Genomic DNA, 72,089 nt, shown 5'->3' with positions numbered 1-72,089 from the left:
CTTCTTCTGCCCCTGCTTTGGCACTGAGGAAGCTATTACTTTCTCTCTTTACCTCAATCACAAAGTCCTTACTGTATTTAAGAGCCCTGCTCTGCTTACATTATTTTTTTTAAATGGTTTTTAAAAACAAAAATGTTAAAAAATATATACAAGACTTCAAACTTTACTATAAGGCCACAGTAATCAAAACAGCCTGGTATTGGTACAAGAACAGGCATATAGACCGATGGAACAGGATAGAGATTCCAGAAGCAAAACCTCAATTCCTCAACCAACTCATCTTTGACAAAGCCTCCAACAACAACCAATGGGGAGAGGAGAACCCATTCAGTAATAAATGGTGCTGGAAAAACTGGCTGACCATGTGCAGAAGATTGAAACAGGACCCCTACCTATCACCATACACAAAAATTAACTCTAAATGGATCAAAGTCCTAAATGTAAAACCTCAAACTATAAGAATCTTAGAAAGCGCGGGAGACACCCTTATGAAAACTGGAACTGGGAAGCAATTCCTATTCAGAACCTCTAAAGGCCAATATCTCAAGAAATAAAATAGACAAGTGGGACCTCATCAAATTAACGAGCTTCTGCAAAGCAAAAGAAACCATCAAGAGAGCAGGGAGACAGCCCACAGAATGGCAAAATATATTTGCCAACTGCTTATCTGACAAAACCCTAACATCTAGAATCTACAAGGAACTCAAATGCGCCGAAAGGAAAAAAACAAGCAACCTCTTTATTAAGTGGGCAAAATACATGAATAGACACATATCAAATATCAAAAGAAGATATACGGACAGCCAACAGACACATGAAAAAGTGCTCAACCTCACTCATCAGAGAAATGCAAATCAAAACCACACTGAGATACCACCTAACCCCTGTAAGAAAGGCCATCATTAATAAAACAAACAACAACAGATGCTGGCAAGGATGTGGAGAAAAAGGAACGCCTCTACACTGCTGGTGGGAATGCAGGCTAGTACAACCTCTTTGGAAGACAGTGTGGCGATGTCTGAAAGAACTAGAAATTGACCTTCCATATGACCCAGTAATTCCACTATTGGGGATATACCCAGAGGAACTCAAATATTTCTATAAAAAAAGATTCCTGCACACGAATGTTTGTTTCAGCTTTATTTACAATAGCAAAAACATGTAACCAACCCTGTTGCCCAATGAAACTGAACTGGATTAAAAAATGTGGTACATATATACAATGGAATATTATGCAGCCATAAGAAGGACAAATATATGGACTTTGCAGCAACTTCGATGAATTTGGAGTCGATTATACTCAGTGATTTATCACAGAAACAAAGAACTGAGTTCCATATGTTCTCACTCATAAGGTGACCTTGAACAATTATAATGCTATAAGAAAGTGATTGGCAGTAGTGGGAAACTGTCGGGGGTGGGCTGGGATTGGCAGTTGAAGGAAACTGCTAGGGAAGGGGGGCATACCTCATCAACAAGGGTACCCGCATGATCGGTGTTTATATACCTAGCCCTTAATTGTACCCCACATCTTTATAATAAATAGATAAATTTTAAAAAAACAAAGACATTTGAAAGAATATAAAAAAATGTTAAAAAATATACAAGTGCTTTAGTCCCAGGTGTGCCACTAAACATGGAATAGGGCCATGGTGATTTAGAGCAGAAAGAAACCTAGGTATCATCTGGTCATCAAACCTTTGTTTTATAGATGAAGAAATTGAGATTCAAGAGAGAAATGACAGGAATATGTTTACATGTTCCAGTTATCATTGCTGAATAACAAATGACCCTAAAACATAGTGACTTAAAACAACAATTTTATTATACCTAAAACATTTGTGGGTTAGTAATCAGGACAGAGATCAATAAGCTGGGTGATTCTTTCCATGTGGTGTTAGTTGAGGCTATTTGGTGGTATTGAGCAAGCAGACGCCTGTCTGGAGGGTTCAAGATCAGTTCACTCACATCTCACACCTTAGTGTGGAGGACTGAGCTCAGCTGAGACTCAGTCAGAGCACCTACATATGACTTCTGCCTCATGATGGACTCAGGATAGCTCGACTTCTTACCTGATAATTCAGGATTCCCGGAGAGCTGCCAGTGACTTAAGTTCTTGGTTCTGATAAGATCAATCAGCAAGAGTGGGACAAGGGTAAACAATGAGAAATCGTCAGCAAAAGTTAGACCGAAACAAAGAGAAGTTTTTAGTACTGATTTTAATGAAACTCTGATTTTTTCATTAATTAGAGTCAAAGTCCAAGTCATACTGAAACCCTGAAGGAAAGGGATTGGAAATTACTCTGAATGCTACCATTATTGTTATTTGCATGACCTTCTCCGTTACTTTTTTTTTTCTTTTAAGAGACTGGTATCACTGTATTGCCCAGATTAGAGTTTGGTGGCTATTCACAACCACGATCATAGTGCACTGCAGTCTCAAACTCCTGGGCTCAAGCAGTCCTCCTGCCTAAGGCTTCCAAGTAGCTGGGATTACAGGTACATGCCACTGTGCCCAACTCCTTCTCTGTTAGTTTTGTTGGCTTCTATTTTTCTTTCTCCTGCTTTTTACCTGTGGGCCGTCTTAAGATTTAGTCCATCACTTGCTGTACTCCAGGGACTTTGTTTCATGAAAAGTTCTTCCAATCTCACAATTTTAAAACATTTATGTTCACGATTTCAAACATACTTCTTTATTCTCTCACCTACACTCCAAGCACTTACTTCCAGTTCCATTTGGAATAGTTCTAATTGGATGTCTCACTGCATCTCAGATTTCAGATATCAAAACAAAGTCATCATCTTCTGAAAACTAACTTCTCCAAGCTCCCTGTTCTTCTCTACATCATCATTCTTTTTATTATCATCATCATCATCATTATTATAATGATGTGAGGTACAATTCAGGGTTAGGTATACAAATATTGCTTACGCAGGTACCCTTGTTGATGAGGTAAGCCCCTTCCTCCCCTAGCAGTTTCCCTCAACGGCCAATCCCAACCTCCCTCCCCTGACAGTTTCCCACTACTGCCAATCCCTTTCTTATAGTGTTATAATTGTTCAAGGTCCGCTTAAGAGTGAAAACATATGGCATTCTATTCTTTGTTTCTGTGATAGATTACTGAGTATGATCGACGCTAAATCCATCCAAGTTACTGTGAAGTTCATGTTTGTCCTTCTTTGCGGCTGCATAATATTCTATTGTGTATATGTACCACATTTTTTTTGTTTTAAATTGTTGCTTTTTTGTATTTATTTTTTCAGTTGGAGCCTCACTCTGTCGCCCAGACTAGAGTGCAGTGGCACGCTCCTGGCCACCGCAACCTCAACCTGCTGGGCTCCGGCGATCCTTCCGCCTCAGCCTTTCAAGTAGCTGAAACTACAGGTGTGTGCTAGCATGCCTGGCTAATTTTTGAATTATTGTAGAGACGAGGTCTCACCAAGTTGCCTAGGTGGTTCTCGAACCCGTGGGCTCAGGCAATCCACTCACCTTGGTTTCCCAAAGTGCTGGGATTACAGGCTGAGCCACCGAGTCTGGTCAACTTTTAAACTTTTTATTTTAAAATTGTGGAGTACAATTCAGGGTTAGGTATACAAATATTCATTATGCAGGTACCCGTGTTGATGAGGTGTGCTTCCCCCTTCCCCAGGCAGATTCGCACTACTGCCAATCCCACCTCCCCCACATTTTTTTATACAGTCCTACTTCAATGGGCAACATGGTTGTTCCAAGTTTTTGCTATTGTGAATAGAGCTGCAACAAACATACTTGTGCAGGTATCTTTTTTGTAGAATGATTTGAGTTCCTCTGTCTATATTCACAATAGGGGAATGGCTGGGTCATATGGAAGGTTAATTTCTAGTTCTTTCAGAAATTGCCACACTGTCTTCCAAAGAGGTTGCATCATTCTTAATATTCAAGGCTTAGAACTTTGGTGTCATTCTGTCTCTTTCATTATAAATCATGTTTATTGATCAATTTCTGTTATAGTTTCTCTCTTTCAAAATGTCTGTGAGGTCCATATACCTATTTTCATTCACATTATCACAAGCATTACCTGAACCCTCATTACCTTATACGGTGGTAACATTCCCATTTGTCTTTGTGGCTCATTCTTCCTCCCTTCAGTCCAACTTGCATATTGTTCTCAGACTAATTTTCAAATAATGATTGTATTATGACCTCTTCTAAAGTTCATTGTTATTTTTGTTCCATTACAATGCTTCCAACAGGGGCTTATGGTTCTCTGTCACTAATGTTCACCCTCCATGCCCACCCCAATCTAGTCCTATCTACTAATATGACCTTATTTCCCAATGTTACTCAAGGAAAACCTCCTCTATAGCATCCATTTTCCTGTTTGTCTAATGTTTTCCCCTCAGTTAGATGGACAAGCATATAACTTACTAGTTAATAACTCTGGATCTGGGCTGGGCATGGTGGTTCAGTCTGTAATCCCAGAACTTTGGGAGGCTAGGCGAGGGGATTGCCTGAGCCCGCAGGTTCAAGACCAGCCCAGGCAACTTGGTGAGCTCTTGTCTCTACAATAAACCAAGAAAAAATTAGCTAGGCGTGGTAGTGCGCACCTGTAGCTTCGACTACTTGGAAGGCTGAGGTGGAAGGATTGCTGGAGCCTAGAAAGTGGATGCGGGGGTGGCTGTGAGTGTGCCACTGCACTCCAGCCTGGATGACAGAGTGAGATGCCAACTCAAAAAATAAAATAAAATAACTCTGGATCTGGAGTTAGACAGACTTGGGTTTGAATCCTGACTCACCACCATAATGACCTTGGTCAAATTAACTTCTGATCCTCAGTTGCTTATTTGAAAAATAGGAATAATAATAATAGGGTTGTCATGCATATGAAAAAGGTAAGAGATGCAAAGCATTTTAACACAGTAAGAACTCGATGATGTTGACTCTTACTATTTCAGTCTCCTTTGGTTCCTTCTACCTCACTGTCTTTCAAGCTTGTACCTTTTTTTGCTCGTGTAGCTCCTTGTGCTTACCAACAATATATTATTTGCCATACTATCTTGTAGTTTTCTTCCTACCTCCTCGAAAGTAGGGACAGGATCTTATTCATAGTGCTATTCCCAGTGCCTGGCATGTAGAAAATGTTGGTCACAAAACACAATTTCAACAAATTGAGTTTCAGACATCTGAGTTTTTATTTGTTATTCATGAATTGGGCAGTATGTAATCTACAAAACAGAAAAGATCTCTAAACAGAGTGGGTGAGTTTCATAGATGGAAAAAAAAGCAGAGGTAAGCAGGAACAAGGAGTAAACAGCAGATTGGTCATTTCAAGGTTAGTTTCCTTATTGGGATGTAAGTGAAATCTTGTTGGCCTAATAGGATGTGGCGGTTATCTCTCTCCGGATTTCTTGGACAGTCATGTATAAAAAGTAAACAACTCAGGTTTTGGTTTGGTGATGTGATTCCATTTTGGGTCTGCTGTCATTTCTTTAACATGCTCAATAAATGGGTGTTAAGGGAATGAAGACTTTCCTGGCTATTCCAGCCCTACCACTATTCTGTCTTTTGAATGCATATAATAAGTATAATATTCACCACACAATCTAGCATTTAATTATTTAATACCTATTATTGTTTTATACCTTTTATTTCCTCAAATAGGCTAGGTATTCCTTGAGGGTACACAGTAATAAAATAACACCTGTTAAATGATAGAAAAATGCATGATTGGCACTTAACAAAGTATTGTTAAATGAATGAGTAAAGCACTTCATCTTTTTGCTTTCCATTCCTGACTTGTCCATGAGGCATTTCTAGGATTTTTGTTGTTGGAGGGAAAATAGCGGGAAAGAGTTGGCTTTTGTCCCAGTGGATGGTGGTATGTAAATACACGCTGTCACAAATTCATCTGTTAGGGTGATCTGTAATCGGTGGTCTTTGTTGTTTCTATTGTAATTGTTTTAGGGTGCCACTAACTGAGCCCATATAAGATGGAGAACTTAATCGATAAATGTTCTGTGTGTTCTGACTGCTCCACCAATTAGGCATCTCCCTCTCCTCAGGCCTCCCTATTCCCTGAGGCACAACAGTATTGAAATTATGCCAATTAATAACCCTGCAGTGGCCTCTAAGTGTTCAAGTGAAAGGAAGAGTCCCACATCTCTCACTTTAAAACAAAAGGTGGAAATGGTGAAGCTTAGTGAGGGAGGCATGTCAAAAACTAAGACAGATCAAACAAGTAGCCAGTTGTGAATGCAAAGGAAAGTTCTTAAAGGAAATTGAAAGTGCAACTCCAGTGAACACACATATATCTGGCTAAGATAATTGCTGAAGGTAGCTACACTAAATGACAGATTTTTCAATGGAGATGAAACAGCCTTTCATTAGATACCATCTAGGACTTTCATACCTAGAGAGGAGAAGTCAACACTTTGCTTTAAAATATTATATAAACAAATGATAAAGTAGCAGCAGGGGTGGAGAGCAGACACTCTAATTTTGAAAGAAGCTGTATTGTGGGCAAAATGCTATCCAACAGCATCACATGCTGCAGAAAAGCCTTTTGTGAAAGGAAGAGTCAGTTGATTTGGAAAACTTCATTGTATTAATTTAAGAAACCACCACAGCCACCCCAGCCTTCAGCAACCACCAACCCCATCCAACAGCAACCATCAGCATGGAGGCAGGATCCTTCACCAGCAAAAAGATGACAATCTGCTAAAAAGTGTTAGATTATTGTTAACACTTTTTAGCAATAAATATTTTTAAACAAAGGTATATTCTATTTTTTAGACATAATGTTGTTGAACACTTAATCGACTATAGTATAGTGTAAACATAACTTTCATGTGCACAGGGAAACCAAAAAATTCAAATGACTTTTGGCCTTCTGCGGTGGTCTAGTACAGAACCTGCAGGTTAATATAGGTATGCCTGCATTAAAATCTCTAGATTGTATAAGTTAGAGTAGACCAAAACATGCTGGGTGGTAAACAACTCCAAACTGCAGTGGCTTAACATAACAAAAGTTTATATCTTCATTTGAATATTTACATGCAAAAAAGATTTATATACATCTATATCTCACACTGTATGCAAAGTTAAAATGGCTGGGCAAGTTGGCTCAAGCCTGTAGTCCCAGCACTTTGAGAGGTGGAGGCGAGAGGTTTGCCCAAGTCCAGGGGTTCGAGACTGGCCTGGGCAACTTGGTGAGACCTTGTCTCTATAATAAATAGCCAGTAAAATAACTAGAAATTGGCTGGGCATGGTGGTTCAAGCCTGTAATCCCAGCACTTTGGGAGGCCGAGGTAAGAGGATTGCCTGAGTCCACGGGTTTGAGACTAGCCTGGGCAACATGGTGAGACCTCATCTCTACAATAAATCGAAAAATTAGCCAGGCATGGTAGTGCATGCCTGTAGTTCTGGCTACTTGGAAGACTGAGGCAGAAGGATCACCAGAGCCCAGCAGGTCGACGCTGGGGTGGCTGTGAGCATGCCACTGCACTCCAGCCTGGGCGATGGAGTGAGACTTCAACTCAAAAAAAGAAAAGAAAAAAAGAACTAGAAATTGACCTTCCATATGACCCAGCAATATCCCTACTGGGAATATATCTGGAGGAGTTCAAATCATCTATGAAAAAGATAACTGCACACGCATGTTTACTATAGCACTATTCGCAATAGCAAAAACATGGAACCAATTGTACTCCCCATCAAAACTGAACTGGATAAAAAAATGTAGTACACAATTGAACATTATGCAGCCATAAAGAATGGACAAACATACGGACTTTGCAGCAACTTGCATGGATTTACAGTCTATAATACTCAGTGATCTATCACAGAAACAAATAATTGAGTACCACATGTTCTCACTCATAAGTGGACCGTGAACATTTACCATAACACTATAAGAAAGGGATTGGCAGTAGTGGGATACTGCCAGGGAAGGAGGGGGCACATAACATCAATAAGGTATCTGATCTCAAATTAGGCAAAGTGGGGAGCAGACAGAGGCCCAAACTTTAACTGTACAATAACCACATGTATACCTAATCCTGAATTGTACCCTACCTCTTTAAAATTAAAATAAATAAGAGTATTTAAAAAAAATAGCTGGGCATAGTGGTGGGCCTGTAGTTCCAGCTACTTGGAAGGCTGAGGTGGAAGGATCGCCTGAGCCCAGCACACTGAGGCTGCAGTACCTATGATCATGTCACTGCACTTCAGCCTGGGTTACAGAGTGAGACTCTGACTAAAAAAAAAAAACTTAACTCAAAACGGATCATAGACTGAAATGTAAGTGTTAAACCTATGAAACTTCTAGAAGATAACTTAACAGAAAATAGACTCTGTGTTAGGCAAAGAGTTCTAAGGTACAATACTAAAAACATATGGCATTAAAAAAAAAGAGAGAGAAATTGTACTTCATTGAAATTTTAAAACTGTTGCACTGCAAAAGACACTGACACCATTAAGCTAGGTATGGTGGTGCACACCTTGTAGTTCCAGCTACTTGGAAGGCTGCAATGAGAGAATTACTTGAGTCCAAGAGTTCAAGACTGCAATAAGTCATGATAGTGCTACTGCACTCCAGCCTGGGTTACAGAGTGAGACCTTGTCTCTTAAATACATACACACACACACACACACACACACACACACACACACACACACACACCCCATTAGGAAAATGAAATGACAAGTCATAGACTGGGAGAATATATTTGTAAATCAAGCATTGGATAAAGGACTTGAATCCAGGCTACATAAAGAACTCTCACAACTTGATATAAGAAAACAAACAGCCCAGTTAAAATAAAATATGAGTAAAAGATTTGAGTAGACACTTTGCCAGAGAAGATGCAAGAATGGCTAATAAGCCCATGAAAAGATGCTCAACCTCATAACCATTAGGGAAAAGATGTTCAACCTCATATCCATCAGGGAAATGCAAGTTAAAACCACAATGAGAAACCACTTCAACTCCAGTGTAATGAGTAAAATTATCTATCCTAAAGATAGATAACAACAAGTATTGAAAAGGATGTGGTGAATTTAGGATGCTCATACATTGCTCACACTTTGGAAAACAGTTTGGCAGTATCCTAAAAAGTTAAACATAAACCTCACATACAATTCAGCAATTCCACTTCTAGGGATCTACTCAAGAAAAATAAAAACAAATGTTCACACAGATTTGAACACAAACGTTCATAGCAGCCTTATTCATAATAGCCCGAAATTGAAAACAAACCAAATGTCCTTCAACTGGCGAGTGAATAAACAAAATGTGGTACGCTCATTCAATGGAGTTCTATTCAGCAATAGAACAAACAACTTACTGACTTGTACAATGTAGATGAACCTTAAAAACATCATCCTCACTTTGGGAGGCTGAGGCGAGAGTACTGCCTGTGACCAGGGGTTCAAAACCAACCTGGGCAACTTAGCGAGACCGTTTACAATAAATGAATAAATAAATAAATGAATCCATTTACAATAAATGAATAAATAAATAGATAGATAGATAGATAAATAAAATTAGGTGGGTGTGGTGGCATGTGCCTGTGGGTTCCAGCTACTTGAAAGGCTGAAGCAGAAGGATTGCCTGAGCCCAGCAGGTTGAGGCTGCAGTGGCTGTGAGAGTGCCACTGCACTCCAGCCTGGGCCAAAGGGTGAGACTCCAACCAAAAGAACAAAAACAAACATCACCCTGAGTGAAAGGAGCCAGATGCAAAAGACAACATACGATATGAGTCCATTTATATGAAATTGTCAGAAAAGGCTAACCTATAGAGATAGGTACCAGATTGCCTAGGGATGAGGGTGGGAAAGAGGATTGACTGCAAATGTGCATAGTAAATTTTGGGGGATGATGGAAATGTTTTTTGTGTTTTTTTGAGTTGGAGCCTCACTCTGTAACTGGGTAGTGGTGATGACTGCACAATCCTAGTCACTGCTTATTGTAGACAGAGACTGAAGGTGACGGACGTCCTATGTCAACCCCAGCATCCATGCAGTGGAGAGGAAGATGCGTCTTTGCCTCTTAAAGATTCCTCTAGGAAGTGATGCACATCATTTCCCTTCCATTTTATTGGTCAAAGTAACTAACTTCCGAAGTGCAAGAGAGTGCACTTTTACTCTGTGTCTAAAATAGAGGAGAACTAGAATATTTGTAAACAACCCTCATGACAATCACAGAAATAAATAATAACAATAAAGGGTATGGTTTACTGCAACTGAAGTTACTCTGCTTCATACTTCTGAGGGACGTGATGGCAAATATTTCTTCTTAAGGTCCTAATCCATTGCACTTTATTTAGTTAATAGAAACTTCTAAGACTTACAGGTATTCTTTATATTCTTCTGTGACCCATTGAGGTCTTTGAATCTCTGAGGCTTGTTTTTTGTTTGTATTGCCAGAATCTTATTCTGTTGCACAGGCTGGAGTGCAGTGGCACAATCACGGCTCAAAACAGCCTCAACCTCCTGGGCTCAGGCAATCTTTCCGCTTCAACTGCCTGACTAGCTGGGACTACAGGTGTGTGCCACCATGCCTGGCTAATTTTTTGTAGAGACGAGGTCTTGCTATGTTGCCCAGGCTGGTCTCAAACTCCTGGACTCAAGCAATCTTCTTACACTGGCCTCCCAGAGTGCTGGGATTATGGGCATGAGCCGCCACGCTGGAGCAGAGGTTTTTGAATCTCTAAGCACCTGATTTCCTTAAATTAAAAGTTTGCTTACACTTTTGCCATCATACGTTTGTATAGAAAAATATCAAACTTTTTAAAAAACAGAGGCATCATTGACTTCGCCAATGTTTAAGAGTTAGAAAACTTTTGTGTGGTTAAAGAGCCCAAAAGTTACACCAGTAAGTGGCAATTACAGGAAGGTAGATTGTACATTTATACAAGGAAAAATTTTTCTAATTATTAGTTTCTGGCCAGGCGTGGTGGCTCACGCCTGTAATCTCAGCACTTTGGGAGGCTCAGGTGGAAGGATGAGGCCAGGAGTTTGAGAACAGCCTTGGTGACAAGACCCCATCTCCACAAAAAATGAAAAAATTAACTGGGTGTTGGTGGCACAGCTGTAGTTCCAGCTATTCAGGAGGCTGAAGTGGGAGGATCCCCTGAGTCCAGGAATTTGAGGTTGTGGTGCTGTGATTGGGCCACTGCACTCCAGCCTGGGCGACAGAATGAGGCACTGTCTCTCAAAACAAACAAAAAGCAGTTACTGAGGTAGAAATAACTGCCTCTGAAGTACTGGATCACTGAAGGTGTTGAAATTGAGACTTGATGACCTCGGTACAGAAATGTTGAGGAGAACTTAGGCCAAATGTTCTCCAAGTTGATTTCCTATAATTAGGCTTAGCTGCACAGCAAATACACCTGTTTGTGTAATGTCCTTATCAGTTTTTGGACTGAATCTACTTTTTGTTTAGTCAACATTTTTCTTGGCCGGGCAAAGTGCAGTGGCTAAGGCCTGTAATCTCAGCATTTTGGGAGGTCGAGGTGGGAAGATTGCTTGAGCTCAGCAGTTTGAGATCAGCCTGGACAACTTGCCGAGATGTCATCGCCACACAAAATTTTAAAATTAGCCTGGTGTGGTGGTACGTGCCTGTAGTGCCAGCTATTCAGGAGGCTGAGGCAGAAGGATTATCTGAGCCCAGGAGGTGGAGGCTGTGGTGAGCCATGACTGTGTTGCTGCCTTCCAGGCTGGGTGACAGAGTAAGACCCCAACTCAAAAATAAATACACAAAAAACAAACAAATAAATAGAACGTTTTGTCAGCCAATGTATGCAGGTCATTTGGATGAATTTATGATAAACTATATTATGACATAACTCAAAAGTGAAATCTGATATGTAGTAGACACAGTGAGGGTGTAATAAGACGACAGACTTACAAGACTAAGAGAAGCAGGGGAATGGAAAGGTATGGCCAAAATATTTAAAATATTGAATGGTACTGGATAAAATATTGAATGGTGTTAGACAAAATACATAGGCTTATTTGCCAGATTCTGAGCTCCACATGAGCAAAGTGAGCTTAGACCACAAGAGGTCCTTTTCCAGAGAGAAAAAACATGTATTCATCATCCCTGTGACATAATATGGAGCAAAAACATACACTGACTTAAAAACTATTTTGACAAAGTTTAAATAAAGGTGCCACACATGCTTACTACGAGGAGCTGGGCTGTGTAGTTAGCCGCGAGTCAGAGACAAGAGTACACTCTCACAGTTTGTCATTTGGGACCCCGTGGGCGACAGTCTTGGGCAAGTTAAGGGTCTGCCCTAATAAAAAAGAGTTCGGTATTCTTAAAACCACTTCGCACGGGATTATTCTCAGATTTCATGACAACTAGGAAGCAGGTACATAGAAAACAGTCTTTCATCTTCAGGGGGGAAAAGTCTTACAATCTTTCATATAAGCAGCTCCTGATAAGGACTTTGGGACTGGACTGGGAATCGCCGAACAAAATTCAATTTTGACATTCTGGGTCTCCTCCCCCGGAAGCAAATTCTAACAGCTGGCCTCGGGGTGAAGGCAGAAGAGATGCGCTTTAGCTAAGGTTTTCCCCTCCTGAAGCGCGATCAGCAGAACACCGCTCCATTTCCCAGGGCTCCTGCACACGGCCGGTCGGACACGACTCCCCACCTCCCGGAGACCCAGCGCACCGCCGACAGCCGCAGCGCCGCACTCGCCATTGTGTTAGCGCCGGCAGCGGAAGGAGCCGGTCTCACCGCAACGTCGAAGAGTCCCTCTTTGTTCAGCCCCAGCCGCGGACGCAGGGCGCGGTGTTCTTCCGCGCTCGCCGCGCAGGCCCCGCCCCCTCACGGCTCTGGAGAGCTGCCATTCGGCACCGGAGTCGCTCCGCGCTCCCAGAATGCACCGGCAGTCCGCGGGAAACCAAAATGGCGAAGGGCTGTAGCGAAGGGAGTTGTGTGTGAGACCGGTGTGAGAACGCTCGCTCTGCCCCCAGCCCTCGTCCCCAAGGACTTCGGTCTGTGCGTGCTTATGTGCGGGGTGCCCGGCGGGGCGGGTGCCCAGTAAGTGCTCGGACTCGCAGGGGAAGCGCCCACGGGGACCTGATTGGTTGTTTTTTCCTGTATGAAGCGGTTGGCACCACTGAAGTGACCGAATGAGGTGAGAGACCTTGGCCTGGGAACCGACTCTTCCGGAGGAGGTGGGGGTGGGGGAAGGAGGAAGAAAGGAAGCAAGTAGAAAAGGGAAAGATGGAGGACCGTGGTGGGGGTGGGGGCCCCTGGACGTGGGTGTCCCGGCGTTGGTGTGTGTCGAGAAGAATGGATGGGAAGGAGTCCCCAGTTGAGTGTTGGAGGAAACAGGGACTCGAGCGGGCAGGTCGTGGAGGCCGTTGGAGGAACCAGATAAGACGTTGAGACGGGGAAGCTGTGTTGGGAGGGCAGGAAGGAACCTGGGGGCGGGAGACGGTTGGAGGGGCAGGATGAACCTGGCGATGGGGGGCGGGGAGGCGGCGAAGGAGCTGCTGGAAAATGGGGGCTGCCTGGACCTCGGGGCGCAAAGCGAAGTAGCAGTTGGAGCCAGAGGGTGGTGGATCGTGTGGGATTGGAGTCAGGGTCGAGTGTGAGCGCTGGGTGGCATACGGAGATGAGGGGAGCGCCGCCGTGGGGCCGGGACTCAGACCCCGAAAGCTTCTAGGGAAGAGGTGGGAGGGAAAGAGATGGGGAGAGGCACCCCACATCGGAGACGTCTCTTCTGTTTAGTGAACTCAAACTCATATCCTTCCTCGAGTGTAGATTGGCGTTGTATTCATTTTTACCATTGAGGTAATTATGGTTTAAAGAATCTTACTGATTTGCCAGGGTTTGTTAACATATTACGGTAGTGCTAGAGCTCTGACTCTGACTGTTTTGCAATCTGGTGTCCTTGGTTGCTAGAATTTTTCTTTGGAAGCAGTTAAAGGGAACAGATGGATTTATCGGGGTGATTTGACGAACAGCAAGGGTTCTTGAACAATGAAAAAAGGGTTGTGGAATGTTACATTCTTTAAAACATTTAACTTTGGTTAAAGATGTACACCATTAACACTAACTCAAATGTGAAGACCTAGGTGGGCCTGTGTGTAGCATATAGGAAAGCACCATGTGAGGTCAGTACAGAGCTAGAAATATGTAAATAGTGCTTGATTTAATTTGACTCCAGATGCTCTGGTGGTAGTAGTAGTAACTTTCTCCTTCAGATCGATTCCATGTGACCCTACTGTATACCTAGCCTACCGGCTGGTTTCAATTTCCATGTTTTCATTCTCTCTTGGGAATCCTTTTTTTCGGTAGTAAATTCCAAAGACAGTTGGTAAAAGTATTTAATGTGGATAAAATAAAATGTACTTAAATTCGTAAGTGACCTTTTCAAATGTTTGAAAATACTTTCAAAGGAGCCGTTTTGACTAATGGCATCTGGTGCCTGGTAGTTTAGGCAAGGAAAGAATTGATTTAAAATTTCTTAACATAAAGTATTATATTTTCTATTTGTCTATGTTATTTACACTGCACATACTTGCAGTGATAACTTGAGGGAATACAAGGTGATGTTTTTTGTTTCCGGTTCCTAAGTATAAACATGAATTTGAATTCACATTTAAAATTTTTTTCACCTTCAAATTTTTTCTTAAGTGCTAAAAATGTTCTAAATATTTGAATTAAGAACACACCTGTTTCTTGATACTGCATATTTATTATGTTAATGAGCATTAACAGAAGTCTATCTGAACTATCTGAAATGGACAATTTTAAACTAGATGTATAGAAATCATCTGGGTTAAACCTTTTTTTCTAGATGACACAAATGTATTTAATTTTTAAAATTATTCCTGTTGTACCAAAGCTGTTAGGAAATAATTTTTATTCTGTGTATTTTGCTGTGAATCATAAACTCTTTGATAATCATGGATTATAAATATACCTTTTATTAGACCTTTGGCTGAAATAATAATTTGCTTCAGTCATATTTCAGCATAATCTTTACGCCTCACTTGAGGAAATTGGCAGTATAATGATAATCTATTTTGATAGATGAGAAAATTTGCTTCAGAGGAGTTCCCTGAACAACATCTATAACTTGATGATTCTAAAAGTAAAAGTTAGCTACTGTTTTAGTCTGAACTTCATGAACAGTATTCTTGGTTGATATTTTTATACTTTGTTTCCCTTGTTTTCAGGAGAATTTGTTTATTGCCGTGAAACCCAGTATAAGAACCCTTAATTGGAATGTTGGAGGTTCTCTGTGGATGTTTCTTCTGTGTTAGCATAGTGCTGTCCAATAGAACTTTCTCTAGTGATGGCAGTATTCTATATTTACTGTATCCAGTATGTGGTAGCCTCTAGCCACATATAGATATTGAACACTAGAAGTGTCACTAGTGAGAGTGAGACTGAATTTATAATTTAATTCATTAGAACTAAAATTTAAGCGACCATATGTAACATTGGCTACTGTATTGGACAGTACAGTATTAGGAATTGTCACATTCATTAACAAGGGAAACCACAGGAGCCCAAGCATAAGAAGGAACTGCCTTAGAACTGAGGAAGTTCAAATTCTCCTTGTACATTAAAAAAAATATTTAAAGATGGATTCTTATTATTTTCCCAGGCTGGTTTTGAACACCTGACCTAAAGTGATTCTTCTGCCTCAGTTTCCCAAAGTCCTGGGACTACAGGTGTGTGTCACCACACCCAGAGAATTTTTTATTTTTTGTAGAGATGAAGTCTTTCTATGTTGTCCAGGCTGATCTCGAACTCATGAGCTCAAGCAAATCTTACCTTGGCCTCCTAAAGTGCTGGGATTACAGGCATGAGCCACTGCACCCGCCTTGTTTGTTATTTTTAAAAATGCACTTTGTTGTTTTTATAATTCCATTAAAAGTACTTTATTAGGGATAATATCAAACATATTCCATCGTGTTTATGTACCACATTTTCTTACTCAGCCATAAAGAAGGACAAAATCGTGGACTTCTCAGCAAATCATATGGAATTGGAGACAATCATTCTTAGTGATCTACCACAGAAACAACCGAATGCTACATGTTCTCACTCATAAGTGGGCCCTGAACATTAATCAAAATAACAGAGGGAAGGGATTGGCAATCTCAGGACACTGCCAGGGGAGGGAGGAAAGTGAGGGGGGCCGTAACAATACAAAGGATATTTAGTCCTAAACCAGGGAAAAGTGAGGACCAGCTGGAGGCCCAAACTTCACCTGCAGGTATATTACTTTTGCACCTAATCCTGACTTGTACTCCACATCTTTATAATATAGTTTAAAAGTTTTTTTAGATTAAAGCTACATATATTGAAATGCATAAACTTTAACTATACAGCTTTTAAATAAGAGTTTTATTGTGATATAATTCACTACCAAATTTATATGTACATAGTTCACAGGTACCTTAAAAGGCACAGGTGTACAATTCACTAGTTTTTAGTATAGTCACAGAGTTATGAAACTATCACCTTATTTAATTTCAGATAATTTTCATCACTCCCATCAAAGAAATAAAAAAATCTGTATTTCACTTTCTTGATGATGTCCTTTGAAGCATAAAAACTTTTAATTTTGATGAAGTCTAATTTATTCTTTTTTGGATTTCTGCTTGTGCTTTTGATGTCCTAAGAATTTGTTGCCTATCAAGTCACAAAGATTTACACCTATGCTTTCTTCTAAGAGCTTTAGTTTTAGCGCTTGCATTTAGCTCTGTGATCCATTTTGAGTTAATTTTTTTTTTTTGAGTTGGGGTCTCTGTCACCCAGTCTGGAGTGCAGTGTCATGATCACAACAATTACAGCTTATGGCAGCCATGACCTCCTGGGCTCAGGTGATCCTTTCACTGCAGCATCCCGAGTAGTTGGGACAACAGGCACATGCCATCACGACCAGCTAATTTTCTGATTATTTGTAGAGACTAGTTTTGCTATGATGCCCAGACTGCTCTTGAACTCCTGGGCTCAAGCAGTTTATAGCCTTGGCCTCCCAAAGTGCTGGGGTTACAGACGTGAGCCACCGCGCCTAGACTTGAGTTAATTTTTATATATGATGTGAGGTGTAGAGGTCCACCTTCAGTCTTCTGCATGTGGATATCAGTTTCCCTGTACCATTTGTTTAAAAAGGCTGTTCTTATTGAATTGTTTTGACAGTTTGGTAAAAAATCTGGTGACCATACATATAAGTATTTGTTTCTTGAGTCTCAGTTTTATTCCATTGTTTTATGTTTCTGTACTTTACCATAACACCTTAATTACTGTTGTTTCTTAGTAAGTTTTGAAGTCGGGAAGTGTGAATCTTCAAGTTTTGTTTTTCTTTTTCAAAATTGCTTAACTATTTGTGGGTTGTTTTCCATATGAATTTTAGTATTAATCTGTCAGTCTATGAAAAAAATGACAGCTTGGACTTGGTTAGTTATTGTGATTGAATCTGTAGATTGATTTGGGGAGAATTGCCATTTTAATATAGTTAACATCTATGAACATGGGATACCTTTCCATTTATGTAGGTCTTATTTAATTTCTTTCAGTACTGTTAGGTAGTTTCCATTATAAGCTTTGCATTTCTTCTGAGCTAGGGTTAGTGGTTTGCACCTATAATCCCAGTTACTTGGGGCCCTGAGGTGGGAGAATTGCTTGAGGTCAGGAATTTGAGACCAGCTTGGGCAACATAGCAAGATCTTGTCTGTAAAAAAAAAAGAATCAACTGGGCATGGTGGTCTGTGCCTGTAATCCCAGGTACTCAGGAGACTGAGGCAGGAGGATTTCTTGAACCCAGGAATTTGAGGCTGTAGTGAACTGTGAGAGCAGTGATTGCACCACTGCATTCTAACCTGGGTGACCAAGTGAGATCCCATCTCTAAAAATAAAAATATAAATATATACCCAAGTATTTTGTTCTTTTTTTGTAAATAGAATTTTTTCTTAATTTATTTTCAGATTGCCGATTGCTAGTGTATAGAAATATGTTTGACTTTTATATATAAATCTTGTATTCTGCAACCTTGCTGAATTCTTTTATCCTAATAGTTTTCTTGGGGGTGAAGGTTCTGAATCACTTTTTGAGTTTTATAGCAGAATTTTTCCTTGCAGTGTCAATTTTTGTATCATCATATGTGTTAGTGGCACAGTATTCTTAAAGACAACCTATATAATAATCAAAATAATTATATAAAAGTTGGTGCTGGGCTCTAGTGTGGGTTTATAGTTAGAGCAAGTCTTTTCTTGATTCCCACTTTGGAAAATGAGCATGTTTGGTTTACTGTGTATCTCCACCTTCTCATTCAACCATTTAGTGTGTGTGGAATAAAAGATGCATGCATTGGTGTTTTCTCTTATATTTTCTCCCTGGTGGCTGCTGGCACTTTTGAATGTATGCATTTACCTTGGCAATGAGGAGTACTTTGCTACTGCCAGTTGACCAATTAGTGATTATAAGATACCATCAGTTGTAAGACAGATCTACATTTCATAGACTTACAGTATGAAGATTATGTGTCCTTTAGTGAGTGACTTTTCTAGACATTAGGATTCATTTAAAATCTTTTAGACACAGGAATGAGTGGTTTCTCCTTACTGCAGATTGAAAGTGCATTAAATAAGCCATAAGGCTGCTGACAGGAACATCAATTGGGAGTCAATGGTAATAGTGCAGGTGAGAGCTGATAATGACAAGGCAATGGTTGTAACAGATAGCTAGGAGGTAGTCTTCGAGGAAGAATCAGCAGGATTTGGTGAATTTGAAGTTTTAGGGAAAGGGGAGGAATCAAGGATAAGACATTCTAGTTTGAGAGATGGTCAGATAGTAATGACATTAACTGAGAGAGGGAATGCTGGAGTAAGGAAAGGAGTTTGAAGAAGATAAGAACATCGTTTCAGTTTTGTTAAATTAAAACGTGCTGCGGCCAGGTGTGTGGCTCAAGCCTGTAATTGCAGCACTTGGGGAAGTCGAGGCAAGAGGATTGCCTGAGCCCAGGGATTCGAGACCAGTCTGGGCAACTTGGTGAGACCTTGTCTCTACAATTAATAAAAAAATTAGCTGGGCATGGTATCATGCACCTATATTTCTGGCTACTTGAAAGGCTGAGGCAAAAGGATTGCCTGAGCCCAGTGGGTCAACACTGGGGTGGCCGTGATGGTGCCACTGCACTCCAGCCTGGGCGACAGTGAGACTCTGACTCAAAAAAAAAAAAAAGTGCTGTAAGAATCCAGGCAGTAAGAGCCTGAAGCTTTTGATGTGAAATAGCAGAAAATAAGATTTGGAAATTGTCTAACAGATAAAATTTAGGTGAAACATTAGGAAGAACATGGCTAATCAGGACAAGCAAAACATGTAGAACACAAGAGAAGGGAACCCTAGACAGCTCCGGCATTTAAAGGGTTGTCAGAGGAGGAAAAATCCGTACAGGAAACTGGAATGGTTAGAGAAGTGGGCGAAGAATCATGCACTGTGGGTGGCAGCATCTCAGAAACCAAAAGAAGAAAATGTTGAGAAATAGGTCATGATCATCAATTATTATACAAAGCTTGGGTACAACGAGAACTGAAATTACAGCATTGTCTGTTATTTGGTGGTCTTTTTTTTCTTTTGAGACAGGGTTTCATTCTGTCACCCAAACTGGAGTACAGTGGCATGATCACAGCTCACTTCTGCCTTGACCTCTCCTGGGCTCAGGCTATCCTTTGCCTCACACCACCATGCTGGGCTACTTTTCTTTTGATATTTTTTGTAGAGGCAAGGTCTTGCTATGTTGCCTAGGCTGGTCTTGAACCCCTGAGTTCAATCAGTCCTCTTGCCTTGGCCTTCCAAGTGCTGGCATTACAGGTGTGAGCAACCATGCCCAATCTTGGAGTTCTTTAATGCAGTTATTAATAGTAACCAGGACAGAGGATTAAGTGGGATTAAGTGGGAAGCGCTTTTTCTTAGTTTATTGGAGAGAAAAATGAAAGAAATGGATAAGTAATTTATAAGTATTTTCTTAGTTTATTGGAGAGAAAAATGAAAGAAATGGATAAGTAATTTATAAGTATTTGTATTGTTTTTGATTATGGCAGGTTTGCACCAAGGAGACTTGGAGGGGATTTAAAATAGAGGAAAGGAGATTATTGATGTAGTGAGATTCTTGAGGGTATGAGATCTCTCTACTACTGGAGAGGAGGCATGTTCTTAGAGAATTGGATTAGGTAAGGTTTTTGTGAATAGGATTAGGGGAAAGGGTGGAGAGAAAGTTGAGGAATTTGATACTTTGTAACTTCTGTTTTTCAGGATGAGTGTTCAACAGATCTTTCACTAGGTTCTTCTTCCTAAGGTCTGTACATAGTAGAAATGATAAGATTTTAGAAAAGTTCTTCTCTTTGTACATTACTTACCTTGAATAAATGTCTAGTTACAGCACCTAAACTTTTTTTTTTTTTTGAGTTGGAGTCTCACTTTTGTTGCCCAGACTGGAGTGCAGTGGCACACTCACGGCCACCCCAGCGTCGATTTGCTGGGCTCTGGTGATCCTTCCGCCTCAGCCTTCCAAGTAGCCAGAACTACAGGCGCATGCTACCACACCTGGCTAATTTTTGATTTATTGTAGAGATGAGGTCTCGCCAAGTTGCCTGGACTGGTCTTGAAACCGCAGGCTCAGGCAATCCTCTTGCCTCGGCCTCCCAAAGTGCCAGGATTACAGACTGAGCCACCAAACCCAAACTTTTTGAAAAATATATAATTATTGATTTTCTCCTGATCTCTCTGAGGTGAGGAAAGTAGGTCTTAATCATCTTGAACTTTCAGCTCATTGAGGAATATCTGGCACATGTACCACTTTCCTCTTCCTGGAGGGCTTTTTTTTTTTTTTTTTTTTTAAGAATTACAGTTTTATAATAATAAGTAGCTTTAAACGTAGAGTAACAGTCTAAACCAATTTTCCTTGAGAAGAGGCGCATCACTTCCTTTGTCCTCACATTAGTTTAAGGTTCTTATGGTTACTTGAACTCCTACTAACTCTCAATGTGAGAATTTTTTGATAGTTCATCAATTAATTCTCCCTCAATAGAAGAGTAGTTTGTGCAGCCCTGGTTAAAAGCACTTACCTAGAACTAAAAATATTTTTATAGTTTCAAAATATTCTCATCATAATATAGTGTTGGATCCTAACAACATTACTTCTTTTTTTTTTTTTTTTTGAGTTGGACTCTTACTCCGTCGCCTAGACTGAAGTACAGTGGCTGCTCCCAGCCACCACAGCCTTGACCTGGTGGGCTCCGGCGATTTTTCCGCCTCAGCCTTCCAAGTAGCTGGAACTACAGGTGCGCGCTACCACACCGGCTAATTTTTGACTTATTGTAGAGATGAGGTCTTGCCAAGTTGCCCAGGCGGGTCTCGAACCCACGGGCTCAGGCATTCACCGCAGCCTCCCAAGGCGCGGGATTACAGGCTGAGCCACTGAGCCTGGCTAACATCACTTCTTTTTTTTTGAGTCGGAGTCTCACTCTGTTGCCCAGACTGGAGTGCAGTGGCTGCTCCCAGCCACCGCAGCCTAGACCTGCTGGGCTCCGGCGATCCTTCCGCCTCAGCCTTCTGAGTAGCCGGAATTACAGGCGTGCGCTACCACGCCCGGCTGATTTATTTTTTTGACTTATTGTAGAGATGAGGTCTCGCTGCCCAGGCGGGTCTCGAACCCGTGGGCTCAGGCAATCCAATCTCCTCAGCCTCCCAAAGGCGCGGGATTACAGGCTGAGCCACCAAGCCCGGTTAACATTACTTCTTAATCATTAATTAGCATCAACAAATAACTATTTGGTACATGTGCACTTTGAAAGTATTTTACTTTGATACTGTATGCTATGGAAAAATATTATTTATTCAACAAATATATATTGAGGACTTTGTATGTAGGATATAGTCTTAAGTGCTAGACATAATGTTGAACATTGATATTTTCACTGCACTTATGGTGTATACAGTATAGGTTGGAGGTAGTGGGGAAGCAGGGGGTACATAAACTTACACACGTGCGCGCGCGCGCACACGAAACAAGTAAACACAGCATCACCAGAGTTGTATTTTTGCTAAAATTGTTTGTCCTTGACTTTAGTCATGAGGAAATGATAAGAAGATCCAGAATATGGAGCAGGCAAACAATAAAAATACCAAATGTTAGAAAAAACAAAAACAAAAAAAATCAAGGGTACAACTGAGAATAAAGAAGATAAAAGTCATGTGACAACCAAATGCAATGTGTGAACTCTATTTGAAGTCTAGATTTTGAAAAACACTCTTAAGGGCATTTTTGTGTCAAATTGGAGAATTTGAATGTAGACTGTACATTAGGCAATAATACTGAATCAGTGAAGCTGGGCTTGGTGGCACATACCTGTAAATGCCATCTTCTTGGGAGGCTAAAGGGGGAGGATCACTTGGCCCAGGAGTTCAAGTTCAGCCTAGGCAACATGGCAAGACTCCATCTCTTTAAAAACAAAAACAAAACTAATGATAAATTTGCTGGGTATGATAATGGTCATGAGACTATGTAGGAGAGTCTTCATTGCTTTAAGTGGACACACCTTAAATATCAGCATGTGTCCAATTAAAAAAATGAATTGGAAATTTTTAATAGAGGACAGAGCTAGTGACTTGTAACAAGGACACCTCAGTTCCATTCTTTCTTCCTTCTTGGTCTTAGGTTTACAGTGAAAATCCTGAGCTTTCCTTTTAGTTCATCCTTGCCAGAATTGTTAGTGGAGGCTCATTACATAATATAATCAATTTTACCAATTCTGGGCTTTGAACATGTATGTATGTATCTATCTAGTTGTACTTCATTCACAGCTATGTATTTTTTTTGTGTGTATATTATTTGCTTTGTTGGTTTTGGTGTTTGAAGTCTGTAGTTGGCCTTTCTCTGCTATTGTATGTGTGAGATAAGTAATCATATCACAACTAATATATCACTGAGGATCTACAAATTAATATAATTTTTATCCAGTATTAGAATATCATTGTGGAGACATTTATTTTGTTTTCCATTTGCACAGTTTAGATGCCTGTGGATACTGTGATGAAAATATTTAACTAGTTGTTATTTTTAAAAATCAGATACACTTTTGAAATCTTATACTGCCTCTAAATGTTGGTATTTCTGCCATTCTGAAAACACTTGCTATATTATATTCAGCAGTGTCAATTACAGTTTTTTTAAAAGTTAAGATCTATATTTTTATAGTTTATGGAAATCTTTATGTGATCACAAAAATATATGGAAACATTCAAGGATGTTTTATGAAGCTAATATTGTAACCTACATTTTTTTTCATTATTTTAGAGATAGGGTCTTGCTCTGTTGCCCAGGTTAGAGTACAGTGGCATGATCACTGCAGCCTTGCATTTTTGGATTCAAACAATCCTCTTGCCTCAGCCTCCTGAGTAGCTGGGACTACAAGCATGCACCACCATGCCTGGCTAATTTTTTATTTTTTGTAAAGACAGGGTTTTGCTATATTGTCCAGGTTGGTTTCAAACTCTTGGCCTCAAGTGATCCTCCCACCTCTGTCTTCCAAAGTGCTGGTATTGCAGGTGTGAGCCACTGCACCTGGTCTCTTATCCTACATGCTAAGATATTTAAAAATGTTTTCTGTAATTTCCTTTCTTTTTTTTTTGAATCGGAGTCTCTGTCACCCAGGCTAGAATGCAGTGGCATGCTCATGGCAACCATAGTGTTGACCTGCTGGGCTCAGGCGATCCTTCTGTCTCGGCCTTCCAAGTAGGTGGAACTATAGATGCACGCCACCATGTCCAGCTAATTTTTTTATTTATTATAGAGACGAGGTCTCGTCAAGTTACCCAGACTGGCCTCGAACCTGTGGGCTCATGCAGTCCTCTCGTCTTTGCCTCCCAAAGTGCAGGGGTTACAGATTTGGGCCACTGCGCCTGGCCTTGTAATTTTATAGAGTACTAAAGCCACACTCACTGAAACTGTAAACACCTCTGTCATTGCCTGACCTGTTAGATAGCCAAGCTATTTTTAGTTCTAGGTGGCTCAGGCTGGACCTGAGGTTGGAGAGGAGAATTTATCTTTGTTTTTAGTTTTAACTTTCAAGTGAGGTGAAATTAAGTACAATTTTAGAAGAGTTTTTGGCTTTTAATTTGGAATAAATACATGAATAAACTTGGAGCTTGTGTAGTAGAATATGTGCTTTCAGAGGACTGTGATATTTGCTTGATAAATGGAGAATTTATTTGCTAATCTGTATATTGACAAATATTGATTTAGTTTATTCAAGAGATATTTTTAAGTACCTACTTTATGCTATAAACTATGAAAAGTTTTAGAGATCCAGTGATAAGCAAAATGGTTACTCTCCATTGTTATTTTAAATGCAAATTCCATTGGTTTACATGGAGTTATTAGGTTTACCTAAATTTCTAGAAAATTGTTTGATTATGCCCCCCTTTTAGAAAATAGAGTCTTGCTTTGTCATCCAGGCTGGAGTACAGTGATGCGATCATAGCTCTCATAACTCACTGCAGCCTCAAATTCTTGGGCCCAAGTAATCCTCTTGCCTCAGCTCCCCATGTAGCTTGGACTATAGGTGTGTGCCTAATTTTTTTTTTAAGAGATGGAATCTTGCTCTATTGCCCATGCTGGTCTTGAACTTCTGGACTCAAGCTATCCTCCTACCTTAGACTTCCAAGTACCTTGATTCTGCTTTTATAATTTAATTACACTGTAGTGGTGAGTGTTGTTATGTATATTTTTACACAGATTTAGTCTTAGTCATCAGTGTAAAGTAGGAGAGTAAGGAATGTTAGAACATGAATATTTTTGGTTAGGTTATTTTTCCTCTAGTTTTAACAACTTCATTTTTTAACCAATAGCTCATATTAATGCTCAAAATGTTTTCACCCCAAAACTTTCTTTAACCTTTTTGAGTAGCTAAACCATAAGAAAGAATAAGTTAAACTCAGCCCTTTAGTCCTTACTTTTAAACCTCATGTAGTCTGGCATTTGAACTCAGTGCTTACATGTGACTTTCAAATTGTTAAGTTCAACAAACAGTTTTTATTACTTATTTTACCGAACCTATTAGGTACATCTGATATTGCTATTTCTGTTTTAGTTTTTTCCTATTTTTTTTAATGACATTTTACTCTCTGGTGTATCTTTTTGTTTTTTGGATGATTTATTTCCCTTGGAGGATTTTTTTTTAATTCGTTTATTTTTTATTTTTATTTATTTTTTTTAGAGACAGGTCTCTCTGTGTTGCTCAGGCTTGTCTTGAACTCCTGGCCTCAAGAAATCCTCCCTCCTCTGCCTCTCTAATAACTGAAATTATAGGCATGAGCCATGGTGCTCAGCCCCTCAGAGGGTTGTTTTGTTCATTATTCAAATAAGCGTTTTCCAAAGATTCTCATACTTGACTTTCATGAACCATTAACTCTTTGGCAGGGTAAGAATAGTATACTGACATAGGGTTGCCACCTTTTATTTTGGAAAGAAGAATATCTTTAAAAACTGCCACTTACCACCATCATTTCATATATGATACTTGATCTTACATATAGGAATGTAAAAAGGATGTACCCTCAAAATACAGAATGGTATTTTAAGTAAGTTGAACTTAATTAAATACTAAATATGTTGTTCTTCCTTCTTTTGCTGTAGATAAATACTGTTTTATGGACTTGAGTTGAGAACTACTGCTTTAAAACAGTTGTTTCCTGAACTGTTTCAAGGCAAGAGAGTGGAGAATTCCTGTGGTCTAATATTAGGGAAAATTATAAAGTATGTGTTAACATATTAAAGGCTTCTAGGAAGTTCTTTGAAAAAGTTCCATAGTTTACTTGGTTATTGGAACTGTTTTTTCACTTGCCAACTGTTAACAGTCTTCAGAACTGGGATTCCAGAGAACATGGCCATGTATGTTGATTTTACCAAGGTTTGTCCTCACTACCTTTATCATTTTAAAAATCTTTTAAAAAGTTAATTTGTAATATTTATTGAAGTATTACTTGCTAAGAGTTTAAAACATCACGCAGTTGTACAACTAAAAGATTTTTAGCCAAAAAGATGCAGTTTCTTATCAGATTTCCCCACCCCTTCCAGTCTGTAGAGGTAGTTCTTTTAACCTGGAACTATTTCTTTACATTTCTAAATAAAATAATTACTGCATCTTGATTCACCCATTTTAGACGTTTTATTTCTATAATGTTACATGAGAAATTTCCTTCATAGCCCCTCTCCCCATTCTTTCAGTATGGTTATATGACAAATTTCAAATCCTGTTTTTATTTGTGATTATATATAAATTGTTTACATTTGAGCCACATAGAATACGATGCCTTACAGTAGTGGTTAGTGCTGATTAATATATGTAAAGACTTTTAGATAGTGTCAGACAGTTGTTAGCTGTTTTTAGCTGTTATTTCTAGAGTACATTTCTTACACAAATAGGTTTAAAAATTGCCTCATTAAAAACAAAATTTGCTTAGTTTTCTTTGAACATTAAAATCTTGACACATCTTCAACTGGTTTGTAAAGTGTCTCACAGAATATTTTTCTATAATGTCAGTCTATCATATATTTATGAGTTTCATTTATTTTTCTTAGAGATACCCTCCTGGAGTTCTCCTGGAGTTTTGCTCTACACCTGCACAGAAGTTGTCTTGGGTGTTGCCTTCACCATCATCTTGGGAATTCCTTTTGCCTTTCTGCTGTGTTGGATCCCATGTCTGCCCTTTATTTGGTTTACTTTCTTTGGTATCTTCTGTTAAGCTCAAAGAAAGAAAGTGTGTTTGGGTGATAAATCTTTACAGACTTGATATGGCTGAAAATGTTCTAATTTTACCCTTACCCTTTTTTGTTTTTTTAAGGGATTGGGTCTTGCTGTGTTGCCCAGGCGGTATTACAGTGGCTATTCCCAGGTGTGATCATAGCATACTACAACCCTGAACTCCTGGGCTCAGCCTCTTGAGTAGTTAGTAGCTGGGACTATAGACATGTACCACTATGTGTGGCTTTACCCTAACTCTTTATTTTTTGCAGATATGGAATCTCTTTCATTTGTCTGATCAGGCTGATCTCAAACTCAAGTGATCTCCCACCTCAGCCTTCCAGTGTGCTGGGATCACAGGCATGAGCCACCAAACCTGGCCACCCTCACTCTTAGTTGATCATATGACTGGTTATAAGGTTGATTTCGATTTTCACTCAGAATTTAGTTTTTACTCAGATTTTTAAATGAATAGTTCACTGTTTTCTAGGTTCTAATGTTGCTATAGTGATGGTGTCATTATTCTCAGTCCTTTGTTGCTTTTTTCTCTCTTTCTAAGCACAGTATATTATCTTTATCCTTGATTTTCTTAGCACAGGTCTTTTTTTAAAGTTTGTTGGACACTTGATGCCCTTTTAAATCTGCTGCCTTGCTGGGTGTGGTGGCTCAATCTGTAATCCCAGCATTTTGGGAGGCCGAGGAGAGAGGCTTGCCTGAGTGTGGGGGTTTGAGACCAGCCTGGGCGGGCACCTTGGTGAAACCTTGTCTTAACATTAAATCACAAAAACTAACTGGGTGTGGTGGCACATGCCTGTAGTTCCAGTTACTTGGAAGGCTGAGACATAAGGACCGCCTGAGCCCAGCAGGTTGAGGCTACGGTTGCTGTGAGCGTGCCACTGCACTTTAGCCTAGATGACAAGAGTGAGACTCCAACTTAAAAATAAATAGATAAATAAATCTGCTGCCTTCAGTTCTGGAATTTTTTTTTCTGCTTTTATTTTGATAACTTTTTTCCCCACCTTCTGGATTCATGTTGAATTTCTTAAGACTGATCCTCTGATTTTTTTAATCTATTTTCTCTTATTATCTATCTTTGATTTTTGTTCTATTGACATTTTAATTTTGGCTGTAATTTTATTTCTTGGAGTTTCTTATTCCCTTTTTCTTAATTCATAGATACAGTATTTATAGCTTGGTTTAATTTTTAATTTTTTTAAAAAATAGAGTCAAGGTCTTGCTGTGTTGTCGAGACTGGTCTTGAATTCCTCATCTCAAACTGTCCTCTTGCCTTGGCTTCCCAAAGTCCTGGGATTATAGGCATGAGCCACCATACCTGGCCCAATTATAGCTTATTTTAACAAAATCCTTGTAAATGTAAGCACAAGTAGACTGCGTTAAAAAAATTATGTTAATAAATTATTATAAGGTGAAAACTTTAGTAACCACCCCAGAGTCAAGAAATGGAACAATGCCAGCCAACTCTGCAGCCCAGATTTCAACTCTTCCATTCCCTCAAAGATAATTGCCATCCTGACTTTTATGTTTTTTCTTTATGGTCTTACTATGCAGGTGTGCATCTTAAAGATTATGGTTTAATTTGTCAGTTTAAAAATACATTTTTTGAGATTTTTTTTTTCAGTTACAGGTTTCACCCTACAACTTCCTTTATTTTTCTGTGCAGTGGGAGAAACCAGGTCAATATGACATGTAGATTTCCCAACCTGGATTTTGCTGATTGCATCCCCATTGTGTAGTTGAGCATATTTATCTGCATTTCATGTAAATTGATGTCTAGATTTAGAGGCTTATCAGATGCAAACTTGTTTTTTGGGGAAGAGGGGCAAAGTAAGACTGTTTTACACATGTAGTTTATTTTCCCATCAAGAAGCATGTTGTTTCTCTTGCTGTGCTGTTAGCAGCCCCTGATGCACAATGCATAGATCTGTTTATTAGGTGTTGCAAAATGGTGATTTAAAAAATTTTCTTCTTTTTCACTTATTGACTTGGAATATATTTATAGAAGAAAACTTAACTCCTATTTTCAGATGGCACCTTACCTGATCCCTTCTCCGTGCCTTGTGTTTCCCTTGATTCAGTTCCTTGAAAGAATATGGGAAACACAAGGCATGGAGAGGGGATCAGGTAAGGTGCCATCTGAAAATAGGAGTTAAGTTTCTATGAATAGGACATATGACTTGGGTATTCCAAGGGTCCTTTTATGCAGACTTTTACATATTCCCCACCTGACCTTTTGAGTCTGGTGCCACCAATTCTTTAGTCTTTTGGGGTTTGCAGACAAATGGGTTTGCTTATTTCTCATTGTTCTTTCTGTTGCCATTTGAGTTTTATTTTCCTTGTTTTACAAGTGTTTATTCTTTAAACTACATTCCATTTTTATATATTGTGATTTGAGGTTTCACATGTATTCTAGAATAATTTAAGATGGGATGGTTTTAATTTTTTCTTTTCCCTTGTTTTGGGTGAGAAGTAACAAATGTTTACCCAGCTGTTTTACTATAGTGAAGTCCTCCTCATCCCATTTTTCTTCTCCTTGTACACAGGGCTCCAAATATCAAAAAAAAAATTTTAGATTGGGAAATATAGTTTATTTAGAAAATGCATTAGAGAAAAGAAGAGGAGATTCACCTCCCCAAGGTAGGGGAGGGGGCCAAAGCTTAGGAAAACATGGCCTGACCATAGCTCAGTGAACACATGAGCACATGAAACACATGACCTGGCTAGTGCTTAACAAAACAAGGACCAAAATATCAATATTTTATGATTTATAGATATTCACTTTCAAATCTGAGTTTCTTTCTGAGCTGGGAATCTTGATAACTAACTGCTTCCTAGACTTCCTGAATACTCTTTCCCAAATGTTTGCCAGTTTTATTGGTCTTATCAGAGGACCAGCTTTTGGAGCCATTGGTTAGTTAGAACTGTTGCATTTTTTTCTTTCATTAATTTCTGTTCTTTTATTTTTCTTCTGTTTTGGAGGGGCTTATTTTCCTTCCCTCCCCCCCTTCAACATGAGATAGATGCTTAATTCATTATCATTCAGATTTTTTTATTTTCTAATATATATATTTTGAGATTTATGTCTCTAAATACTGCTTTAGCTGCATCTCACAAGTTTTAATTTTTTAAAAATTATTAGTTGGTTTAGAATACTTAGTAATTTCCATTATGATTTCTTCTTTGGCTCATGGATTATTTAAAAGTGTGTATCTTCATTTTCAAACTTTTAAATTATCTTTATTGATTTTTGAGTCTTACTGCCTTGTAGTCATAGAACATATAGTTCTAAAAAATATAAATATTTTGTCTAGCAGACATCTTTTCTTGGATGAAGCATAGATAATATAATCTTGTTACTGCTTTCCTCCTAATTTCCCCCATATCATCCTCCCAATTTTCCAAGTTAAAAACCTGGGTGTTATTCTGAATTTGCTTTGTTCTCAATACCACTAAAGTTATTTCTTTTTTTTTTTTGAGTTGGAGTCTCACTCTGTCACCCAGACTGGAGTACAGTGGCACGCTCCTGGCCACCGCAGCCTCGACCTGCTGGTGTCCGGCAATCCTTCCGCCTCAGCCTTCCAAGTAGCTGGACTACAAGCGCGTGCTACCACGCCTGGCCAGTTTTTTGATTTATTGTAGAGATGAGGTCTCGCCAAGTTACCTGGGCAGGTCTCAAACCCACGGGCTCAGGCAATCCACTTACCTCTAAAGTTATTTCTTAATACTTGTCCATTCCACTTCAGAATTATTTCTTGTTATAAGAGTAATATCATGATTATTTCTAAAAACTTGGAAAATTCAAAGCATATAAAATATGTTACTTAAAGCTCTACTCTTCAGGAATTTTTTTTTTCCATTCTACCTTCTTCATGACCCTAGTTCAAGTTTTTATTTTATTAATTTATTAGGGTTCTCATCTTTTTTCTCCTTATGTGCTAGCTGCAGGGGATACATAATAGTAAATGAAACAGAGGCAATGTCTGGAGCTTTTATAGCTTGAGTTTTTTTTTTTTTTTTTTTGCTGGTGTTATCTTTGCCATTTTCTCTCTGTTATAGTTTGAGCTGTAGTATACTGAAGTTTTGTTCTTAGAAAAGTGTGTTATCTCATTAGTTTGTGCCTTTGCATACATTCCCTAGTCTTATGAAGTCCTCTCTAAGGTTCATCTCTGAAACTTAACCTTTACATTTCAAGTTAAAAGCTGAGTCTTGCTCCTAGGTAGGTTAGCTATTATTCTTCTTGTATCTGTTTATTATAGGAATTATATTACTTACAGTTTTTTGGTGTGTGCGTGTGTTTCTCTACTTAGGCTGAAGTTCCTCAGTGATATGTAGTTTATCTTTGCACACTTGTTTCTCCTAACACCCAGCATAGTACCTTGTATGTGGCAGACATTCTATAAATATTTGTTGAATGACCACAACCAAAGAGTTTAAATAAGATAATCATATTTTCCTTAACTTCCATTGGACTCTTGTTATAAAATGGTTTGGAGAATGTGTTGTTTTGATTGGTTAAAATGTTTTGGTTAATTAAAGTATATTCTGAGATACCAGTTTTCAGATATCAGCTGTCAGGAGTTTGAGAGACAAAAATATGTTCATTGGTTGTTTATAATAAGGCTGCATTTTACATAAGCAACTGTAAGTGGGAATTGAGATTCTAAGTCAGTTGTTCTGTAGTTTGTAATATAATTTATTTGCAGTGCTTCTGATACTTAACTACCCAATATACTGGTTTCAAAATTTAACCTTGTACTCTGTGAATGCGTTTCTTCTCAGTGTTGCCCAACTGTAGGACTAGGGTGTTTGCTGATTCCAAACTACTGGTAGCAAACCCTGTCTGAGGGTCCCAGCAAGGTGAGGAATGAGAAGATAACATCTACTGATGATAAAAGTGAGATATTTGTCTATATCTTAAACAGATTACCCAGTTGTCTAGTTCCTTAGGTAAAGAATGTAGAAGGGGCTTCTACATTGAAAAGTTCCTGAAGAAAGGCCTCCAAGTCTGGCATTCAGAGGTTTTTGGCCTAAGTGTTGCCTTCCCAGCTGATTGCCCTAAGGCAAAGCTCACCACTCTGTGAGATCCCATGCAGATTTATATAACCTCAATCTTAAGTCAGTGGACAGCTAAGGATCACTAAATAGGAAATCCTGCCGCATGAAAGTAGAGCCTAAGATAAAGAGGAAAAAAAGATCTGTGAAGAAACTGAGGGCTGAACAGTATGACTGAAAGAAGACCTTATACCTAGATACCGCCTTTGAAATTTTAAGATATTAAGGGTAAAGGAGATACTAAAAAGTTCTTGAGGAAAGAATAAAGGTACTCTGTAAAGGATCAAAGTCAAAGTGGCATCAGATTTTTTTCTAATGCTGAGTGTAACAGAGGAATATCATCAAACTTCTGAGGGAAAATATTTTTAGCATTAAATCCTATATCCAGAAAACTATCAGTGAGGGTAAGATTGTGATATTGTTAGATATAGAAAGTTCACATGTACACATCCTTTTTTTTTTTGCAAGCCACCACTTCTGTAAAAGAATATGTGATATAGAAAGCAGCGTGGTATGGGGAACTTCCAAAATGACAGGGACAAGGCCTAGAGGGTAATCATTCCCAACTGGTACATGGAGAGCTTAAGAAACATGAGTTAACTGTAGAAAAAAGAAGGCTGGGCACTGTGGCTCAACCTGTAATCCCAGTACTTTGGGAGGCTGAGGCGAGAGTATTGCCTGAGCCTGGAGGTTCGAGACTTTCCCGGGCAACTTGGTGAGACCTCGTCTCTACAATATATCACAAAAACTTGCCGGGTGTGGTGGTGTGTGTCAGTAGTTCCAGCTACTTGGAAGGCTGAAGTGGAAGGATCGCCTGAGTCCAGCAGGTCAAGGCTGTTGTGGCTGTGAGCGTGCCACACTGTACTCCAGGCTAGGTGACAAAGAGTGAGACTCCAACTCAAAAAAAAAAAAAAAAAAAATTATCCTTGGCAATTTGAAACAGGAAGCAATAAAAGGATGTATTGAGCAATTCTGGGAAAAACTTTAAATGAGTAAGAAAGGATATTTAATAAGGGTATATCATTTATCTTTGCAGTGACTAATATATTTACACATTTTACAATAAGGTTAATTTAATGAAAATAGTCCAGTAAGATTTGCAGAGGATGGTGTAAGCAAAAGAAATAATCAACAGGGTGAACAGAAAAAAAGTTACCCTATGGGAGAAAACATTTGTAAATTACACCTCAGAGAGCTAATATCCAGAATCTACGAGGAACTCAAACAATTCAACATGAAAAAAAAACACCATAAAAAAGTGAACAAAGGATGTGAATAGATACTTCTCAAAAGAAGACACACAAGCAGCCAACAAACATAGGAAAAAATGCTCAACATCCCTAAATCATCAAAGAAACACAGATTAAAACCACAATGAGATTATCACCTCACACCAGTCATAATGTCTATTATTAGAAAGTCAGAGTACAACAGATGTTGGCGGAGTTTCTGAGGAAAGGGACCGGTCATCCACTGTTGGTGGGATTGTAAACTAGTTTGACCTCTATGAAAAGCAGTATGCAGATTTCTCAATGAACTGAAAATTGAATTACCATTTGACCCAGCAATCGCACTACTAGGGATCTATCCAAGGGATGAGAGATCAATATATAAAAAGATACCTGTACTTGTATGTTCATTGCAGCACTATTTACAATTTCAAAATCATGGAACCAACTTAAGTACCTATCAACAATTGACTTGGTGTGAAGAAAATGTGGTGTGTGTATATATATATACACACACACACACTATGGAATCTTACATAGACATAAAAATGAATGAAATTAGGTCCTTTGCAGCAACATGGATGGAGCTTGGACCTCATCATTCTAAGTGAATGACACAGAAACAGAAAACCAAGCACTACATGTTCTCACTCATATGTGGTCATAAAGATGGAAATAATAGGTACTGGGACATCAGTAACAGGGACGTAGGGAGGGGTGACCATGGTTTGGAAATTATTGGGTATAATATTCACTATCTGGGGAATGGGCCACCTGAGAGGTGAAAGAATTGTCTGAGCCTAGCAGGTTGAGGCTGAGGCTGCTGCACTCCAGCCTGGATAATGGTGAGACTTCAACTAAAAAAAAGGGGGTGGGGTGGGTGGGGGACAAAAAACATCAGCTCCAGTTTCTAGAAGACATGGAAATGGTTAAACATATAAAAAAGTGCTGTTTCAGTAACTGATAAAAAATGAAGATAGAAATAGAAAATGTGCCTTCTATTTATGTTGTCAAACAGCAAAAGAATGATTCTCCCTGTTGGTGAAGGTGTGGACCATGCAGTACTGAACTGATAGTGTCAGTGAGTGTTAATTGCTACCTTTGGGAGAATAAATTGACAATATCTGTGACATTTAAAAATACACATAGTATGAGGATGGGGGAAATGGGTATATAAATGAGAGAGTATTAGCTATTAGATGATAACTGAAACTGAGTGGTAATACTTGATGGTGCCTTATACTTGTTTTGTCTACTCTTATATGTGTTTGTTATTTTCTAGAATAAAAATGAAAAATGTGCACAATCTTTGGTAATTATTTTTATGAATTTATCCTATGCAGTAGTTTGGAATATAAAAGAATGAGTTTTATATTGATTTTGATCGTAAAACACTGGACACATCCTAAATGTTTCTCTGTTGGATAATAGTTTCAAAGTCGCTTAGCAGCTGGTGAAAATATTATCTTATATTTTATACTCATGTATAAAATACATATACCTTTCCCATAAGAAAAGGCAGAAAAAAAGGCATGTATAAAATACATATGCCTTTCCCGTAAGAAAAGGCAGATTAAGAGTTTTCTGTTGTGGAAGGAGGTAAATAGCCTGGGAAGTTTGCACTTTTAACTATATGCTTCTCTATATTATTTTATCATCAGCATGCTTACCTTTGTAATCAGAAAGGAAATGATATTTTCTAAAGTTAGAAAAATTAATTTGGCATCTAGTAAAAGCCGCGTTCTAGAAAAGAGAGAAGTAATTAGTGACAATAATGGGGAAAACTAAATGGGGGGAATCTTTAAGGGGAGAAATGGACAGATTTTTATCTTAGTTATGTTTGAGCTGTGGTATTATTTACCCCTTTCTTGTTTGTTTTCTTTTGTCTAATTTTTTTTTTTTTTAGAGATGCGGTCTCGCTATGTTGCCCATGCTGTTCTCTAACTCCTGGACTCAAGCAAAGCAGTCCTTTCTTCGCGGCCTCCTAAAGTGCTGGGACTGTAGGTGTGAGCCACTGCACCCAGTGTTTTTGTTTTTGTTTTTGTTTTTGAGTCAGAAGAGGTCTTGTTATGTTGCCTAGGCTGGTTTCAAATTCCTGGGCTTAAGCAGACCTCCTGCATTGGCCTCCCAAAATGCTGGGATTATGGGCATGAGCCAGGTTGCCTGGCCTGCTTCATTGTTAATCTTACTGGGGTTTCCTTGTATGTGATGAGTTATGTTTCTCCTATTGCCTTCAAGATTTTCTCTTTGACTTTCAGCATTTTTACTGTGATGTAGCTGGGTATAGGTCTCCTTGTATTTATCCTGCTTGGAATTTGTTGAGCCTTTTGGATGTGTAGGTTAATATTTTTCAGCAAATTTGGGAGGGCAACCAGTTTTATTTTTGAGTATCTTTACAATGTATTTCATTTCTAAAATTATTCCTTTTTTTGTTTTTTTTACTGAAAACAGCAAGAAAGTTATACAATGTATTTCTTTCAAGTGGGATGCCTGTATCCATTCAACACTAACTCCTTACTCCCCCTTTCTCCTAGTCTCTGGCTACCTCCATTCTACTTTCTATCTCTATGAATTTGACTACTCTAGGTACCTCATGATAAGTGGACTGTGTAACAGTTGTCTTTTTTGTCTGTCTTGTTCACTTAGCATATTGTCTTCAAGTTCGTCCATTTTGTATCATATGACAGGATTTCCCATAATTTCTTTAGTTTTAGATATTGAAATTAGGTATTTCTAATTCCTAGATGTTGAAACTCTTCTTAACTTCCCTGTTTGTTTTAACTAAACTTTTAAGCTATTTTAGAATTATTGTTGATCTCATTTTACATGTCATTGTATGTTTAATTAGTGGAAAAGCTAAATTGGAAAAATGACACCAAACACTACTTTATTATCTTAAAGAAAGTTGATGATAGTATGCTTTGCTGTTTATGGAATGACTAATACATATTGTAATATTATTTTGCAGTATATGATGATGGGCTTTTTGTCTTAAAGTAACTGCTCTTATAAATATGCTTTCCATTTAAATATGATTTAATGAAATTGGTGGTTCCCAATTTTTAAAAAACTTTGTCTGCCTATTTGAGGTATTCTGATACACTCTCTACTCCCAACAGTAAAGAGAGGTTCATAACTGTCCTTCTTTTGAGTGTGAATAATACTCAACAACCTCCTGAGTCACTGGTTAGTGTATCTTTGCTGCATGTGACATAATCAAGAGATTAAAATTCAATTCACTTTTTTTTTTGAGTTGGAGTCTCACTCTGTTGCCCAGACTGGAGTTGCAGTGGCCGCTCCCGGCCACCGCAGCCTCGACCTGCTAGGCTCCGGCGATCCTTCCGCCTCAGCCTTCCAAGTAGCTGGAACTATAGACGTGCGCTACCACGCCCGGCTAATTTTTGATTTATTGTAGAGGTGAGGTCTTGCCAAGTTGCCTAGGCGGGTCTCGAACTTGCGGGCTCAGGCAATCCACTCACCTCAGCCTCTCAAAGGCGTGGGATTACAGGCTGAGCCACCAAGCCCGGCCTCAATTCTCTTTTATGCATCATCTAAACCTAATCATGAGATTCAAGACATTCTTTGTTCATGACCATGGCCTGCCCACCTCAACATAAAACTATTTTCTTGATAACTGCCCTGAATATATTATCTTGTAGTGTTTGCTCAATCTTGGTCTCACTTAGGGTAGACAGTGAATAAATAGTGAGAATTGCTGTCATTTTCTTTTAAATTTTCTTGTTTGGAGAGTTGTGATTTGAGGTAGTTTTTATATTTTTCTTTGATTTTAAGTTTTTTGTTTGTTTGTTTTGAGTTGGACTCCCAGACTGAAGTGCAGTGGCTTGCAAAGCTCACAGCAGACTTAACTCTTGGGCTCAGGTAATAGTCCCAAGTAGCTGGGACTATAGGTATGTGCCACCATGCCCAACTAATTTAAAAAAAAAAAAAAAAATTTGTAGAGATGAGGTTTTGCTGTGTTGCCCAGGTTGGTCCCAAACTTCTGTGCTCAAATAATTCACCTGCCTCCACCGCCCAAAATGTTGAGATTATAGCATGAGTTACCGTGCCTGGCCAATTTTAGGTTTTTAATAAGTGAAAATTTTGATTTTTAAAAACTATCTTATTGGTGTAAATTAAGCAAGTAAGTATAAATACAGACAAGTAGGCTTTATATATTGTCTTTTATTCCCTAAACAGAGACTCTACAGGAGCAGGTAATTCACTGGTCCACAAGCGGTCTCCTTTACGCCGAAACCAAAAGACCCCAACATCCTTGACCAAGCTGTCTTTACAGGATGGACATAAAGCCAAAAAGCCAGCATGTAAATTTGAAGAGGGTCAGGATGTCCTAGCTAGATGGTCAGATGGCTTGTTTTATCTTGGAACTATCAAAAAGGCAAGTTACCTTAATGTATCTTTGGCTGTTTTTGCAGTAGATTTTTAACTTTATGTTTTTAATTTTACGAGATCATCATTAAGTATTTCTCTGTATTGCAGATAAACATATTGAAACAGAGCTGCTTCATCATATTTGAAGACAGTTCTAAATCCTGGGTTCTCTGGAAGGACATTCAAACAGGCAGGTGCTACTATTTCTCTTGAATGTGATTTATACTGAAATTTGGTTTTCTTCAACTTGTCATATTCTGGTGTTGTCTGTTGAATTCAACGTATTAAGATAACTCAGTACTCCTCTTAAGGAGAGGTTAAAATCTCCATGGTTTTTAAGAAGTTATAGTCTATATTATAGACCATAAGGAGACCAGGAATACTCTTAGGGTAGAGGTAGACTAGAGGACAGACACACTACTAATGCATATCTATAAGCTATTATTAGGACCTTTCTGAGAACTTTGAAGGAATGTTTTTAGCAACTAAGTAATAGTTTGGGATTTAATTTGACTGTCACTTGCATATATTTGTACGAAGCAATGTAGAAAGCTAATATTTATTGAAAACATACTATTTACCAGATGATTTGGGAAATTAGGACATAACAAACTATTTTAGAATCATAAACATTCACTAATAAGAATGGTTTAAAATTATTTAATTGTGGTTTTTTAATGCTTAGATGAGAAAATGAAGCTATATTTGGGTGCAAGTAAAAGTGATATAGGTGTGCTTTGGTTTGGTTATAGGCATATTTCTTGTGATGATTTCTATTACTGCATACTATAATTGCTTTATGCTCTTTGGATCTGCTAAATACAGATGTTTTTCTAGGTACCTCTTTCATGCAAAGTGCTTCATGTATAAAAAGTATGAATTTCTATTAAAAATCTGAATATTTTGGTTACTCATTAAAGCCTCACTTTTGGTTTTTCTTTTGCTGGGTTAATAGGCATGCACTAAGACCTGTGTTTTATGGCCTCTTTTGTAGGAAAGAAACATACATTTTCTCCCTAAAGGGTAGACACCTTTCTAATGTATTTAGCAATTGGGCTTTATATTTGAATGCAAAATGGAACTTTATCAAATAATTTTAATGTAAAGGAATTGTAGTACTCTTAATTACCATCTATATAGTTGGTACTCAGGGCTTAGGTAGAGAACTCAGTAACTGTTACTTTAATAAAATATTTTTCTGGAGAAACTTTACAATTCCTGGGACTGATCAGTTTGAAGAACTAAAATTATGTTTTGAATCAGAAATTGAGAGGCCAGTGAGAAAAGTGTGAATCATAAGATTTAAAGAGATAGGAACAGTAGTAGTAATATTGAGCAGATTTTATTACCCTGCATACAAAATTTTTCCTTTTTCCTTATTTGTCTGTAGTGGTGCTGAAACATGTCATACTGCTTTTTGTTCCCTTCCACTAGCTATGTATTTCTCTCTGCTTTTTATCTATGGAGGTTCCTTTGGGTTTAATAAGTCTTTTTGTCCCCTCCCTCCTTTCCTCTCTTTCATATTTCATTCCTTTTAAAAGTGGCAGAAAAGGAGTAAACCAGTGTTTATAGAAAGTTGTTGTGTGAGGGATCCTGTGTAACAAGTGCCCCACCCAGTATGTCAGTTTAATGATGATTTGTGGTGGTTCTTTTTTCACTGGCTCCTTATACTGTCCCTAGAATTACAACTTGAACCATTTAAGTCTGTAGCACCCACAAAATAGCACACATAAAACTTGTAGTTGCTGTAAAAGTAAATGCAGAAGGTGATCTGAAAATTGTGTTACGGCAAATTTCAATGGGGAATGGTTTAAAGGTTTTCTTTTCTGTTAGAAACTTGCTAATAATATATATATATATATATAAATAGCTTAATAAGTTAATTTTATTTATCTAATGAAAGTCTTTTAAAAAGTTTACACAAGGAAAAATGTATAATAATTTCAACAGGAAGAAATATATCATTGCTGGTGGCAGTATAAATTTCTATTTTGGTTATTACTTTAGCATGTGCATTAAATGCAAAAAAGGAGTTATACTCTTTTAACAGCCCCATTTCTAGCAGTTGGTTTCATAAGAAATAATTCAAAAGTTAAAAAGCTAGTTTAAAACTGTTTCCTTAACTTTATTTTAACAACAAAAAACTTGGTATTTCTAAGATGAAATGGTCAAGACTTAGTTGGAGTTAGAGTAAAAAGATCACCAAGCTATATAAACGTGATGGTAAAAAAGATGTACTTGATTTCATAAGTAAAAGTTAATTCCAAACTTCCTCAGGATTGTTTCTTGAGATGAATACGTAGTATTTGCTGGATCAGTACTCCTTTGCAGAGGAACTGCCTTCATCCTCACTAGTCCACAAAGTTACAGCAGAGGTCAGTTTAGGCACCTAAACTAGGCTGAGGCTATCATTCCCTTTCAAGGGAATTATAAATTTGCTCTGAGAGTTCCCAGGCTCGGTCTGGTTGCTCTCTTGACCAGAGCCATAAGCCCGGAAGCTATGGGAGGCCACGCCCTACCAAGTATACTGGAAAGTAAACAAAACAGGGGAGAGAGGGCAAGAGAGCAAAACAAGTAAGCAAACAGTAAAAAAAGATATAAGCAGTTGGTAACCTGTATGTCCAAGAATAGAGGAATAATGAAATAAATTTGGTTCTTTCCGCTAGATGGAATACTATGCAGCTATTAGAAGTTATAATTTTGAAAACTGGCTGTGTGAAAAATGCTTTTGATAGAAGAAATATTGCATAGTATTGATGAAAGGAAGCATCTCGTGGTGGAGAAAACATGGATTCTGGCACATCTGGGTTTGAATCCTAGTCTTGATACTTTCTAAGGGTCCTTGGGTTAGTTACTTTATCTGTCTGAGCCTCAATTCTTCTCTATAAATAGTATATTTATCTAGTAAGTTAGTTTTAGAATTAAACTATGTCAAGAGCCTAACATAATGCTTCGCTCATAGCACAAAATTATAAAGCTTTATTATTGTTGGTGTATGAATAAAGTGTGTGTATTGTGGTTTTGACTGTATTGAAATAGGCAAGAAGAGGATATTGGAAATGAAGTTATGTTAGGGTGATAAAATTATGTTCTAAATTTTGTGTGATGATTTTTTTAGAATAAAAATGTCTAAGGAAGAAATGATGTACTTGTTCAGATAAAAATATAATTAATAATTATGGAACTTCTAATTTTTGTTGCAGTGGGATTTTTTTTGTTAGGGTACATTATTGGACACCAGATTTCCAGATTTTAGAAGTTGGGGATTAAATAATTGTTCAGCCTCTTTAAATTATTAAATAAAAGGAAATGCTCTGAATCCAGAACCATTTACAGATCTTCCTTGCTTTTTTCCTTTGGTCCCATGATATTAGTGGTGTGCGATAAGTGAGTGGATGTACATGAGTGGGTGTGTGTTCTGGAGAGTAGCTCTAGTGTTAACAGACTTCCCTTACCACCACTCCCTTTTCCGCCCTCGAGAGTGGGAATATCAGATATGAGTAAAGGGAAGTTTCCTGAGAGCAATTTAAATGATGCCTTCTGCCTAAAAGCAATTAAATTATGACTGTAGATAGTCAGGCATATTAAATTAAAGGGGAATGAACACAGGGCAGTGATAGCATTCTGTGTATAGTACTTATCTTGTGAAGCACTATGATCTACCTAACAAACATTGTCCATGTGTGCTACCCACTGAATCATAAGAGTAGTTTTATTATATGGAATTTTGTATGATTCTCTTTTTATGTGTATTTTAAATATTTTAGGAGCCACTGGAAGTGGGGAAATGGTCTGTACAATATGTCAAGAAGAGTATTCAGAAGCTCCCAATGAAATGGTTATATGTGATAAGTGTGGCCAAGGTAAACATTAATTTCTTTTAATCTTGTGGAAAAGTTTTGTTACATACTGAATACCCCTGTTGAAGGTGACTAAAAATACTTTACGATGGTAATTTAAAGCGATTTTCCTGAGTTTATTTATTGGTTGTAAATATATAATGTAGGAAATGGGCCGGGTGCAGTGGCTCATGTCTGTAATGTCAGCATTTTGGGTGGCCAAGGTGGAAAGATCACATGAGTCCAGGAGTTTAAGACTAGCCCAAGCAACACAGTGAGAAACTCATCTCTATAAAAAAATTAAAAAGAAAAAAATTAGGTGTGGTGGCACATAGTCCCAGCTACTTGGGAGACTGAGATGAAAGAATCACCTAAGCCCAGGAAGTTGAGGCTGTGATTAGCCATGATCCATGTCACTGCACTCCAGCCTGGGCAAGAATGAGACCCTGATTCAAAACAAAAGTGTGTGTGTGTGTGTGTGTGTGTGTGTGTGTGTGTGTGTGTGTGTGTAGAAAATGATAATACCAAAATGCCTTCTGGAAACTGGGTTTAAATATTTATTAATAAAACATACTTTGCTTTATGCTTTTTTGATATTAAGGATATCATCAGTTGTGTCACACACCTCATATTGATTCCAGTGTGATTGATTCAGATGAAAAATGGCTTTGTCGACAGTGTGTTTTTGCAACAACAACAAAGGTATATTTTGCGTGTTTTGGGTTAAAACCCTAAGTGGAATTTGTAAGACACTATCAACATAATGATTGTGCATATTGAGAATTTATTTGAGTAAAATGAATAATGAAAGAAATAATGGGTAGAAAGAGGTGCTGTTTGCTGTTTGACTAATAAGGTTTAAGTGACTTTTTTTTTTTTTTGAGAAGCAGGATTTATTGAGAGGACAGAAAAACTCCCACAGTGGGAGGGGACCTCAGGGGTTTGCCTTAAGTGACTTTCAACTATTCTTTAACTTATTTTATGATAGCACTATGGGGATTGGTGCAATAATTTGAAAGAAGACAATTAAATAGAGGTTACTAATTAGTTTGTGATGCAGTAGAAATTTGGAATGGAAATTTCTTCAAAAGTGCCAGAGGCATTATTACAGTATAGAATTGTGTTTAAAATGTTAGCCTTCATTCGCTCAAATAATTTTTTTCCCTCTAATATAGAGGGGTGGTGCGCTTAAGAAAGGACCAAATGCCAAAGCATTGCAAGTCATGAAGCAGACGTTACCCTATAGTGTGGCAGACCTTGAGTGGGATGCAGGTCATAAAACCAATGTCCAGCAGTGCTACTGCTATTGTGGAGGCCCTGGAGAGTAAGTATATACAGTAATTTAATGCCCTTTTAAGGAATGTTTATCTGCTTGCCTTGTCTATTTTTCTTACTTCTTATGGTGTGGGAGTCATAGTGAATTTCAAATGTATGAAAGTATTAGTAAAGAAAACTAGAGGGGAAAATCTACCATTATTTTCACCAAAAAAAAATTCTAATCTAGTTTTTGATCATATCCATATTTTTAAAAATCTTATTACAAGTCTGGTTATGCTGGAAATTTAAAGTGCATTGTAAATATTTGTATAACTCATAAAAGAAACTATAGAGGGAAAATATTTACTGCAGAGGCCTAGGGGCAGGTCCTTATTTTCACTGGATTTCATATTTAATGTGTTTGATAATTTAGAAACTGGCACATTTAACATATTTGCAACTGGCAAATTTTTCACTTTTCCTGATAATGAGAGCAGGTGAAAATTTTTAAAAAATGCGAAGCTGATTACCACAAACTTCTGTCATTAAGCACAAGTGAAATGGTCTTTTCTAAATTGTCTCCTCTTTCACAATACAGCTGAAGGTTGCAGACATATCCAGTATTTTCCCCAGTTGTGCTCTGACTAGCATTCCTTGTATTTTTATTCGATTATAAACTCGAAAAGACAGCCTTCCTTGATGAGGTAAATTCACATCAGCAGCAACCAGGAACAGAATTGGGAATGATGTAAATTCATGTCAGTAGTCGCAAATGAGCTGCTGTAATAATAATAATTGTTATTATTACTATTATTATTTTGAGTCGGGGTCTCATCCTGTTGTCCAGGCTGGAGTGCAGTGGCATGATCACAACGATTACAGCTCATGGCAGCCTTGACCTCTGGGCTCAGGTGATCCATTTACCTCCCGAATAGCTGGGACTACAGGTGTGTGCCACCACGCCTGGCTAATTTTTTGTTTTTGGTAGAGATGAGGTTTCACTATGTTGCCCAGACAGGTCTCAAGCTCCTGGCCTCAAATGATTCTCCCATCTCGGCCTCTCAAAGAGGTGGGATTATAGGTGTGAGCCAATGTGCTGGCCTAGAGTAGCACTTTTAATTTTCTTCCAGAAGTTTTTCTTTGCATGCACAGTGTGGCCTGCTGTTTGGTACAAGAGGCCTAGTTTTTAACTTGTCCTGGCTTTTGACATACCTTCCCCACTAAGATTAGTAATTTCTAACTTGTGATTTAAATTTAGGAACTCTTCCTTTTGCTTGAACACTTAGAGGCCATTGTAAGGTTATTTATTCATTTGCCTAATTTCAATATTGTTGTGCCTCTGGAGTGGGACAGCTTGAGAGCCAGAGGGATGGAGAATGGCCAGTTGGTGGAACAGAGCACATAACATTTATGGATTAAGTTTGCCATCTTACATGGGTTTGCAGTGCCCCAAAACAATTCCAGTAGTAACTTCAAAGATCTCCTATCACAGCTCACCGTAACAGATATAATAACAATGAGAAAGTTTGAAATATTGCCAGAATTTCCAAAATGTGACCAAAAAAACACACACACATACAAGGTGAACACATGCTCTTGGAAAAATGATATTGATAGACTTGCTCAACACAGGAATGCCGAACCCTCTGTAAAAAACAAAACAAAAACTGTGAAGTGCTATAAAATGAAGTATACCTCTATTTGGAATTACGGTCTTTTATTACTTTCAAATACAGATACTGTGTCAAAACCATGTACTAGCCGGGTGTGGTAGTGTGTACCTGTAGTCTCAGCTGCTTGGGAGACTGGGTGGGAGAATCTCTTGAGCCCAGGAGTCTGAATCCAGCCTGGGCAATATTGCAAGACTTTATCTCTAGAAAAACAAAACAAAACAAAAAAACCTGTGTGCTAACTGAAAAGAGAGGACATCCTTAAGTGATGATTCAGTTGTAGTGTCTTTAGCTCTCTCAAGCAGGTCTGAAACATGACTTAACTTGCCACAAAACCTTTATACTTGGTAGTGTCTTAGGTTAGATTTATGATAATGCTAACCAAGTTTATTAAATTGTTACACTCCTTTTTATCTTAATGAACAAGAATAATAAAAACACAGTGAAGATATAAAGTGGAATGCTCTTAATCTAAAAGCTGCTTAAGGCCATTTGGTATTTGGGTAAACAATGGTACCTCTGAGTCTGACCTCTACTAGGGTTTAGAGAATTGATGGGGAAAAAAAGCCCAGGCCTGTGCTTTAAACAGAGATCATGTAGTGTAGGAGCCAGGAATTGTTGACTAGAAATAGTAGGTGTATATTTCAAAAGCTTATAAAATTTCATGAATGAAAAAGAAAAGAGGGATGAAATGATATTAGAAACCTTTTGGGGAACGAAAAAATTTAACACTAAGTATAGCAGAAAAATGATACTTTAACCAGAACAGTATTCTGGATTATGCCACTTTGTTATTTAAAACGTTTTACTTTATAGAAAGGAATTTTAATATTAACTTTTTTTTATAGCTGGTATTTAAAGATGCTACAGTGCTGCAAATGCAAGCAGTGGTTTCATGAGGCTTGTGTGCAATGCCTTCAAAAGCCAATGCTGTTTGGAGACAGGTGAGAGGGCATTTGAACTTATACTGACTGATTTTTGTCATGTTAGTTATGGTTATGTTTGCATTTTCAGATATATAAAAATAATTTTAACAATGATTTGGAAAAGGGTCACGTTAGAGGGAAAATATTGAATAATATACTTTAAATATACCTATTTTGTACTTTTGGATATTATTTCAGAAAGCATTTAAGTATTGTCAATGATTACATTTGCTCCTATTGACCCACACTGCGCTAAAATACTGTCTTTGGTATCTTCCTTAAAGAACCTCAAAGGGATCCCATGACAGAGAATTGGAAAAGGGCAAAGGATCTTGCTGTAGACACAATTTATACCATAGATATAAAGAATTTCTAAAAGCAGAGTTAATATGTTTTCTGTATCAGTAGACTACAGAATAACAGAGTAAGCTCCAGGAACACAAACTAAAGTTAGACCACTAAATTTGGCATCAGAAAACTTTGGCTAAAATCTTGGCTTATGCCACTTATTTTCTTTCTGACCTTGAAAAGGTCTACTTGTCAGCTGGGCATGGTTTCTCATGCCTGTAATCCCAACACTTTGGGAGGTGTAGGTAACAGGATTGCCTGAGCCCAGGGGTTCAAGACCAACCTGGGCAGCTTGGCTACATCTCATCTCTTCTATAAATTTTTTAAAAAAAATTTTGCTGGGTATGATGGTGCACGCCTGTGGTTCCAGTTACTTGGAGGACTGAGGCAGGAGGATCGCCTGAGCCCAGCAGGTCAGGGCTGCTGTGGCTGTGAACATGCCACTGCATTCCAGCCTGGGTGACAGAGTGAGATTCTGACTCAAAAAAAGAAAGAAAAGGAAAAAAAGTCCACTTATTTCTTGTGGTCTCATCTTACCAGGTTATTTTGAGCATTGAATGAAGGGATATATGTGGGGCAGCCATCACAGTTCTTGGCACACAGAAGCTACTAGTAAACTTTGGGTGTATGTGAATCTGTGTGTGAACTTTAAAGGTCTCCAATGATGAAAAAAAAGTTGTCCCTTCTCACCAAATACAAACTATTACATGAGTTGTTATTAAAAAGAAATCCCTAAATCGCAGTGTCATAATTCAAATTATATTTTGCTTTTGAGTATCATTTATTTTATCAACTATAGGATATTTCCTTATTGAATATTAGTTAAATAGATAAATTACTTACTCTTGATTATTTGGTATAATACTTTTTCTGTTTTCCTTAGGTTTTATACATTTATTTGTTCTGTCTGCAGTTCTGGACCAGAATACCTCAAACGTCTACCATTGCAGTGGTAAGCGTGGACATTTATGTTTTTTGTTTTTTTTTTTAAGAAAGCATTATTCCTAAATTTACATGGTGAAACTTTCTGTATGCATTTCTTATACTAAATAAAAATTTGTTCTTTATGCCTGGCTTTATTTTACTTAGCCTCATGTCTATTGTTATCTTTCCACCAAGGATTATCCACTTTTCTTGCTAAATTAATAAGGCTCCTCATTGTTGAAATGGCGTAAGTGTAGCTTTCAGATTTCTTTTAGACCTTCAAAATTTTTATTCATGTTTCCTGTTTTTTGAGCTTTTAAGAATAGCATACAGTAGAAGAGAGATAGGTATAGCAAAATATGCTAATTTTTGCTTCAATATAGTAGTTCTTGTGTGTTTTTTGATGAATTTTAGAGACTTCTAATAAAGTGCTTGTTGTAAGTACAAATTTTTGTTGTACTTTACTTATTTTAGGAAGAGATAATATTTAACTTATGAATCAGATAAAGTTTGGTAAAGTGTGGTCTATTCTGTAACTTATATGTAGTTGTAAAAACAAAAAAATATTGATTGTCAGTTATGTTTTCTTAAAGTCACACCTTCTTTGAATTAAGAAGTAATTTAAATATCTTCTAGTTTACGGTTGCTCTTCAGGATAAGTAAATGTTTAGTCATTTTTTTCCAATTATTTTCATGATCTATTATATGGTGAGTATGACTTACAGTATTGACTCTCTACCTAAATACTTCACTTTGAATTTTTAATTACTGGTTTTATAAAGAAACAGTGATTTCTTAACAGTAACCAAAATCATTGTTTTTGTGTATCTTGATTATTTTTGGATTCCAGGGTAGATATAGCACACCTATGCCTTTACAACCTAAGTGTTATTCACAAGAAGAAATACTTTGATTCTGAGCTTGAGCTTATGACATACATTAATGAAAACTGGGATAGATTGCATCCTGGAGAGGTAGGTGGTCTTAGAGCTAACTTCATTAGCTACTTGATGTCTTTTTTGTTTTATTTTGTTTTTCTTAAAAACAACTAAGACACATGTTTAAGTTAAATAATTTAACTAGAATTTTAGTTTTAGTTCTAGGGAGAAACAACTTTGATAAGGATATCAGTAGTTGTCTTCTCATCCTCCTGTGTGTGCATTGCCTGTTGACTTTGGAAAAAATTGTAGAAGGAGGAAGATATTTGAGTCTTTCATTTTCTGAAGTGAAAATCACTGTAGTTAAAGATTGAAGGGAGGGAGAAAGCGTTAGTGTTGGGTATCTTACTTATGATTCTACCTCCTTTTCTTCTAAGTTTTCTATGAACTTAGAGATGTAACCAACATTCTTTCTTTCTCTCTTGTTGGTCCTCCTTTATATATCTCTCACAGGAGTGGTGGGATCCAGTAATAGTGAATAATGAGTTATAGAGTGAAGCTGCTAGAATTGAGATTATCCCTTCTCATTTTGACATCTCATTTTGCTTCTCATTTGTGAAGTGTAACCACCTATGCTGGTTTACAAAAAGTCTTTTTTAAAGGAATATAAAAGTACTGCATGTTTATTGAAGAAGATTTTAAAACTATAGAGTAGCACAAAGAGGAAAGAAACCAGAATAAATTTAATAGTTAGGGATTCCCTTTTTAGCATTTATTTAGAATTATTAAAATGCACATATTAACTACTTTTAGGTTAGACTAAAAAATTTGTTCTTTAATATATGGAATGTGTACATCTTAGCTATGCATTATTTTTTGAGGTAGAAATTGTGCAAACTCATTTGAAGTTTAGGAATAATTTTTGCATTTGTAGTTTTTAGACATGAAGGGGATTATAAACCTTATGTCAAATAGGATATCAAAGGTTTTTCAGGTTTTATGAGGCATCAAGAAGAACATAATACATGCTTATTTAATTGGTAGATTAGCTGCATAAAAATAAAACAATTACCTGCAAGACACTTAAGTCTTAAAATCCAGGATATTTTTGAGATTCAGTTGATTGTTTTGAGTATTAGATACTGTTTTGAGTATTAGATATTGAACTATTATACTATTTTTTGTTAAGTTTTCTTTTAAATGAAGTCTGTGATAAAGTGAGTGACTTGTAAATTTGGTATATTTAAATAAACTGATTAGTAGTAAGAGGAGGAAGGTACGTGGCATTAGTAGTTCTTATAGTGCTCTTAGTTTTTAATGCTGTAATACATTCATTTAAAAATTTTTCCTTCAGCCGGGCTCGGTGGCTCAACCTGTAATCCCAGCGCTTTGGGAGGCTGAGGTGAGTGGATTGCCTGAGCCCCCCATGGGTTCGAGACCCGCCTGGGCAACTTGGCGAGACCTCATCTCTACAATAAATGAAAAATTAGCCAGGCATGGTAGCGCATGCCTGTAGTTCCAGCTACTTGGAAGGCTGAGGTGGAAGGATCGCCGGAGCCCAGCAAGTTGAGGCTGTGGTGACTGTAAGCGTGTCACTGTACTCCAGTCTGGGTGACAGAGTGAGACTCCAACTCAAAAAAAAATTCCTTCCAGCTATGATTGTTTTAGCACTTCATATGTAGATACATCTGTACATTTTATGTTTCACATGATGATATTCTGCTGTAGCTACTTGATGTAGATATTGGGTATACATATTAAAACTCAAGTTGCATTTTTCTCAAATGCTATCATGTTTAATTAAAAATTACATTTTAATGTTTAAATTTTATTTAAGAGACTGAAATTATAAAACAAAAATCACATTTAGTATATTTTTCAAGAAAAGAGTTCAGTTTATTTCCGGTATCTTAGCTTCAGCTGAACTTCTGATACACTTCACTTCAGCAGTAGATACATATTTTTATTTTCTGTAGTCTGAGATAATGTTTTAGAACAAATAAAAAGTTTTATTTAAGAATATTTCCATTTTTTGTCATCAAATTTATTATTAGAACACTTGACTAATCATTTCCCATTGCTATTTCTCTGAATTAAAATAATATATTCAGATTTCTTAGATTAGATATCTCATTCACAGACTGTAGTTATTGACAGATTGAAATTTAGGTTTCTAATTCTCTGCATTAATTTTTTATAGCTTTACACTGTAAGCATAATTGGATTTTAGGGTGAGATTTTAATAATAAAGAGATCATAAAATTTATCCCAGGCTGTATAATGCTTATTCGATGGTTTTAATTTATCAGTTTACTTTTAAATGCTTGTGGTGATAGATACAAACAAAAGCATGAAACAAAGATAGCAGCATGTATTTTTTTCTTAGTTGACTATTTAGTATACTGTTGTTGTAAAGAGAAGCTAAAACTTTTGAACCATTTTAGAAGATAATGATAGTTTATTTTTTTTTGGTTTTTTTTTTGAGTTGGAGTCTCACTCGGTCGCCCAGACTGGAGTGCAGTGGCCGCTCCTGGCCACCGCAGCCTCGACCTGCTGGGCTCCGGCGATCCTTCCGCCTCAGCCTTCCAAGTAGCCGGAATTACAGGCATGCACTACCACGCCTGGCTGATTTTTTGATTTATTATAGAGATGAGGTCTCGCTGCCCAAGCGGGTCTCGAACCTGCGGGCTCAGGCAATCCACTCACCTCAGCCTCCCAAAGGCGTGGGATTACAGGCTGAGCTACCGAGCCCGGCTTGATAATGATAGTTTTATACTGTGTTTCCTTTTGTGGTTTTGTACATCTTTATGGCCTGGTTCCTTAATGATTATCATATAGACTGAGAGTAGTTGTTTAAGGAACTACTGTTTTGAAATATCTTCTTTGAGATAATAAAAATACTTAATAAAATATATGAAACCACAATAAAGATTTCTTAAGTTTTTTAAATTTAAAATGAAGTCTCACTATTGTACTAGATTATTTTGGGGAGTTTAAAATGAGATATCAGTCCTTTTTGTAATCTGCATTTTATCATTTGCCTTGGATTCCCTAAAGTAATATGAAGTCCTGCTTCTGTAATAACCTACTTTTCTGCTAGCTGTGGTCTTAAATTTTAGAAACCCTGAGGTTGATAGCAAAAGAATGTATTGAGTGCTACTTCACTTTTGAAGGAGGTAGGGAGCTAAGCATAGATGAACCTCAATAAAGTACTGTTGTAGAAATGATATGAAAGGAAAATGTATAGTAGAGGTGATTTAGTACTTTTAAGTGGAAATTATAAGAAATCTGATTAGCAGCAATACTTGGGGCCTTGAGGATTACATATAGTATGTAGATTAGCAACAGATTATTTAAGCTGTGGGCATACTTAAGCCTTTGTGGCACGGAATTCAACATTGATAATTGAAGGGAAGAGTTATACTATAAATAATAGCATTTATGTCTGTACAGGAATATACAAATCTGAAATTACAAGGGTAATTTGAGATTGGTGTCTGGAGAAAAAGGAGCAAAAAGGGTTATTCTGTCAAAGCTTTATATACCTCATGGTCACATGGAAAATATGGACTATGATACTCTTCTAATGTAAATTAACTGATTTACACTTTAATAGTTGTATTTTTAGTTTGCAAAGCACAGAAAGGGAGCCTTTAGCCTGTTTATATTCGTAAAATATAGTTTTATGCAAGATAGTCATGAGTGCTGAAATAATAGATCAAATTTCTGAGAAACCATAAAGAGTAAGTACCAAAAGAAAATAGAGTTCATTGTAATTTTCCAAAAGAGGAGTAGGATGCAGAAATTAGAAAGTCAGTTTTGTGGTTGTCAGCAAAATTGTAGAGCAAGTTTTTCAGATCCATGGTTTGTGAAGATTTAAAAAGCCACAGGGAAAAACTCTTACTAGAGTAAATCATGATAAATACCCTGGTTAGCAACACTAGTTAGTCAAATGGTATAGAATGATACAGACATAGCATAACTTGATTTCAGATAAAGTATTGAAATGTGAGTTGGTTAAAGTAAAAATTAAATGGATTTGTAACTAATTGAAAAGCAGTAACAAAATTAGTGCTTTGAATACATTCTTGAGGGAGATTGTAATAGAGGGCCACAGTCTCATTCCTACCCTTAATTCAAGAAGGGTGATATAATCAAGAGAAAAGATTAACTGGAACATCGAGCTGAAAACAAGATCAAATTAACAACAGTTGAAAGTTCTGCTTTAGGTGTAAACAGAGACAGTATAGGCGTATCATAAGGGAATACTTGATTTGGTAGCAGTTTATCTAATAGGCTTTCAGAGTTGAAGTGGGGAGGGGAGCAGAAAGAAGATAAAATTAGCAAAAAGCTTGATATGAAATAATAATGTGATGTAACTGTTAAACAGTTTGACCCAATCTTACAGTTAGACATAATAGCTGCTTTCAGATATTGGAGGAGCTGTCTTGTTACTGTGGGAATGGAAGAGTTCCAGGGTGAAAAGCTTTGCCCACCTATGGAGTGGGCCTCCTCAGAAGATGTCTTAATCAGCTTTTATCAATGGTAATAATTTAGCCAAAGTTGAGTTAATATCGACTCTAAAAGAGATTGCAATCTTGTGGAAGGTTGAATTGAATCTTGGTCTCATTCAAGCTTTAAAGTCTGATTTTATTATTCCTCTTTTAAAATAGGAATTTTCTATCATTGGATATTTTAGAAATTATAGTAGGGGGAGGTGGTATGCTATAGAAGAATGAGCACCTAACTGTCCTGTTTCATATTTTTTTTTAGCACTTATTTAGCACATTGGCACAGAGTGGGCTCTCAGTGAAGATTGAATAAATGGACTTACTGTCACTTGGGTCCAGGTTTTAGCTCTCTCACCAACTAGCCAGGTGAATTTGAGCAGTTCATTGAACTTTTATACGTGTTGACTCTTGTTTAAAATAGATTGGAGTAGATGACTTACAAGTCTCTTCTAGCTCCAGTGTTATGTTCGGCAGATTTGTTTGCTCTTTCACTTAAAGCAGTTTTGAGGTTTAGGAGTTTCCTATGGTAAAAGAATGTACTGACTGTAATTTTGAAAGTCAACTTTGACATTTGAGAAGCTTTTGGGGTTTTTTTTTGGTTCGTCTTTATAGCTTTCACTCAGGATGGTCCTTTTAGAATTTAGAATTTTTTACTAGTGGGCCCCAGTCAAAAAGAGGCAGAAAGGTCTCTGAGGAAATCCTTACAGAAACAAAATAATATTTTCTAGAATTGAATATTTAGATTTTAAAATGGTTTGTGGTGATGAAAAATTACTGAGCCATGTAGGGCTGGCTGAAGTCTATAATTCTTAATGAAAATAAAAGTCCTTAAGTTCACAGTATTTTTTAAAATTATAGAGATTATTGGTTTATGCTAATATATTTATTGGGAAATAAAGAGGTATGTTTCTCATTACTTCCTGTACTTCTTCCTGTTGATACCTGTTGGAATCTTTTATGGTAAATATTAAAAATGATTCTAATGTATTATTTCCCTAGATTATAGAATTTTTAAAAATTTGACAATAATAGTAAAATCCCATTTTTGTGCATTTTATAGTTTGTTGTTCTTTCATTAACATATTATTTGATTCATATAATGAATAGTAAAGTAGTGAAATAGTGCAGGTTTTATACTTACCTTTTTAGAGGTGAGAAAATAAGCCTTGAGAGAGGTTAAATGACTGTAGGCCATGTAATTAGTTAGCGAGGACCTAGAATTAGAATTTAGATCTTTTGACTACCAATCAGTACATTTTTCCCTCTGTATCACATTGCCTCTGTCTAGCACCTGTATATTACTAATTGATGAAATTATAGAGTGTTAAATTGTTTTTTGATACTTCACAGCTGGCAGACACACCAAAATCTGAAAGATATGAGCATGTTCTGGAGGCATTAAATGATTACAAGACCATGTAAGTTGACTTATTTTATGTATCCCTATGAGGGAGACATTTAGTAAGTATAAGGAATAATTACATTGTTTAACAATTGTGGGATTGGTGTATAGAACAAGTACATACCATTTAAACCTTCCAGTGTCCTGTTCTCTTTCAGTCAGAGAAAAGTAGTTGTTCTCAAGGGTTGGGGAAGGGAAGAGTAATCCTTTTCCTGGGAATGGTTGGGTGGGAGGCATATCTCAGTGGGAGTTTGACCTATTTCATTGAAAAAGCTTATTTAGCAATAACTTGTACTTCTGTAATGTCATCTACTAAAAGTGAAATAAAATCTTACTAGCTGGTGGGAATATTCAAAAGACAGAGGAAACTATTATAGTGAATATAACTTTTTAAAAAATGGAGGTCTTCTGTGGTTTTAAGATTAGTTATTGCTTTCACTTACAGAAGAGTAATATTCCTAGGCAGAGTACTCTAAGGACTTAAGGGACATTGTTTGATATGTTCTCATTCAGATCTTCCCTTAACCAGTTGTATATACATTTCTTGAAAATATTTTTAAATGCAGTAGAAATTTTATAAATGTATGTGCTGGCTTCAATAAATTAATGAATTATAAAATTTTTGTTTGGAACAAGTTGCTGTTTTAAATTTGACAGCATTTCCTCATTAAGTAATACTATAATTACTAGTGGCTAGATCTTTAGACCATTTCAAAAAACTATAAGGTATGTGAGCAATTATTGTACTGGTAAGAATATTTTGTGGACATTGAATTCTGAATTTTAACTAGGGTGCCAGATACACATTTTCTTTCCTGCTGTGGTAGAAATGGGAGCTCCCCTTTCTAAACCTGCGAGAAAGTGAAAGAACATTCCAGACAATTGGTAGAGGTTCTTGTGGCCAGGCAGGCTTTAGTGTAGAACTCAGGTAGATGGAAGTGGTGGGGATTGAGGACCCTATAAGACTAATGGAAAGGGCTAAGGGACATATTTTTCAGAGGCCCAAGTCCACATTACAGTGAAATGACACTTCTCTGCCCCAGGCTAATTCCAATTCCAGTTCTGGCACACTAAACAGTCCTGTTCTTTTATTTTCTGAGCCTCTAGTATTTGTCTTTTCGATTGTTATCACCTATTATTTCTGACAAGTACATACTATTCAAAACTTTTTAAAGGTTTTTTTCTCCTCATAAATCCACTTTGAAATAGATTTTTTTCCCTAAGCCTTTGAAAAGATATTTCTAACATAAATGGAAGAACATATTGGGGCTAAAAAAATACCATTCTTTATTTGTATTTCTTCTTTTAAAAAGCTAATTGCCATGTTTAAAAAGAACGATGGAGCCGGGCTCGGTGGCTCAGCCTGTAATCCCGCGCCTTGGGAGGCTGAGGTGAGTGGATTGTCTGAGGCTGTGGGTTCGAGACCCATTTGGGCAACTTGACGAGACCTCATCTCTGCAATAAATCAAAAAATTAGCTGGGTGTGGTAGCGCACACCTGTAGTTCCAGCTACTTGGAAGGCTGAGGCGGAAGGCTTGCCGGAGCCCAGCAGGTTGAGGCTGTGGTGGCCGGGAGCGGCTACTGCACTCCAGTCTGGGTGACTGAGTGGGACTCCAACTCAAAAAAAAAACAAAACAAAAAACGATGGACATGTCCTCTTCTCGTTTCTGGTACTGTCCCTTCTCCCCCATCATATCCTAGTGTGGACTGGCTCTGGGGCAGATAAGAATCAAGGAAAGCAAGGGAGTAGGAGTTTTTGTAGTGTTGGGTGGGCTTTCATGTGTAAGGCCTTATATCTGAAAGTTTTGAGTTAGGGTCTACCATGTATGTGTGTTCAGTTTTTTAAATTTTAGCTAATTTTTTTAAAAATTTAGGTTTATGTCTGGGAAAGAAATAAAGAAGAAGAAGCATTTGTTTGGGTTGCGAATTCGTGTTCCTCCTGTGCCACCAAATGTGGCTTTCAAAGCTGAGAAAGAACCTGAAGGAACATCTCATGAATTTAAAATTAAAGGCAGAAAGGCATCCAAACCTATATCTGATTCAAGGTAAAAGTTGATCCGTGGCTTAGTTTTTCTCTTTAGCTTACTTGTAACTAAAAATGTGTGTTATTTAGTCTCATTAGTATATTTGGCCGTTACCTTTTTTTTTAATCTGTAATTTCTTACTTAGACAAAGTACAAAGAGTTGATGTTAGATACTTGCTTGTTTGTTTATTTTAGGTCTTTGACCTTCTAAGAGTAGACCCTATTGATGTTGCTGGCAAATAGCTTAAGCACTGGCCTATTTATTTGTTCATTTACTTTTCATTCATTCATTCATTCATTCGTTCATTCATTCAGCACATTTATCCAGTACCTTATTATCTAAGTGCTGGGAGTACAATGACAAACAAGATAGATTTTCTTTGTGCCCTGATGTGGTTAACATTATAGTAGAGAACAAGGATGATAAGTAAAATAATTACAGATCATGCTGGTGCCATTGAGGATGGCATACTGTTGTAGACTTTTCTGGGATGGATAGACATGGTCTTTGTACTTTTAAAAGGAGGCTTAAGGGAAGAATACTTAAGATAATATTTAAACCAAGACTTAAAGAATGAGAATGATAAAACAATGTGGAAAATCAAAGGGAAAAATACTCCAGGTAGCAGACATAATAAGTGTAAACGCTGTGAGACATGTTCTAGGAACTCATAGAAAGCTGATGTGGTATGAATGAGGGCTAGACAGTAGCATCAGGTATTGAAAAGATTTGGTGAGGCTTGATCATATGTAGGGTCTTGTGGATCTCATTGGGAGGTTGGGTTGTTTTCTGAGAATAATGGGGAGCCCTTTGAGGGATTTACTTGCCCTTTAAAAGTACATATCTGAGGCTTGATGTAGCTCACACCTGTAATCCCAGCACTTTGGGAGGCTGAGGCTGGAAGATTGCTTGATCCCAGGAGTTCTGTACCAGCCTGGGCAACACAGAGATCCCATCTCTAGACAAACAAACGAATAAATAAATCAGCAAGCAAGCTGGATGTGGTGGTACACACCTGTAGTCCCAACTACTTGGAAGGCTGAAGCAGGATTGCCTGAGCCCAGGAGGTCGAGGCTGCAGTTGTGTACTCCACTGCTCCCCAACCTGGGCAACAAAATGAGACTTAAAAAATAAAGTGCTTATTTGGGTGCTACCTTGAGACTAGGTAGTATAGAGGTAAAAATGTAAGGAGAAAATTAAGACTCTTGTAGTTGTGTAGATGAGAGATAGATTATGAGTATTTGCACAAGGACAGGTGGTTACAGTCACATGGAGAGAAAAGAGATTCAGGATATCTATTGGAGACAGAATTAATTGGATTTGCTGGTGAATTAAATTTATGAAATAAAGGGAAGAAAACAAGTAATGCCCAGGTTCTAGCTTGAGCAAACTGATGGGTAGTGGGGGTGGTATCTGTTGCCAAGAATTGGAAGAACAGATTTTGGTATGGTGAATGAAGTATTCTTTGTTTCATACTAATTGAGTTTAAGATTTTCATGAGGGATATATGAAGGATAATGCGAAATATGGACAATTAGATGTGTAAGTCAGGAACTCTTAGGGAAGGGTTAGGGTAAGTGATACAAATTTGGAAGCTTATTTATAAAGCCATGGGAAAATGAGTGAAATTACCCAGGGAGAAAGTAAAAAGAGAAGAGAATATGGCCCAGAGAATGTCCTGGTATCATTTATAAATTTGGAAGAGGTAAAATAAGCAAAGGAGACCAAAGAATGATCAGTGAGATGGAATGAAACCATGGAAGTTAGGTGTCATGAATATCAAAAGGAAGGGGATGTTTCAAGGAAGATGGGTATATTAAACTGTGTTGAATGCTAGTGAGAGGTGGCTTAAGACGAGAGAAAAATATTTATTGGATAAGGCAGCATTTCTTAGTGACCTTGACAAAAGAAATCACTTTTGTAAATAGTAAAGACAGAAGCAAGATTGGAGTGGGTGGATGGAAGTGTGACTGAATCCAGCATTGCCCAATTTACATGCAGAATCTGGGCTTCTCCTGTATTTCAGGGACATAAACAAATTTAGATTAATAACAATATAACAAAAACAAAGGAATAGGGGAAAGTAGGAAAAACTATCTCTAAGAATCCTGAATGAGAAGGGAGAAAGTGGGAAGGATATGTGTGGTCACCACTGAGAAGTTTTCCTGTACAGGAAAGCAAGACAGATGGAATGGCAGCTGAGGTGAGGGTGAGATTAGTCAAGTGATGGTTTTTGTGTTTTAATAGGTGGGAGGTAACTGGAACCTCTTTTGGTGTGTTTGTAGGATTGATCCAGTGTAGAGGAAGAGATTGGTGTAGGGGAGAGAGAGAGGAGCTAATTGATGATATTTGTAAAATCTTTGAGAAGCCAAAAGAGTAGGGATCTAGAGCCTACATGTGGGAATGGCCTTTTATAGAAGTAGAAATTTCCTTCTGCTGAAATGTGGTAGAAGAAGAGAAGGTGGGACAGATGCTAGTTCTGTTGTAGACTGGGCAGTTGGACATTGACTAGTGTTCTTGCCTGGTAGCTTCTATTTTCTTGATGAAATATAAGGCAAAGATAGCTGAGAGAGTTATACAGAAGGGGAGATTCAAGGGTAAATTAAAAGTATGGAATTGTAAAAACTGTAATTACAAAGCATTGACAATGCATCATAGTCATTTGATGCTATTTGTTTCCTTTCTTGAAAGTAGCTGCTATTTGTTTCTTTTCTTATAGGAAAGAATTATTGTTTCCACCACTTTCACTAATCTCTTGCTAGCAGTTGCCTGTGTTATAAATTAGAAAAAAAGAATTCCACAAGTGTTTTCATTTCTCTCATGATTTTGATAGAATTTTCCATCTGTAGTAGCTTTCCAGTCATCCAGTGCCACCATTCAGCTTTATTTAAAGGCATCCTCAGTTTCTTCTGGGCCCTGTCTATGGGCTGGTCCTTTTAGTCTGAGAGTTCTTTCTTTAGTCCAAGCGTCCTTTATAAATATTATGTTGATCATCTTTCCAAAAAACAATATATTCTATCCATCTTGTCCTTGAGACTTTTGATTCTAGGTCTAGTTCTGACTTGTCCTGTTCGTCCCCTGCTTTCTCCTTCCATATCTATTCCCTGACCTTAGTTCGGCATCAGGAGGGTAGGGTTTTTCTTAGTTTTCTTCGGTCACCTCTTTCTAGCCTATTATACAGTATTCCTTTTCTCTGTTTTCTTAATTGAACTTTCCTGAATAACTTACTCATAGCACTTACTCCATTTATTAACATTTGTCATTTTCTAACTAGGTTGTGAACCCCTTAGCACAGGGACCACCTTTGTGTCCATATAACATAGATACATCCTGGCTTCATGAGGTTAACTGCTAAATCCATTGTCATTTTTAGTAGTAAATCCTTGTAGTAATTGCATCCCCCCAAGTAGTAATAACCTAAACTAAATAATTAAACTTATAGGAATTTTGAAATCTTCCATCCAATATAGTTGTCTGGTTTTTGTTGTTGTTTTAAAAAATCTTTTGGTGGTATATATTGTTCAGAATTATATTAAAGAGAATATGTGTTACCATTAATATAAAATATAATATGTATATGTCTAATTACATACATAGAGCCATTGTCTTTTTGTTTTCTTTATGCAGAGATTAAGTACATAATGGTTTTCCATTTCAGGGAAGTAAGCAATGGCATAGAAAAAAAAGGAAAGAAAAAATCTGTAGGTCGTCCACCTGGCCCATATACAAGAAAAATGATTCAAAAAACTGCTGAGCCACCTTTGGTAAGAGGATATGTTACTATATGGTCTCAAAGAAGAAGAATGCATGAAATTACTGAGGAGCTGATTTTTTTTTTCCAGATTATTTTAGAGCCATGCTTTAAGTTTTTTATTTTTTATTTTCCAGGATAAGGAATTGGTTTCAGAGAATCCTACTTTGGATTTACCTTGTCCTATAGGGTAAATAAAAATTTATTTTCTCCTGTCCTAGGTATTTTCATTTTGGGGGAAATTAGTATTTCTATTTGTTATGTAATATAGTCATTATACCATTTACATTCTTTTGTCTTAGGAGAACTGAGGGAACTGCACATTCATCTAATACCTCAGCTGTGGACTTCACGGGTGCTTCCAGTGCAAAAGAAACTACCTCGTCTAGCATTTCCAGGCATTATGGGTAGATTTTTTAATATTCTGATTTTCTTTTATGTTCTTCTTGATTCTTTGTAGTATTGATTGAATAATTTTTCAGCAATTGAAGGTGATGTAAATGTGTCTTTTCAACTTTTTGAGAAGTAATACATACATAGATTTCATACACCGTTAATATTCATTTGAATCTTTTTGCTTTTTAGGGTACAAACATTAAATTTTTCAAATTTGTTAGGAAATTTGCTGTGTGGAGACGAGGTATACCAGTGTTTAGAGACTGTGCTTTCTGTTAGGCCTTTTAATGCCTCTATTATACGAGTAAGCCTTGATTTAAGAAAATTTGATTTTTTAAAAAAAAGATTGAATTAGGCACATAAATCCTTTTGTCAGTGAAATTATTTTGAACTCAGGATTTTTGTCAATAGCAGACTTCCCCTCTAATCTTTTATTTATTTATTTATTTATTTTTTGAGTTGGAGTCTCACTCGGTTGCCCAGACTGGAGTGCAGCAGCCGCTCCCGGCCACCGCAGCCTCGACCTGCTGGGCTCCGGCGATCCTTCCGCCTCAGCCTTCCAAGTAGCCGGAATTACAGGCATGTGCTACACGCCTGGCTGAATTTTTGATTTATTGTAGAGATGAGGTCTTGCTGCCCAGGCGGGTCTCGAAGCCCAGGCGGGTCTCGAACCCACGGGCTCAGGCAATCCACTCACCTCAGCCTCCCAAAGGCGTGGGATTATAGGCTGAGCCACCGAGCCCGGCTTAATCTTTTATTTAACCCAGATTTTTCAGGATAACTTTTTCTTAAAGCACAGCATATTAGTACGTATGGAGAGTTTAGTCTGCTTGGATCAGAGCTACTGTTTTCAAGTTTTATACTTCTGTTTAATTCTTGTTCCCAGTTCAAAAACTGCCTTTGTAAATTATGCCAAATTCTAAGTTAAGGACGCAAAGTGTAACCCATTTGTTTTGAATCTTGAATAATAATAATAAAGTGAGTTACGTTTTTGGCCTCTTACTAGGAACTTTTGTGAAGCGTTTTACATACATTGTCTTATTAATCTTAAAACAATTTTTGGGTTGTAAGTTCTGTTATTCTCATTTTACAGATGAGGAAACAGACTCATGCAGTATGACTGTAAAGTCTTTGAATTTAACTATCAAGCTGTATTCTTTTATTATAAGATCTAAAATCTTTGCATGTCTGTGCTGAAAAAAACCTCAGTGATTATCTTAGTTCAACTCTTTCACTTAATAAGTGAACACAGAAGATGAGAGATTTGAATTTGGCCAAGTAATAGAGTTAGAGCTAAACTCAGGATACCAAGTACTTGTTCCATTATATTACTTAACTAGGCCTAGAACCAGTCAGAGAACCTTTATCCTAGTTCTACTGTTTAAACACATGGGACAGTGTTATGTGTGTAGTTGGCACTCATTAAATATTTGTTGCAGTGAATGAATGATTGAACTCCCTTCTTTTTAATAATGAAACTGTTGGGCAGTACCTGACATATGAGTAGGGTTTCTTGTAAGAATTTGCTTTGTTGACTGCCTAGGTAAAAAATTAGTTCTTATTCTTTCAAGCTTACTAGTAGGTAAGGAAGAAAAGCTCTGCAAAGTTCAGTCCCCCCAAAATTATGGAATTTAAGGTAATGAAGGCAAGTGATAGTCTGTTTATTTTGGCTTGGCTGATTTTTATGTCAACAAGGGTATACAGTATATAGTACAGTGATCCAAAAAATTAGAGAACATATTGTGTGGGCATAGGATGGTTTAAAACCTTAGTAGACAGTTTTGGGTTTTTCTGTCCCATAGATTATCTGACTCTAGAAAAAGAACGCGTACAGGAAGATCTTGGCCTGCTGCAATACCACATTTGAGGAGAAGAAGAGGTCGTCTTCCAAGAAGAGCACTCCAGACTCAGAACTCAGAAATTGTAAAGGATGATGAAGGCAAAGATGATTATCAATTTGATGAACTAAACACAGAGATTCTGAATAACTTAGCAGATCAGGAGTTACAACTCAATCATCTAAAGAACTCCATTACCAGTTATTTTGGTGCTGCAGGTAGAATAGCATGTGGTGAAAAATACCGAGTTTTGGCTCGTCGCGTGACGCTTGACGGAAAGGTGCAGTATCTTGTCGAATGGGAAGGAGCAACTGCATCCTGACTGTAGGACTGAACATTATGTTCACTGCACTCACATTTTCTGTAGGTACAGTTCAAAGCCCTAAAGGAGTCTGGCTTTTACTATCTTTCTTAAAAAAAAAAAAAAAAGTCAAAAAAATTCACAAAAGGGGATGATACTAGCCTTAACATGTACTTGTCGATGTTATGGATATTGTCATAAAAAGATATCTTTTAAAAATCAGAACAGAGACTTAATTTTTTAAATCTTACGATTTGTAGAATGTTTCTAGGATAGGATATTAAAAATGATTCAAACCCATGCATGGTGTTAGATAATTTTTCTAATTATTCCATTGAGTCAGTTTTTGTGATTAGTGGTTATCAGAGCAAACAGATCATGTAGATAGCACAAGTATTTGGAGAAAAATTGTCTGTTTTGTTACCAAAATGTTGGAAAAAATTTATTTCAATACCTTTTAGATTTCATAAAGTGCAGTGTATATAATGCCTACTGAAAGACTGTAAAATATTGAAATTTTCTTTCAAGCAAAGTGTAAAAAATATATTGAGCCTGTAAATTGCTCTGTGACTAGACTTCATTGTCGTCTTAATATATTCTTTGCATGTGCATATATATACACACACGTGTATATATATGTGTGTGATTATGTGACCTATGCAATACAAATTATGGGAATGGGCAGCTTTGGAGTATATATCCCATAATTCTTTTTTCAGGAATAGTTGCAGTATTTACACAGCAGCATTTCTTCTCAGGCTTTTATTGGGTGCTGTTGCTTGCTATGTACGAAGAGAAATATGTCAGACAAGTTTAGTGTGTTCTGAAGAAGGGTGTGAACAACAGTGTTCATGGGCTTTTAGAATGCTTTTCACTTTCAGTCCTTGTAACTCAGCTGTTCAGTACCTAAAACAAATTCAAATCATTTGAACATTATCTCCTACTAGAATTAACGTTTTCAAGTTTTCATGGCACATTATGATTGTAAATGTTTCTCATTTTTAACAGTAAGTCTATAGGAGTCCCGTGAAGATTCCTGAAATGTCTGTAGTAACTGTTAGTCATGTTTGAATAAGTGTAGTATGAACAAAGTATTTTATTGCACAGGGTTAACAAACAGTATGTTGCCATCTGAGGCTACTGCTGTTTTATTACAACATTACCTCTTGTTTTTATAAAATGTACCAAGATTTAAATTGATAACTTTATTTTACATGTAAAAAAAAAACAGTTTCTTTTATCACCAGTGTTAGAGTTGTCTTCTGTTTCCTTTTGTTTTGTTTTTCTTTTTTAGCCAAAGAGTGAACAGAAGAATTTTCTTATTTTGGTGGCTATTCATTTTACTTTTAAAAGTGATAGGTGAATTTTAGACTTAAAATGGGGGAATTTGCTGCCAAAATGAAAAATATGTAAAGTGTAGTGATTACAGAGTGGTAAAAATGTGGGTTAGTACTTATTTATTCCATTAATTGATTATTTGACTGTTTTATAAAGAAAGTTGCTTTATTTCTTTAAACATCTTCAAAAGATGATCTTTTCTTGTCACATTATAGCCAAAAGAAGCAGAGAACTTCATGGTCCTGCGTTTGGTTCCTGGTTAGCCAGGTATAAATGAGCTTTACAAAAGTGCAAATTAAAAACTGTCACTTCTGTTTACCTCCACCAAAACTTGATTTTCCCCTAGCTATTAATTTAAGGTTGCCTTTCCTGCAGCTGCAATATTTTGAATAACACACAGAGTTTGTGTTGATTTTTGAATGTTTGTTTATATCTAGGGGTAATGAAAAATGTAAATCCCGTGTAACCTTATTCATTCCACCTGTATCATATTATTTCATTTTCCCCAAAGTCCTTTAATTCTAACTGAACACCAGCAGTATTTTTAGAAACTCTTTCTTTAACGTACTTGGAAGACGATTTATCAAGCTGAATTGTCTTTAGACGTAATTATTGTGAATGTCTGTTTTATTTTATCATGGTGGTTCACATGGCTCTGATGTTCAGTTTGTATTTTTGGAATTGCTTTACTTAGAATTAAAACAGACCAACATTAAATGTGTGTATTTTTTAAAGAGCTAATGAGTTTTGCTTTTGTATTTACTTGAAAATACACACTAGTGCAGTAGTTTACTGCTTTTATTTAGGGAGGTAGGAATTTTCTAATTCCACTGCTAATATGTTCATTTGAATTAATCTTTATAAAGCTTTGTTTTCATTTTCTTCTTTTCCCCCATATAATATTAATAGCTATCACATGTTCATGTTAAGTAATTGTAAAAAAAAAAACCCAAACTACATTTAGCTAGCTTTTACACTTTATATTTGAAAGACAATATATCTACCCTGTCCCCAAACTTCAAAAATTTAGACTTTCCAACTATATTTTCTTCTTACATAGAAGGGATCAGGGTTTTCATGAAAGGATTTCCTGATTTTTTTTTTTTTTTTTTTTAAGTTTTGCCTCAAGGTTGCAGAAAGAAAAGATGTAGAAACAATATACCTTACTCATTTTAATTTAAAACAAATACATTTTTATAAATACTCTGGTACTAAATGGTAAACATGGATTCTAACACACCTGTACCGCCAAACTAGAGCAGAATATAAGCTATCAAAGATATTCTACAAATTCTAATATAGGGATGATGAAGCCAGATCTTGCTAGGGATATTTTGTTACTAAATGTTTGGCAAAGTGAGTGTTCACTGATGTGCTAGAATTGAGGTTGTTCTGGTCCCCCCCACCTCCTTTGTGTGAGATGTGTCTTGAGTATGCATGGTTAGTCTCTATAGTGTATGTTCAGAAAATTCCAAATTGTCAGTGTTGGTGGTAGAACTAACTCTGTTTTGGGCTACTTTGTTAGTTTCTACTAGGTATTTGACTGAAACATGATCTGACAACATAATTTACCAGATTGTTTTATGATGTGGTTCTAGAACTGTTTGAATTAGGATGTGATAGCTGAGGAAAATGTCCATGCAATGTTGGGAAACAAACAAAAGTTCTGTTTGTGTGGGAAAAATTTCCTTCCTAATTATTTTGAGTACCCCCATGAATTAACACTCCCATAGTCCCCTTTGGTTTCTTCTGTGGCAGTTAGTTGATCAGTCATGTTCAGGAAAAAAAAATTGGCAGTGAAATGTAAGGTATGAACTTTATCTGATCATGGATGCTTTTCTGTTGAATAGCAGTTAGGAAACCAGATATTTGTCTGATATAAATTTGGAGATGGAATAAGCTGTGAAAGCAAACTGTTTGGCTCTCTGTAAAACAAGTGGACGGGAGCAGGTACCATGTTTATAACTTCCAAGTTATAATATCAAAATGTCTTGGAGCTACAGCCTGATCAAAGTATTGTGCTTTCTTTATATTTAAAGTAGAATAAGATTACATTTAACTAGCTCACTATTTTTCTCTTCCCTCTTCTCATTTCTACTCAACAAAGTCCCTTTTTGCTAGCTCCCTTTGCATTTTCTCTTTGTTGGAGATGATGAGTATAGAAACTGGAAACTTAGTAACTTTTCATTTGTCCAGCATCTTCAAGGAAAGTAGTGTGTCATTCAAGATTACCTTTCCACAGGATTTAAGCTAGCAAACAAATGAACAACTTTAACCATCACAGATGATACGTATTTTTGGATAAAACAAAAATATATCCTGCCCAAAATCGTCAGTCTACTTTCAGTTCCTAATATTTACTAAAAAGTGTCTAGTACCCTTTTCTCCCTGCCCTATGACATACATTCCCAGTATGGGAGATATGGTCCCTAAATAGGCAAAGATTGGTTTATGGGATTGGGCAGGGGGACAACAAAAACACTTCAGATAATGGTTTGTGGCCCTCCAAAGTTCAATCCTAGCAGGCAGAAATCTTTTATTTCTTTGTATTTAATTACCTTTAGTTTTCTTAGTTATCACGTGAGCAGTGTTGACAATGAATTCATGGAACCATATACAAAATAATGTGTAGATCATTGCTACCACACATGGCAAATGGAGGGTTATGTTTTGGAAGACTGATGGCTGGATGTTGAAAACATGTTTCAAGAGGTCTGCACGTGCCTGTTGGCTGCTGCTGGCATGGCACCCTTATGGATGTTTTCTTTCACCACTTTTGTGTATGGCCTGGGCTTAAAGAATTAAATAAAACTAGTTTAATATTACCAACATTATTCATTAATTATGTCAAGTGCTAAAAAGGAAAAAATGTTGACAAGATCTGAATGAATCTCTAGCAGCCAGTAAAAATTCTGTCATATCAGAAGTTAAAAGTAAGCTCACCAACGCTCACCAACACTGTGCTTTATGCAATCCCAACCAACTTTGGGAGACCAGGGTGGGAGGAGGCCAGGAGTTGTAGTCTAGCCTGGGCAACAGAGTGTGATCTCTTCACCAAAAAAAATTTAAAAATTAGCTGGGCATGGTGGTGTACTGCGTGCCTGTAGTCTCAGCTATGGTGGGACACTGAGGCAGGAGGGTCACTTGAGCTCAGGATTTTGAGGCTGCAGTGAGCTATGATCACGTCACTGCATGCCAGCCTGGGTGACAGGGTGAGACCCTTGGCTCAAAAAAAAAAAAAAGAAAAAAAAGTAAGCTCTCCAACAATAGTTGAATAAATTAATTTTTTAAAAGAGATGGGGTCTCACTATGTTGACTAGGCTGGTCTTAGTCTACTCCTGACCTCAAGTGTTCTTCCTGCCTCGGCCTCTCAAAAGTGTGGCGATCACAGGCATGAGCCACCACGCCCAGCCAGAAATTAATTTTTTTCAAATGTTTTACTTTTTGGAAAATAGCATTTTTGAGGGTTTGAAAAAATTTTATATCGTTATTAGGTATTTATATAAACTACAATTTGCATATGTACTTTGATACATTATTTTATATAAATAAATACACACAAATTACTCTGTAGTTGTAAATTTAAGTTAAATAAGTTAACAGCTTCCAAGATTAGTAACATATACTTAGTGATGGATTATACTTAGTGTTTTAATTAGTAATTGGCATTTAAATATTTTGTCTTTAACACTACTATGGAATGCAATTTTTTGTATACAGAATTTGAGGTAGCAACAAGCAGATAAGAGATTTTGTGAGCCCTGAAGATAAACTTTTTTCCTTGAGGAAACATGGAATTTTAAGGAAATGGAGCCTGTTGGAGAAAGCTAGGAAGAGGGAAAGCCTCTTGGCTCATCGGAGACTCATGCAAGCATGGTTTTGGCTTTGGTTTTTCTTTGTCACCAGGTTCCTTTCAGTCCAAGAGCATATTTTATTAACAGATTCCTGGATTTTAAAAATTCTTTTAATTGTAATTTTGTGTAACCTTGTGTCTTAGATTATCTGTTATTTTAACACTGGATATGAATATTCTAAGAATTATGTTATTAGAGACCCATTCTTTATAAACCAGTTTGCTCTCTAAACAACTTTTAAACCATTTGAAGACCATAATCATTAAAAATGCCTTTTCATTGAAGAGTTTTCTAGAATATGTTAAATATTTCATATTTTTAGAAACACCATTTTTAGCATGTTAACCTCTCCCTGTCTACTGAGAGAGGAGGAACAAACATTATAGTGTGTTGCTGTAATATGGTGGGAGTTGCAGGAATCTGGTTGTGGGTAGGGGAATCTGGTCCTTACTCTTAATGACTAAGGCTGAGTGTGGCTTTTCCATTTTTATGCTTTTCACATATTTCTATCAGAGTCCCCATGTTAATAGTTGTTTATTCACAGGGCATTGAACGGCTTTCTCCCTTTCTTTCCTCTCCCACTTTGCCTCTAACCACTATTAATTTGCTATAGACCGGAAAGAATGTAAGGAAGGCTTTCTGGGACAAATAGATAATTATGTGAGTAAAAGTTTGAAACATATTTTACAAACCACAATTTGATTTTTTAGAAAGTGAGTGTTTCAGAGTGATTTACTTCCAAGTTTGAACATAATATAAAGAATTTTAATCCACTGTTTCCTTTCACCTTTATTCTGTGCTTCTAAGCTGTCCAACTTGTGTGTTTTTATAGTTAGAGTATACTAAAGGAGCACAAAAATAGCTTCAATATGAGCTTAAACCAAAAACATAGACCTCAAGTTCTAAATACAATGTAAATGACTGAGTGTTTTGTTAATTTTACTCATCTATGAAAACTAACAAAATGGCTTTAAAAAATATATTGTTCACTACTGAAAGTCTATTTTTTTTAAATTTTGTTTTTCTTGCTTTCTATTTTATGAAATACAAGTTGTTGAGATATTTAGGAATCTGACAGCTTGATAATTGAGATGTGATTGTAATGTAAGCTAGTGTAAGTTCATTATTTTGTAGTTCTCTAGTCAATTTTTATATTTCCAGGCACAAACTATCTGGCACAACATAGCACCATGCTTTTCTGTCAACTGATAGTAAGCTAGAGTTGGCTGGTATTCTGTGTGTTATGAGGAAGAAGGAATTGTGTTTTGTCCAGTAGGTACTTCCCATATAAGAATAGTATGATTTTAGAGAACCGCAAATTGATGTGACATGGTTTATTACATGTATATATTTGATAGGCATAAAATAAGCCTTAAGGAATAGAAAGGAGATATTGTAGTAATTCAGTATCAGTTGCCATTACTTTATAGGTCAAATGAATACAAGAATGATATTAGTAATTAACTTTCTAGTACTTAAAGTGCTGAAATTGTTTATCTGCATTTCGAAAATAGTTGGTTTGCCAAATTCATGTAATAATGTCAAATTTGGTTTGTTTTGTGATCAAATAATTTTCAAAAGTTCAAAAATGTTTAAAAACTAAGTACTTAAAAAGTACTTAGGAACACACAAGTGCTTGAAAATATCATTTACATTTATATTGGGAAACTTTCCAAAGAACATGTGTTGTCATTCATGTTATAATCAAATTTTATCTGCTAATTGAAGATGTTAGTTTTCATAGATGAGCAAAATTAACAAAACACCCAGTCGTTTATATTATATTAGAACTTGAGGTCTGTATTTTTGGTTTAACCTCTTATTGAAGTTATTTTTGTACTCTTTTAGTATACTCTGACTTTAAAAACACACAAGTTGGACAGCTTAGAAGCACAGCATAAAGGTGAAAGGAAGCACTGTATTACAATTATTTATATTAAGTTATGTTCAAGATGTCAAACTTCATCATTAAGGACATTAAGACTTATGTTCTACTGAAAATACCATTCTGAGATAGAACTTAATTCACCATGATTGTTTTCTTTCTTTCTTTTTTTTTGTTGAGTCAGAGTTCCACTCTATTGCCCAGGCTGGAGTGCGGTAGCACGCTCACGGCCACCCCAGTGTTGATCTGCTGGGCTCTGGCAACCCTTCTGCCTCAGCCTTCTAAGTAGCCCGGCTAATTTTTTCTTTTTATTGTAGAGATGAGGTCTCGCCAAGTTGCCTGGGCTGGTGTTGAACTTGTGGGCTCAGGCAATCCACTCGCCTCGGCCTCCCAAAGTGCTGGGATTACAGGCTGAGCCACTGAGGCCAGTCAATTGTTTTTTTAAAAGCAGCATGAATTTTAAAGATGAAAACCTATATGGGAAAAACTTTAGTTTTAATATTTCAAAATAACATTTTTAACACAAGACATTTTTTATTGAGAGGGTGCACTGAACTCAGTGTAAAATAAGCAAATTTATAAACAAATAAATATAGGCAAAATATAGTTTTAGTTAAACTTAAAGAAATAGTTTTATTTCTTAAGAACTTCACTATTGCTATTATTTCTAAAATGAATTTCTGGGGCTCTGCTTTGAAGTGTTTGTTTCCTAGAACTGCTGTAAAACAAGTTACTACGAACTGGATGGCATAGAACCACTGTAATTTATCTCTCACAGTTCTAGAGGCTAGAAATCTAAAATTGAGGTGGGTTCACGATTGATCCCTTCTGAGGGGGAATCTATTCCATGCCTCTTTTATATCTTCTTAGTACTAGTTCTAAGCAGCCAGTAATCCTCGGACAGTCACTCCAGCCTTGTTCTAAATTCTTCAATTATGGAACACAGACATAAATACAACTAAATTTGAGTTGAAATTGTGATAAGTACTATGGAATATCAGTACAACGTTTAACTGGAATTTAGAGTAAGCTTTAAAAAGGTGCTAGGGAAGGATTCATTGAGGGGAATTCCATTTGACTTTGGCTTTAAAGAATGATAGACGTTTGCCAGTTAGGCAAAAAGAGGATAGTATAAAAAACAGCATAGGTGCAAAGGGTGATAGAATGGGGTGGGAGGGATGGTTGACGGTATTGTTTATACAATGATACAGTTTTGGGAACAAAGGACATAAGCACGAGAGCCAACATTTGAAAACAGTGTATGACTACAGGTGTCCAAATATGTGCTGTATCACCAGAGAAATGAGATTGATTTAGACTGCAGTGTTTGTTAGGTTGTACTGTGAAGGTTGGGTTAACTTGAATAGAGGCTATGGGAGAGAGAATCTCGGTTCAACATGAAGAAGCAGAGTAAGAAAAGGACAGGAGGTGAGAGTGAACATCTCAGTATTTCAGGCCCTAATGTTTTCCAGGATGCTACAGTAGTCGCTCATTATCTGAGGTTTCAGTTACCTGTGATCTGAAAATAATAAATGGAAAATTCCGGAAATAAACTGATAAGTTTTCAGTTGCATGCCATTCTGGGTAGTGTGATGAAATTTTACACCTTCACACTCTGTCCCACGCTGGACAAGAATCTTCGTTTTATCCAGCGTGTACATGCTGTGTATGCCACCATCGGTTACTCACTTAGCTGTCTCAGTTATAGCCACTGTTGGAGTACTGTAGTGCTTGTGTTCAAGTAACCCTCATTTTACTTAATAATGACCCCAAAGGGTAGATGTAGATGACAGCAATTGGATATGCCAAAGAGAAGCCAATAAAGTGTTTCCTTTACATGAAAATGCAAAAGTTCTTGACTTAATAAGAAAAGTTGTATGCTGAGGTTGCTAAGGTCTGTGGTAAGAATGAATCTTCATGAAACTGAAGAAGGGAAATAAATTGTGCGAGTTTTGTGATCACACCTTAAACTGCAAGTTATGGCCAGTGTGTGGTAAGTGCTTAGTTAAGATGGAAAAGGCATTAGATTTGTGGGTGGAAGACATGAACAGAAATGTGTTGCGACTGATGGCAGCGTGTTGCACCAAAAGCACTGAGCTTGTGTGAAGACGTAGCAAGAGCCCCCCAAGATGAGTGACACCTGGCCACTTACTGCAAATAAGGGATTGTTACAAAGAGCCCAGAATAGGTTTGAGATGAAAAATATAAAAATGACTAGAGAGACTGTCAGCTGACGAGGAAGCTGCTTTGACAGTTTAAGTTGATTAAAGAAAAAGGATTCTGTTCAAAGCAAGTCTTCCGTTGCTGTGACGCTGGCTTTTCTGGAAAGAAGATGCCAACAGAACTTACATTCATAAAAGTTCTAAGTAGGCACCAGGGCCTAAAACATGAAAGGAGAGATTAACTGTGGTACTATGTGGCAACGCTGCAAGGCATATTATAAGACCAGGCATAATGTACAGAGTGAAGGATCCACATGTTCTCAAAAACAAAAAGTTATCTGTCCTGGCAACATGATCAGAAAGCGTGGGTGACAGCCATCTTGTTTATGAAATGGTTCTGCCAATGCTCATCCTAGAAGTGAAAAAATGCTTGAAAGAAAAAGGGTTAGGATTTAAAGTAATAATAGACAATGCATCTGGCCACCCTGAATCTGTTTGCTATGATTTGTCAAGGCCACTTATACCTGCCTGATACTTTATCTCATTTGATCAGCAACTGACACACTCTAATGTACATAATGCAGCGCTGGAAATCATTCACTATTGCTGACACAGTAACATTAGTCAAAGCTGCAGTGGATGAATTAAAACCAGAACTGTAAATGGCCTGTCTCAAGAATTTATGGAGTGAAATCATGAATGATTTTAAAGGCTACCCCCAGGCATTAGTGGAGAAGTTAAATCATTCACACATTAAGACAAGTTGGTAGAGGAAGAGTTGCCAACATGTTCAATGAAGAAGTGGAAGAACATTGAAGACCATGGAAAAGTGTTAATAAGTGAGGAATTGGAAGAACTTGTTGAATCATCTACAGAGGGAGAAACTTCAACGTAGACTATGTAGAAACAGCAATGTAGACATTAATGAAATTTGCCAAAGTGTTTTGAATTGCACAAGTGTTAATAGACAATTATGGAATATGATCCTCCGATGAATTAGTCACTCATATGATAACTGAAAGATTACAGCTTCTGCAGCAACACTCTGATGAGTTGAAAAGAGACAGCTTCCCATTACAATGTTCTTCCAAAAGTTCTTTTGGGGGAAAAAAAAAAAACTTCAGCTATTGAATATCCCCAACCATCAGCATCATCTGCTCCTGACATCTAGCCATTGACGACATCATGGCTCAATAATCCAGTATCACCTGAAGAGTGACTATTGACGTCATTATACTTATATCAGTCACCTCAGTTTATCTCATCATGTAGGTAGGCATTGTATCATTTCATGCTCACAAGGGTGAGTACAGTACAACTAAGATTGAGA

At 37.2% G+C, this 72,089-nt stretch overlaps 1 protein-coding gene across 4 annotated transcripts; it reads left to right on the top strand.

The window, feature by feature from the left end:
• Positions 1-12,833: 12,833 nt before the first annotated feature.
• On the top strand, positions 12,834-63,599 carry MTF2 (metal response element binding transcription factor 2). Of its 4 annotated transcripts, XM_021707300.1 has the most exons (16): positions 12,835-13,132; positions 37,263-37,279; positions 37,360-37,461; positions 37,563-37,644; positions 41,222-41,317; positions 41,895-41,995; positions 42,469-42,617; positions 45,069-45,164; positions 46,378-46,446; positions 47,269-47,392; positions 53,158-53,225; positions 55,084-55,254; positions 58,893-58,998; positions 59,123-59,175; positions 59,288-59,392; positions 61,184-63,599. In XM_021707300.1, exons 5-16 carry the CDS (start codon positions 41,242-41,244, stop codon positions 61,539-61,541), a joined length of 1,476 nt encoding a protein of 491 aa, XP_021562975.1. In that variant the 5' UTR covers positions 12,835-13,132; positions 37,263-37,279; positions 37,360-37,461; positions 37,563-37,644; positions 41,222-41,241; the 3' UTR covers positions 61,542-63,599. The 4 variants fall into 4 exon arrangements, with proteins under 4 accessions (XP_008072761.1, XP_021562974.1, XP_021562975.1 ...); XM_008074570.1 differs by having other exon boundaries at positions 12,834-13,132; positions 37,263-37,461; XM_021707299.1 differs by lacking the exon at positions 55,084-55,254 and having other exon boundaries at positions 12,834-13,132; positions 37,263-37,461.
• Positions 63,600-72,089: the final 8,490 nt, after the last annotated feature.

This window comes from Carlito syrichta, unplaced genomic scaffold (assembly GCF_000164805.1).
Source record: "Carlito syrichta isolate Samal-C Ts95f unplaced genomic scaffold, Tarsius_syrichta-2.0.1 Scaffold316491, whole genome shotgun sequence".
NCBI classification, from domain to species: Eukaryota; Metazoa; Chordata; class Mammalia; order Primates; family Tarsiidae; genus Carlito; species Carlito syrichta.
This window is presented reverse-complemented; position numbering and strand designations above follow the sequence as displayed.

Coding starts and splice junctions, on each gene's coding strand:
- MTF2 (XM_008074570.1), top strand. Junction 37,462..37,562: donor ATCTTGGAACTATCAAAAAG/GCAAGTTACCTT, acceptor TCTGTATTGCAG/ATAAACATATTGAAACAGAG. Junction 59,176..59,287: donor GATTTACCTTGTCCTATAGG/GTAAATAAAAAT, acceptor CTTTTGTCTTAG/GAGAACTGAGGGAACTGCAC.